Genomic DNA, 67,647 nt, shown 5'->3' with positions numbered 1-67,647 from the left:
GGGCACAAGTTGCTCCATGCTTTACAAGTGCCCCTATGTGGGCCCAGTGCAGATTTTCCCTGAGGCAAGCCAGCTGCCTGTTTATCCATGCTGCATATTGCTTTTTTATTCTTAAGGTCTACAGAACCTCTCCACAGAAGCTCAAGAGAGGAGATCATCTCTCGTCAGTTCTTCAAGAGAAGTCTTGTGGGGAGTTGGGGTGGGTTCTTCAAAGCCAGATTGGCCAGCCACATCTACTTGTGATAGGGACAAAGAGGAAGATTGTTCCTCCAGTGAGGGCAGATTGCCATCAGATCAATTTTTATGGTAATGGTGTTCCTGCGTGGCAGTGACAGCCCACTTCCCTCCCTTTGGGCCATTGCAAGTATAGAAGAAGGCAGAAGAGATTGGAAGTGGGATGGTAGCTCTTATGTTACAACCATCATCCTATCAGTATTTACTTCCCTCGCATATACCTACCTATCTCATAGAGTTGGAAGGGACCCTGAAAGGTCATTGAGTCCAGGCCCCTGCCTTCACTCGCAGGACCAAGTACTGATTTTTGCCCCACATCCTTAAGTGGCCCCCTCAAGGATTGAACTCACAACGCTGGGTTTAGCAGGCCAACGTTCAAACCACTGAGCTATTTATCCCCCAGGTATTTGCCCCTTGAGGGAGGATTTGCTGTTTCTGTGATATATGCTAAGAAGCTATGGATAAATATTAAATGTGCATTAATCGTAAGAGGGCAGACAAAAACTACTAACCATACTGTGGAGAGCTGTCTGTCCTGGCAGTTCAAGTATGAAGCAGTGATCCTAAAAGCCCCTTAATGCCCGCTGGCAGAGGGCCCACTATAGCAATTTAAAATTCCTCTTTTTCAATAACACTCCAAAGATAAATCATTACAACACAGAGGTTACAATGCATCCTACCTAGACTAACATCACTAACTAGAGATTTGTTGTTTTCCTTTTAAATGAAAAACATAACACAGGATCTAAACCTTCCCTGATATATATATAAAAATACCTTACCAAATCAATTCAGGAATTGGAGCTTCTGGCAACTGGAGATCTGCTTTCATGTAGGCCTGCCCTGAGTTTTCTATTAACAGTTAAATAAAACGCTTAATTATGGAGAATGTGTGGTTTAAAACATCTGAAGGCTGCTCTATATTACCCAGGGACAAATGGTTTGCTCGCAAGCTTCAATGGAACACTGAAATCTATGCAGACGAAAGGGCGAGCCACTGAGAGGAAATGTGACCCTATCTGTTATTTTCTTATAGAGAGGTTCCCTGGGAATCAACAGGATTCACCCCATTTGATCTCCTGTATGGGAGAAAGGAGAGGGGGCTCTGTCATGGGGTGCACTCTCCGGTAGTGGCGCTTCTTCCTGACCAGATCTGGCCAGGCATTGCGTCCTCCTCTAGTGGTGACTCTCCCATCATCATCTCACCCTGCAGATCCCTCACGCTCTTAGAACCACAGCTTCTTTGAGTGCTTGTTCATGTCAATTCCAATCGTGTGTGCACACGCCGCGTGCACGACAGATGGAAGATTTTCCCCTAGCAGTATCCATAGAGTCAGTTTGGGCACCCCCTGGAGTCGCGCCTTCATGGTGCTTGATATAGGGCCCTCCCGACCCACCACCCCTCAGTTCCTTCTTACCGTCTGTGACGGCAACCTGGAACTCCCCATTGCTCTTGCCTCGGCAAGCTCATGTTCTCCTCAGTTTCCTTTTTAGTGTACCTAGTAGTAGTCAGTTCTTTGTATAGTTAGTGTAAATAGCTCATAAGTTTCCTTTCGGGGGCTTCCCTCCCCCCTCCCCAATGTTCCCCCAGCACCAGGCCATGCCTCGGTCCCTAGGCTTTAAGGCATGCACAGACTGTGGCAGGTCTAGGCCCAGAAGTGACCCGCACACTTCTTGCTTGAAGTGTCTCAGTGAGGGTTACCTTAGAGAGCATTGTAGAATCTGCAGCGGGTTCCACCCCTGGACCTTAAAGGACAGAGATCAGCGCCTCCACATTTTACTTATGGAGGCAGCGCTCCGACCTCAGTCAGAACCCGGCACAGGGGAGCCAGCCCCAAGCACCACTTCCTCAATGCACAGTGTGTCAGTGCTCTCGACGCATGAGCCGGTGTTGAGGATGGACTCCTCTAGAGACCCTCAGCACCGCCATGGCTTCACACACACAACCCAGACCTCTGTGAGGCAGTGGTCTGAATGCCTGGGTGGCCCAGAAAAAGAAGAGGTTGGACATTATCCGACCAGGTCTAAAGACCATGCGGTCAGTAAGCCTCCATGCAGAGCCCATCTGCCATGGGTCATGTCGACTCCTGCCCCAGAGGGGGCCCAGTTGAGTCCGGACCCTCATCGCTCGCTGGACCAACACCAAGAAGACCTGCAGCTCCCCTCCATGACAGAGGCGTTCAAGGCTGCATCGGACCTTCTGGCACTTACTGCAACAACCTCCCTCCAAAGCAGGAGATGTTATCAGCACTGATTCGGGCCCCAGTACAATCAATGAGCAAGCTGGTGATGAGTGCACTGTCCCCGACTCATCGCCTCCTGGCACTGGCCACCCTTGTGGAGGAGCTGCTCCTGTGCCCCAGTTTCCGGCACCCATCTCCGGCACCGAGGGGCTCCGCTCCACTGTGGTCGTCCCATTTGGAGACCTCAGATTTGGAAGTGGAGTCATAGTGCTCCAGTAGGAGCAGGAGGTCCCGCTCCCACCGAGACTGGCAACTCTGCCCGGCACCGTAACCAGGCTAGTGGCAAGCTCCTCAGAGGCCATTCTGGATGCTCTGGGCCTATCATGAAGGCCAGGGGCAGAGCCACAGTCCGAGATCGGCATCAGTAGTCTCAGCGTCCTTCGCGCCAATGCTCACACCTTGGCCACTGGGGATTTCGACGGTGACCCAGCCGACCGACATACCCATGTCAATGGTTCCAGCACCAACTGCAGCATCGATGGCTTCAGCAATGACTGTGGCGGCACCGACTACGGAGTCGATAGCTGCAGCACTGACTGTGGCGCCGGAGGTCCTTGCTCCTTGGGACCCCAGAGGAGCCAAGAGCAGAGAGCAGGCTCCTGTACCGGTCAGCCTCTCCTCCTCCTCCTCCTTCTCCCCCCCCCCTGCATGAGGCTGTGGCCGGCACATCAACTGCCCTGGCCCTGAAGGGCAGCAAGGTCTTACAGCCGCTGCTGAGATGGTTGGCCCAGAACCTCAATATCAAAACAGAGGCGATGGTCGATATCCTTTCCCCTTCTGGGCCATCCCATATCCCACTTCTGCTGATCAAAACTATCAGCGAAACCACTGAGACTCTGTGGCAGACCCCACCCACCGCAAAAAGGTATGAGTGGACCCTCGCCAGACTCCCTGGTAGTGGACGTGGCCAATCAGCACGAGCACCAGGGTTACCAGGGGCCCACCCCGAAAAGTCAACTGGCCAAAAAGTTTGACTTTTTTGGGAGAAAGGTTTACTCGACAGGGGGTTGCAGCTCCACATTACTAACCACCAGTTGGTGGTCAGCAGATATAAGTTTAATACATGTGGGGCCTTGACAAAGTTTACCGAACTCCTGCCATCAGACTCTCGCACAGAGTTTTCCATGCTAGTAGAGGAAGGTAAACTAATTTCCCTGGTATCTCTGCAAGCAGCTTTGGATGCACCAGATGTGGCTGCACGCACCATGGTGACTCAGGTAGCCATGAGGAGGAGCTCCTGGCTGCAGGTCTCTGGCCTCCCATATGAGGTCCAGCAGACCATCCAGGACCTCCCCTTTGAGGGTCGGGCTTTATTTTCAGAAAAGACTGACTCCTGCCTGCACAACCTCAAAGACTCTAGGGCCACCCTAACGTCCCTTGGCCTTCACACCCTGGCCAACCAGTGGAGGCATTTTAGACCACAGCCCCAACTGAGGAGTTACCAGCCTCAAAATAGGCAGGAGGCATATAAAGCAGTGACAGAAGGAACAGAAAGAAGAATAGAAACTCTAGAAAGAGACCTCATCCCTTCTCTGGCCAGTCTAAACCCTCCTCAGGCCAAAACCAGGCCTTTTAAGATGCGCATGAGGACAGCGCACCAGTACAAAGACTGGATTCATCCCACCTTACATTTTCATCCCATCTATCACCTTTCTACCCTGCATGGGCCTGTATCACATCAGACTGTTGGGTGCTCCGCATGGTAGAGAAAGGATATTCACTCCAATTCTCTGCCCTCCGCCCTTCCCCCCCTCTTCCCCGTCCCTCTTCAGGGACCCGTCTCACAAGCATCTCCTTGTACAGGAGGTGCATTCACTCCTATTGCTGGGAGCAGTGGAAATGGTTCCTGAGGAGCAGAAGGGCAAGGGCTTCTATTTCCTAATACCGAAAGCCAAAGGCAGGCTCAGGCCCATCCTAGACCTGCAAGAACTCAACAAGTTCATAAAGAAACTCAAGTTCTGCAAGGTCTCTTTAGCCTCCATCATCCCTTCCTTGGATCCAGGGGACTGGTATGCAGCCCTGGACTTGAAGGATGCTTACTTTCATATAGCAATCACTCCATCCCCGGGCTGGATTACCCAATAGGCAGACTAAACACATGCTTGATATTTGATATTTTAAAAAAAGCATCGAAGTAGTCCTCATGGGAAAAATCAGAACTTTGTTAGACTTCCTTACACTCCACTCCATACTCTTCCCCATTTGTCTGTTCTCTTTTTATTACTTATCCCCACCTAAACCGAGGGGGGTGGGAGGGTAGCGTCCTACTAACGTAGATCGAAATAATGCGAGGAAATCAGATCCTGTCATGTATTGCAATAAATTGATGTTTTATTATTGATATATACTTCTGAGTTAAACATATTTGATTCGTTTTTTTTTTCTTTCTTATATATATATTATATATATACATAAAAATAGTGTACGTTGTGTAATTACTATTTTTTTAAGTTCAGAAAACTGAGATAAGGGGCAGGATGAAACGTAACCAACTGAGTGGAGCACAGAAACGTAAACAGGCAGAAGAAAAGAAACAAAAAACTAGTGAAATTTTCCAAAATCTTCCAAAGTTGACATAATTTTTCAAAGCAAATCCATCAGAAGCAACATCTTCTCTCAGTAGCACAGACACCATTCCAAAACCTGTAGGTGTTTCTGAGACTGACCCTTGTTCTATTGGTGAAACAAACACCATTCCAGAACATGTGGCTGTGTCAGAGACTGTAACTGATTATCCTACTGCTGGTGGTAAAACAGACATTGTTCTAGAAGGTGTGGATGTGTCAGAGACCGAACCTGCTCATGCTGTAAATAATAGGAGAAAAGATCCTGTTGGTCTCTTTCTATTACTCGCTGGGAGGCACATGCAGTGGCAACAAGTGCAATTCTGGAGTCCTACTCAAAGATTGTGGATGCATTAGAAAGTATAGCTGAAGACAATCACAAAAGGGAGAAACTATACGAGAGGCAGAAAACATTGCAAACAAGATGCAAGAACTAGAGTTTGTATTCATGTTGACCAGGTGGAATGAAATTTTACAACACTTTTACCCCACAAGTCAAGCTCTCCAAAAAAAAGAATTGGATTTGAAAACATGTGCAGACCTCTTTCAATCATTAGCAGACCACTTACACACTTTGAGGAATGATTTCGAAAGATCTGAAGACATATCAAAAGATATCTTGCCTGATACTAACTACAAAGAAGCCCAGTCCCTCAAGCGAATCAGGAAAAAACAAGCAAATGATAGCAGTGCAACAGAAACAGCATTGAATCCTAGAGACAAATCTCGTGTATCTACTTACTACGCTATAATTGATACACTTGAAGCTCATATGAAGAGGAGAGGTGAAGCGTACAAAGGAATATCAAATAGATTTTCTTTTCTAAATGATATGGACTTATCTGACGATCAATATTCACAAGATTTCCAAAAGCTAGTTGACTCAGACCCTGTTGACTTGAACATGAATCTCTGTGGAGAAGTATGGCAGTTCCACAGTAATATGCACGCAAAGTTTTATGAAATAGGAAAAATGAAATTCAGTCGCATTGATCTTCATGACACAATATTGAAAGACGGAAAAATGTATATTTCCAAATGTACAGATCGCACTACATATTTTTCTAACATTGATGATTACTAACTGCTCCGCAGAATGCTCTTTTTCTCAGCTGAAAAGAATAAAAAACCCTCAGAGAACAACAATGTGTCAGGACAGACTTGATTCACTTTCCCTACCGTGTATGGAAGTGGACATGCTTCGTCGAGTCAGCTTCGATGAACTTATCCAGAATTTTGCAGTCAGAAAATCTAGAAAGAAGCTATTTTAATTTCAGCATGCATGTGTCATTTCGAAAAATAAAAATTTATTTTACGATATAGTATTGTTTTTATTTTGAATTACATATGTGGGGGGCACCGTAATCTTTTCAGTGCTTAGGGCCTCTAAAGGTCTTAATCCGGCCCTGTCCATCCTATACAAGGTACCTCAGGTTTGTGGTCAGCCACAACCATTACCAGTTCCCAGTCCTCCCGTTCGACCTCTCAGCAGCGCCATGGGTATTCACCAAGTGTATGGCAGTTGTGGTCACCTTTCTGCACAGATGGTAGGCACAGATGTTTCTGTGCCTCAGTGACTGGCTAATCAAGGGCCACTCCCTGGCTCAAGTGGAGGCACAAGTTGACTTCATAAGAATGACATTCGATGAACTGGGTCTTATCCTGAATGTGGGAAAATCAACCCTGACCCCGGTTCAGCAGATAGAATGTCTAGGGGCGGTTCTGGGCTCGAAGCAGGCCAGGGCATACTTCCCAGAATCAAGGTTCCGGGCCCTGGGCAACATCATTTGAGATCTCAGGCAGTTCCCCACCACCACAGCAAGGAATTGCCTGAAACTTCTGGGAAACATGGCCGCTTGTACCTATAAGGTGCAACACGCCAGGTTCAGGCTTCGGCCGCTCCAATTATGGCTAGCCTCGGTGTACCGGCCAGTTCGTGGCAGTGTGGACAAAGTCATGACTCTGCTTTCTCCGGTCATTGACTCCCTCCTGTGGTTGCTCAACCTGCAGACACAGGGCCGGCACTTTCATTAGGCGACCCTAGGCGGTCGCCTAGGGCACCAGGATTCGGGGGTGGCATTTTGTGCGCTCCCTACGGGGCCCACGGGAGCTTCTGGTTCTGCTCCCGTCGCGCTGCCGAAGAAAGACCTTCTGCCGATGTGCCGTGGAAAACAGCGGCAGGCAATTGAGCAGCTCAGTGACTGCCGCTGTCGCCTGCGGCATTTTGGTGAAGGGTCCTTCTTCGGCGGCGTGATGGGAGCCCAACCGGAAGCTCCCGTGCGCCCCATAGGGAGCGCACAAAATGCCGCCCCCCGAATTCTGCCTAGGGCGCCAGAAACCCTGGCGCCGCTCCTGCACAGGCAGTGCGCAAGGGAGTGCCTATCACCTGTCTTCAGCCATCCCTTTTGCTGGTGACAGACCTGGGCTCGGGCGCACACCTGGGAGACCTCACAACACCTCACAGCCTCTGGTCGCAGTTGGAGCTTGCTCTCTACATCAACGTCAGAGAGCTGAGAGCAGCATGTTTAGCATGCCAGACTTTCTGAGCCCACTTGGCAGGGAGATGTGTATCAGTTATGACAGACAACACCACAACGATGTTTTCTTTTAACAAACGGGGGTGCACGCTCCTCTCCCCTCTGCCAGGAAACCCTCATGCTGTGGGACTTTTGTGTAGCTCATTCAATAGAGCTGCAAGCATCGTACCTCCTGGGAGTACAGAATGAGTTGGAGGGCCATCTCAGCAGATCATTCCATGGCCGCCACGAGTGGTCTCTACGTCCGGATGTCATGAACTCCAACTTCCAACAGTGGGGCTTTCTCCAGATAGATCTGTTAGCCATGTGATGCAACAGGAAGTGCCAGCAGTTCTGCTCCTTCCTGAATCACAGTCCGGGCTCCATCGCGGATGTGTTCCTCCTCTCACGGGGAAGCTATCTCCTGTATGTGTTCCTGCCTATCCCTCTCGTTCACAACGTGCTCCTCAAGATACAGAGGGAAGCTTCGGTGATACTGATAGCTCCAGCCTGACCCTGCCAACACTGTTACACATCTCTCCTCGAAATGTCCGTGGAAGCCCCAATCACCTTGCCGCTCTTCCTGGACTTAATAACTCAGGATCATGGCCATCTCCAGCACCCAAACTTCGAGTCCTTGCACCTCACAGCGTGGAAGCTCCATGACTGAACCCAATGGAGCTCTCTTGCTTGGATTTAGCCAGATAAGTCCTCCTTGGCAGTAGGAAACCCCCAACCAGGACTACCTACCTGGCCAAATGGAAGAGATTTTCAGTCTGGTTGGCACAACACTGTCCATCTCCGACGCTCATCTCAGGACCCTGGTCTCTTGAAAGTAGAAGTGATTGTTGGCTGGCCAGTACCCCAGACCAAAAAATAGTTCCCATATTTCATAGGCTCGGTTGACAATAACCGCTGGTTTGTGCATGGGGTCAGTGACACTTGCATACTATCACAGACTTGTATAAGAAGATAAAGCCAAACAGAATGGTGTGACCAGGAGGTTTGTTAAAGTAAAAAATATCTTCTCAGAAAAGTCTGCTCTGGACAGTCTGGATTTTGACAAAACATTTGAACGTGCACAGATGCATCAGTTATTGGGCTTGGTGCAGTTTTAATGCAGTCAGGAGAAAGTAACAAAAAGACCCTATTGCTTTCTTGAGTAAAGAACTGACACTCACCGAGAGAATTACTTTGTCATAGAAAAAGAGTGCTATGCCATTGTACGGGCCAGAGCCGGCTCCAGCTTTTCTGCTGCCCTAAGCGGACAAAAAAATAAAAAAAAGACGAGCGGCGGCACTTCGGTGGCTGCTCAATCGCGCCGCTTCTTTGGCAGCAATTCGGTGGCGGGTCCTCCCTCTCTTCCTCTTCAGCAGCAGCTCAAAGAGGAAGAGAGGGAATGAGGGACTCACATAAGAACATAAGAACATAAGAAAGGCCGTACTGGGTCAGACCAAAGGTCCATGTAGCCCAGTATCTGTCTACCGACAGTGGCCAATGACAGGTGCCCCTGAGGGAGTGAACCTAAGAGGCAATGATCAAGTGATCTCTCTCCTGCCATCCATCTCCATCCTCTGACGAACAGAGGCTAGGGACACCATTCTTACCCATCCTGGCTAATAGCCATTTATGGACTTAGCCACCATGAATTTATCCAGTCCCCTTTTAAACATTGTTATAGTCCTAGCCTTCACAACCTCCTCAGGTAAGGAGTTCCACAAGTTGACTGTGCGCTGCGTGAAGAAGAACTTCCTTTTATTTGTTTTAAACCTGCTGCCTATTAATTTCATTTGGTGACCCCTAGTTCTTGTATTATGGGAATAAGTAAATAACTTTTCCTTATCCACTTTCTCAACATCACTCATGATTTTATATACCTCTATCATGTCCCCCCTTAGTCTTCTCTTTTCCAAACTGAAGAGTCCTAGCCTCTTTAATCTTTCCTCATATGGGACCCTCTCTAAACCCCTAATCATTTTAGTTGCTCTTTTCTGAACCTTTTCTAGTGCTAGAATATCTTTTTTGAGGTGAGGAGACCACATCTGTACACAGTATTCGAGATGTGGGTGTACCATGGATTTATATAAGGGCAATAATATATTCTCAGTCTTATTCTCTATCCCCTTTTTAATGATTCCTAACATCCTGTTTGCTTTTTTGACCGCTTCTGCACACTGCGTGGACATCTTTAGAGAACTATCCACGATAACTCCAAGATCTTTTTCCTGACTTGTTGTAGCTAAATTAGCCCCCATCATGTTGTATGTATAGTTGGGGTTATTTTTTCCAATGTGCATTACTTTACATTTATCCACATTAAATTTCATTTGCCATTTTGTTGCCCAATCACTTAGTTTTGTGAGATCTTTTTGAAGTTCTTCACAATCTGCTTTGGTCTTAACTATCTTGAGTAGTTTAGTATTGTCTGCAAACTTTGCCACCTCACTGTTTACCCCTTTCTCCAGATCATTTATGAATAAATTGAATAGGATTGGTCCTAGGACTGACCCTTGGGGAACACCACTAGTTACCCCTCTCCATTCTGAGAATTTACCATTAATTCCTACCCTTTGTTCCCTGTCCTTTAACCAGTTCTCAGTCCATGAAAGGACCTTTCCTTTTATCCCATGACAGCTTAATTTACGTAAGAGCCTTTGGTGAGGGACCTTGTCAAAGGCTTTCTGGAAATCTAAGTACACTATGTCCACCGGATCCCCCTTGTCCACATGTTTGTTGACCCCTTCAAAGAACTCTAATAGATTAGTAAGACACGATTTCCCTTTACAGAAACCATGTTGACTATTGCTCAACAGTTTATGTTTTTCTATGTGTCTGACAATTTTATTCTTTACTATTGTTTCAACTAATTTGCCCGGTACCGACGTTAGACTTACCGGTCTGTAATTGCCGGGATCACCCCTAGAGCCCTTTTTAAATATTGGCGTTACATTAGCTAACTTCCAGTCATTGGGTACCGAAGCCGATTTAAAGGACAGGTTACAAACCTTAGTTAATAGTTCCGCAACTTCACATTTGAGTTCTTTCAGAACTCTTGGGTGAATGCCATCCGGTCCCGGTGACTTGTTAATGTTGAGTTTTTAATTAATTCCAAAACCTCCTCTAGTGACACTTCAGTCTGTGACAGTTCTCAGATTTGTCACCTACAAAAGCCAGCTCAGGTTTGGGAATCTCCCTAACATCCTCAGCCGTGAAGACTGAAGCAAAGAATCCATTTAGTTTCTCCGCAATGACTTTATCATCTTTAAGCGCTCCTTTTGAATTTTGATCATCAAGGGGCCCCACTGGTTGTTTAGCAGGCTTCCTGCTTCTGATGTACTTAAAAAACATTTTGTTATTACCTTTGGAGTTTTTGGCTAGCCGTTCTTCAAACTCCTCTTTGGCTTTTCTTATTACACTCTTGCACTTAAGTTGGCAGTGTTTGTGCTCCTTTCTATTTGCCTCACTAGGATTTGACTTCCACTTTTTAAAGGAAGTCTTTTTATCTCTCATTGCTTCTTTTACGTGGTTGTTAAGCCACGGTGGCTCTTTTTTAGTTCTTTTACTGTTTTTCTTAATTTGGGGTATACATTGAAGTTGGGCCTCTATTATGGTGTCTTTAAAAAGGGTCCACGCAACTTGCAGGGATTTCACTTTAGTCACTGTACCTTTTAACTTTTGTCTAACTAACCCCCTCATTTTTGTATAGTTCCCCCTTTTGAAATTAAAGGCCACAGTGTTGGGCAGTTGAGATGTTCTTCCCACCACAGGGATGTTGAATGCTATTGTATTATGGTCACTATTTCCAAGCGGTCCTGCTATAGTTACCTCTTGGACCAGCTCCTGCGCTCCACTCAGGATTAAATCTAGAGTCGCCTCTCCCCTTGTGGGTTCCCGTACCAGCTGCTCCATGAAGCAGTCATTTAAAGTATCGAGAAATTTTATCTCTGCATTTCGTCCTGAAGTGAAATGTTCCCAGTCAATATGGGGATAATTGAAATCCCCCACTATTATTGGGTTCTTAATTTTGACAGCCTCTCTAATTTCCCTTAGCATTTCATCATCACTATTACTGTCCTGGTCAGGTGGTCGATAATAGATCCCTACTGTTATATTTTTACTAGAGCATGAAATTTCTATCCATAGAGACTCTATGGAACCTGTGGATTCGCTTAAGATTTTTACTTCATTTGAATCTACACTTTCTTTAACATATAGTGCCACTCTTCCCCCTGCACGGCCTGTTCTGTCCTTCCGATATATTTTGTACCCCGGAATGATTGTGTCCCATTGATTGCTCTCAGTCCACCAGGTTTCTGTGATGCCTATTATATCTATATCCTCATTTATCACAAGGCACTGTAGTTCACCCATCTTATTATTTAGACTTCTGGCATTTGTGTACAAGCACTTTAAAAACTTGTCCCTGTTTATTAGCCTGCCTTTTTCTGATGTGCCAGATTCTTTTTTATGTGACTGTTTATCATCTGATCCGGCCCTTACATTATACTTCTCATTCCTCTGCTCCTGACTATAACCTGGAGATTCTCTATCATCAGACTCTCCCCTAAGAGAAGTCTGTGTCCGATCCACATGCTCCTCTGCAGCGGTCGGCTTTCCCCCATCTCCTAGTTTAAAAACTGCTCTACAACCTTTTTAATGTTTAGTGCCAGCAGTCTGGTTCCACTTTGGTTTAGGTGGAGCCCATCTCTCCTGTATAGGCTCCTCCCATCCCAGAAGTTTCCCCAGTTCCTAATGAACGTGAACCCCTCCTCTCTACACCATCGTCTCATCCACGCATTGAGACTCTGAAGCTCTGCCTGCCTACCTGGCCCTGCGCGTGGAACTGGGAGCATTTCTGAAAATGCCACCATAGAGGTCCTGGATTTCAGTCTCTTCCCTAGCAGCCTAAATTTGGCTTCCAGGACATCTCTCCTACCCTTCCCTATGTCATTGGTACCTACATGTACCACGACCACCGGCTCCTCCCCAGCACTACACATAAGTCTATCTAGATGCCTCGAGAGATCTGCAACCTTCGCACCAGGGAGGCAAGTCACCATACGGTTCTCCCGGTCATCACAGACCCATCTATCTACATTTCTAATAATCGAATCTCCCATTACTAACACCTGCCTTTTCCGAGAAACTGGAGTTCCCTCCCCCGGAGAGGCAACCTCAGTGCGAGAGGCAACCCCAGCACCATCTGGAAGGAGGGTCCCAACTGCGGGAAGGTTTCCCTCTGCTCCCATCGACTGCTCTACTTCCCTGGGCCCTTCTTCCTCCTCAACAGCACAGTAGCTGTCTAAGTGGAGGTGGGACAATTCTACAGTGTCCCGGAAAGCCTCATCAACATACCTCTCTGCCTCTCTCAGCTCCTCCAGTTCCGCCACCCTGGCCTCCAAAGTCCGTACATGGTCTCTGAGGGCCAGGAGCTCCTTGCACCGACTTCACACATACGCCACCTGCCCACAGGGCAGGTAATCATACATGCGACAGTCAGTGCAATAAACTGGATAGCCCCTACCCTGCTGCTGGGCTTCTGCCTGCATTGTCTCCTAGTTAGTGAAAGGGTGGTTTACGGAAAGTAGTTTTGGAATGTAGTTTGGTTTATAGGTTTTAGGATTTTAGGGGGGGGCCACAGGGAAGGGGTTACGGCCGGCGAGGGACTCCCGCTCCCTTCCCACTCCCCTTCTAAACTCCCTTGCGAAACTCCCTGTTAGCAGCCCCTGTTTGCAAAGCTCCCTGGTCGCTTGTGCGCGGCTTTATAAAGCCCTGGCCTGAGTGAATGCCCCGCCCCCTGATTAAGGCTCAGCCAATTACCAGAGGCTTTGAGCTTTCAAACCTGCCTCCAACTGCCAGCCAGAGCACACGGTCCCTCAAACAACCAAACAAACAGACTGGCAAACACAAGCTCAGCACACAGCAAGTAACCCCCAAACACAAACAAACACACACTACAGACAGTCACTTACCCCACAGATGCTGTATTAGCTCCTCCTTCACCTGGAGAACTCCCTTGCGAAACTCCCTGTTAGCAGCCACCACCGAATTCCCGCTGAAGACCTGGATGTGTCGTCCCGATATCGGATGGAGTGCCCTTTGTATTCGCCGCCCTAAGCACCAGCTTCCTATGCTGGTGCCTGGAACCGGCCCTGGTATGGGCAATCCAACAATTCAGGCCATATCTCTTCAACAGAAAGTTCAGGATTCTAACTGACCACTCTCCATTATTGTGGCTACAGAGATCCAAAGACACCAATTCCAAACTGCTGCAGTGGGGCCTGACACTCCAAGAATATTACATGGAAATTGTGCATTTTAAGGGGAAGGAAAATATACTAGTGAATACTCTGTCCAGGAAAAAGGATTTTGACCCAACGTCTTTACATTAGTCAATGGCTGACCCTACTGAGTCATTGAAAGAGGTGAGGTGTGACCCTAAAATCCCCTTCATGCCCACAGGCAGAGTAGACAAAGGATTGTGGATTTACCTGTTTCACCCACTTGATTCCAGGCAGAGGACAATGAGAAGTACATTTACGTAATAGGTAAACAAAGGAATCAAGCTAACAAGCAGCAGAGGAAACAGCTTAACAACCACACCAGGGCACATAGTTTACAGACGCTCTTCCTGGCTCATGAAACCAAGACAATGGACTTTGGAAAAGATAAGGAGTGCAAACAGACATTCTAGTTATCCATCACTTAGGGAACAAAGGGGAGAGTACCTTCTAGCTCTGTGAAGGTTGGGTCCTCTGGCCTGGAGGACTAGTGATGCTGGTAACTTGATGTAAGTAACAAAACTCCTTAAGCAAAGATTCTAACGTGCTAAAATTAAGTGGGTTTTAATTTATTTTGTTTGTAACTGTACCTGTCTCTTTTTCTCTTGCTTAGTAGCACTTAAATCTATGTTCCTTATTAATAAACTTAGTTTATAGTAAAATTAAGAATATCTCAGGGCTGTTATATTGAAGTAAAGAGTGAATCCTCAGCTACCTGAAGAGGCTGATACACGTACTGTCTCTTTGGAGGTAGCGAAGTTAATAATTTCTGGGAGTATCCAATGAAAGAGACTGGACATGGCAGAGAGATACTTCTGGAGAACATGGGAACTGGGATTCACTGAATGTTACTTGCAAGCCAAGGATTAGACTGTCTCATGGAGTTTGTTGGTGAGGTGGAAAGGCTGATGTGGCGGGAGCTGACACACAGTCTAAATTCCAACAAAAGTCTCCCTTGCTGAGGCAGAGAGGGTAATACAGTGGCTGACAGTTCTGGTGGCCCTGAGCAGAGCATCACAAAAGCCTTCAGAAATCTGGATGTGTCCCATGATGTGGTGAGGGTATTTTTTTTCAAACTATATCAGTTTAGACTCGTAGTATAGAGGCAATGCTCTTTTTTTGTTGGTGCAACATTAGACAAGAAAATGCAAAAAGATGAGCTGCTAATAGTGCTTATAAAGATCAGGCATCAGTGCAAGCTCGTCCTGTACAGTCCCTTCCCTTTCTGCCCCACATTCCAGATGCCTCGCTGGTCCACGTGCTGTCCCCATAAGCCACACATGTATTTCATCAGATGCTGCTATAGCGCTTGGGTGGAACTGGGTTTGGGGGTAGGGCAGCAGGGACTGAGGGCACAACACTGAGAGTATGGCACACATGCAATTGCAGTGGGTTTTTAAAACCCCCAAGCAGAGACCTGAGCAGCGAGACACTTTGTACAACCAAAGTCTGACCTGACTTTGGGAAAACACAAATGGCTTAAAAATGTTTTGAATATTGTTTTTTAAGCACCCAAATCCTGCCTAAAGGATAGAGTGATGCACTGCAGACTCACCTGTGCATCGCTCTATCAGCATTAATATTATTCCCTGCCTCTCAAGCACTCCCAATTTCTGATTCTTTTCTCCATCTGCTCGCCTTGATTTCTCTATCAGAAAAATGGGGATAAAAATGCTTTCCTTCTCCCACCCTGAGTCTAACTTGTCTATTTACATTGTATGCTCTTTGAGGCAGGGACTGTCTCTCACTCTCCGTGTCTGTGCAGTGATTAACACAATAGTGATAAATAATAATATAGCGCTGAGCTCTTATATAGCACTTTTCATCAGTAGTTCTCGCTGCACTTCACAAAGAAAAATCAACATCATTATCCCCATTTTACAGACATTTGGTTTAGGGAAGCTGGAAGGTTTGTGTTATTTTAGTGTGTTTTTTATTTCAGTGAGTTTACATTAAACTGTTGCCAGAAGTGCCTGAGGGTTTCAATCTCTCCATTACTGTGCTCACAAAAAACGGAGGCTGATACTAATAAAGCAGAAGGCCCTAGGGTGTCAGTAGATTTTTTTAGAGATGTGGGACCCACTCAGCAGCATCAGACTGGGTAGGCAAGGACCTACAGGGAAAAGAGGAAAAAGAGACCTCTAAGGCTTTGTCCATCCTAGTCCTCGCTGGACCTCAATCCCTTTGACTACAGTTTTCTTCTTACGTAAAACAGAAGAGTGAAATCCTGACCCATTGAAGGCAGTAGGAGTTTTGCCACTGCCTTTAATGGTGGCCAGGATTTCACCCAGGGAAGGGACACTTGGGACGGCTGTGGTCTGAGGGATAAGAGTTTTGCAGGGTTTCAAGGCTTCCACAAACCTTTGGTACGTGATCCGGTTCCTCCTGGCTTCCTTTTATGTGCCCTGCAAAAATGCTGCTGTTACCAAGGGCTAATAATTTCTAAAGCAACATTGTTCTTTTTTGCATATTTGTACGTTTGAATTATTAATCAATGGAAATATTTTGACATCAGTTTGCGTGTGTTCAGTGAAATCAATGTTTATTGAGATTTACCAATAAAAATATAATCTTACCAAGCCTAATCATCATAAGCAGTTCACTGAACTCCAGTGAATTCCAACTGGATTATCTTGCAGCATCTGTTGAATTTCAGAGGCTGTTGTCTTTTTTTGGTGAAATACTACCCCTTCCACTTTCTCCCAGAGGTATTATTTTAAAAAGGACAATAATAAACATTGGCTCAAAGGAACCTAAGGGAATTTCACTGAGAGCTGGGATCCTAACTTCTTCAGGCTCCTCTAAAAATATCAATCTTTCCATATTACCTTTTTTTACCCTGAATGAAATACGGGCTTTTTAAAAAGCATTAAGGAGGGAAAGGGGGGCGGGGGAAGAGGAGAAAAAGAAGAACATTTACTAGATTTTTCTTTTCTACTGTATTTATGTGTTTGCTTTTTAATAGTGGATGGATAATAATTGATACAATGAACTGAGATTAACTTGTTATTCTGCGTGCTTTTATATATATATTCATTCTGATATTTTTCATGGATATGTAAACATTCATAACTAAAACAGAAAAAATGTAAGCTTGTAGCAGTTGAGACAGCTTTTTGATTTACGATATATGATGAAAAGACAAGACCAGTGTATCCTGGGACCAAGGTGGCTACAACACTACAAACAATATGTGGTAGCATCATGCATAGCATTTCTTCATTTGAATGGAAATGATATGTATTCATAAATAACATATGTAATAGGCAAGTAATAATAATATAAATCACAAAACAATTGCTAAGATATTGTGTTGTTTTATTTTAGTCTATTCATAATTTAAGATTCAGATCAATCTATTATTCATTAATATCCAAACAGAAAAAATATACAGTTTACTTATATTTTATCTCATATACAAATCTGCAAAATAAAGATGTATATACATCAATTTACTGTATTTTTACTAATACAAGTTAACAAAAAAAGTGTGCTACATACAGAAGGTATGAGTAAAGTGCAGTACCAAAACTAAGCTGGTTTGGCGGTAAACAACTAACTTATTATCATTCAAAGCTTTACTCTACCCAAAGTGTATGATGATTGTTTTGAAAAATCACTAGGGTCCTAGTAATTCCAAAGTTACCAAATTACTACATGAAATGGGTTCCTATAACCAGCTTCCATCATCAATACTTTCTGCTACATGAGTAGTTTTCTCAAGTGACCCACATTCATTAGAACTTTCTTCTAAAAGTCGTGCTAAACTTGACATAGTTGTGTGAGGATCAAGTAGTTTCACAAGGGGGATCTCCACCCTTCTTTCATGAAAGATACGATTCTGTAGCGTCATGGCTAACATAGAGTCCATGCCCAGTGATGCAAGTGATGTGTTCATTGTAAGATCACTCGCGTTTGTACTACTGAGATAACTCACCAGTGAGGTGATATAATCTTCAGAATTGACTGGAGATAAATTCTGAGGGGTTCCTTGTTCAGATAGCTCGAGCTTGCTGCCGAATTCTTCTGAAATGAGTGTACGGAAGCGACTTCTGAGTGATGCAAAGCGAGAAAGGACATAAGTGTTTAGTGTTCCAAAATTTAATTTTACTACAGCTTGCTGAGGATTATTCAGAATTAAGCTTTTTTTAAGATATTCATAAATTTCATGTACCTGCAGAATATCTATGCCTTTGGATTCCAAAATAGTTTGAATGTTGTTTTGATTTAGCAATAAGCCAAGATTCAAGGCACCCCAATTAATGGATTGTCCTGAAAGTCCACAATTCCTCCTGTAGTGGCAGAAAACATCCAGGAAAGAATTAGCAGCAGCATAGTTGGCTTGTGTTGAATTTCCAAGAAATGAAGTCACAGAGGAATAACACACAAAATAGTCAAGTTCCTGCCCTAGGGTAGCCCGGTGGAGATTTATTACCCCTGCAACTTTGGGACTTAACACTTTCTCAAAGTGAGATAAGTTCAGAGCTTCAAGACGTCCATCATGCAGAACCACAGCACTATGGAACACACCTTTGATTGGGCTCTTTGGAAAGATTCTGTCAATTGAACTGATAGCTTTCTCAACCTGTAAGTGAGAAATAACATTGCACTGCAAACTGACTATTCTGCTCCCTTCACACTGATTTTGCAAAGCCTTGATTTCTTCTTGCTTCTCACTGCTTGGATTGCTCCTTGAAAGTATTGCAATACAGCCCCCTCCGTTCTGGACTATAAATTTCACAGTTTCAAATCCAAGCCCAGTGAGCCCCCCTGCCACTATGTAAACCGCATTCTGCTTAAACATTTTCTTCTCTGCTTCATATACTGGTATGTCTGAAATCCTGTTGGTCGCCACATCCCCTTTCAGCACAGCCAGTGGGATAGATTTGCAGGTGAAATAGGAGGTCGCTGCAATGTTTGTACTTTCAATGTCCTCAGTCTGCTGAAAAACAGAATATGATAGGTTTTTAAATTGTTTCATTTGCATTGATTTGATCCATCTGTGGACAGCCCTTAGGGATTGTTTCAGAGATGCTTTCTGAAAGATACTGAAAAGTTTCAGTACATGAACACGAATGTTTTCTTGATCACTTCCAATAAGGTATCGAAAACATTCAGACTGTTGATTATCATGTACTAAAACAAGGTCTCGGAGATGGGAAAGACGGACTAGAACTTCCTTAGACATTCCATCTACTGGAGGTAGATAAACAAGGGCATTGCACTGATTTACACGTTGCCACTCATCAGACGTAGGTTTTGCAAGTACTGTTTTCCAGCCCATTTCCTGTGCTGTCAGAGTGAGCACTTTGCATAACACTGACTCTGGGTCAGTAGAAGTAATACCTAAAGTCCCACTGTGTTTCACCTTCGGTAATGTTTGATTTACAATTTCCCATGCTACCATAAAGTATGACACACAAGGTACATTTCGAAAGCATGGAAACTTCTTGATGTTGAAACAAACTGTCCCTGGAACCTTGACTCTTGATGATGCAACAACTGGATAACATGAAGCCACATGATCTCCCACCTTAACTTTTTTCACTTCACTGCCTACTGCAGTTACTGTGCCACTGAAGTCCAGAGCTAAAAGCTTATGTTTGTCTATTGTATATGAATTCCAATACAATGTATTCCCAAAGTTACAGCTTGAAACGCTAACAGGAAAATAGTCTTCTGAATGGATGCATACTTTATCCATTTGAACTTCAACACTGTGATTTGCAAGCTGAGTAATGGTATTATTGGCTATTTCAGCAGATAAATCTTTCACTTGGTAAGGATCTGTAGTGTATAAAGTGAATGTCTCTGAGTTCTGAAGAGACTTTGAAGGTTGACTGTAATCCACATCTTTAAATGGTGTGCGTCTGATTTCCGAAGTGTAAATTCTTCCTTGATTGATCCAAATTTCTGGATGATCCTGTCCTTCATACTTTACAATAACATCTGCTAAGGCTGAGATGTCCAGTGTACTCGAAGAGCTGATGTCAATCATCTGAAATGTGATTTCTGAAACTTCAACTATGCAGGTTCTCGTCATGCCACACAAAGCAAATCCAGGGTTAAGATGATCTACATTTCTATCTGTTGTTCTGTAGGTGATTATTCTAACTGAACAACCGGATTTTTTCTCTCTTAATGCCACAATAATTTGGCGATAAACCTCACAACACTTAGCTAAATGTGCCACCAATTTGCTTGGGAACTCGTCATTTAACTTCTGAATTCCCCACATGAACAAAACTTCCTGGTAGTCTTCAAGCTCCTTTTTCATTTTATGTTGTGCGGACATTTCTGAACTCTTGGCTTCCAGCAATGTGTCCCAGTCTTCATACATAACATATCTTGACTCATTGTGTAAGTATCTTTTGAGCTGCTGAGCTATTCCAAGTTTGTCAGCAAACACAATGACTCTGGGTGCTTCCCCTAAACTTCCTATGGTCTGAGTGGGAAATATTTCTTTCCACTTATTTTCAAAGAGAAAGTCGTTGTCTCTGGGGGATGTTGGCTTCATAAAGGTGATCCCAACACGTTTCAGTTCTGCCAAAACAGAGCCATGTTTATCTGCAAAGCATCCACAAACCTCTAAGTAGTTCCCAGTCGATTTGCTTGTTTTCAAATATATCATCATTTCCTCCTCCAAAGGTCTGAAAACTACAAGGCTGCCTATGCCAGAAGGAAAGCCTGCTCTGGTTTGGAAAGTTATTGTTGTCATGACAGCGGTCATCTGTAGAAAACAGTCTAACAGCACTGGATGGATACAATAGTCAGACATCTCTTCTCTTGTCTCTTTGTTCACCTTTATGCTGGTTATAGCTTCCTTTAGCTCTTCACAATAAAATACATCACTTAACTGTCTGAACATGGAACCATATTGAAATCCAACCTGAGACAGTGTTTCATAAACCTCATCTGCGGTAACTACTGATTTACACCTTTGAAAGATGTCTTGAAAGGAGATGCTGTTTTCTTCCACTGCAGCTTCAGACTTTTTCATAATTTGTCCTGATGCATAAACTGCAGCTGAGGATGACAGTATTTTGAAATCTGTCACTGTTTTTTGTGATGCCAATTCTATCTTTAAGTCATGGGAATTCTGGTTTAAAACACATGGTGCCAAAAAATTGATACTAATCTGACAAGTACTTAAAGGCACTTTCGGCCTCAAACTACTCATCATAGATGCCAAACCGAGCTCTGCAAAAAATGCACCTGGAACTAAAGCAACACCATTGTTCTTGTGCTCATACAAATAGGGTGCTGATGCCTGGGAAACTGGGCAGTTGAATTTGGTGTTCTCGTTGTTCAAACTGTAAATCAAAGGATGATTTGAATTTACAGCTCTTCGATTTGCTTGCTGATGGATGTCCAAATAGGTCATTAGCTTCTTACGATCAAACTGGTACCTGGGAAAGGCTGCTGGAATACTTTGATACCCTTCATAAAAGTGATGCCAGTCAGGATTATATCCCAGTTCAAACAGATTCCCTGCAAGACTAAGAAGAGTCTGATATTCTTTATCAGTTTGCAAGGAGGACAAAACTCTAGTTTCTTTGCCTAGCGTTTCTATTATGTACCTCTGTAATGCTCTTTCTGGGCCTATTTCAACAAACACAACATTGTCCTTTTCTTTAGCTGAAGTCACTATGGCCTGTGTGAAAGCAACAGGATCCCGAGCATGTCGGGCCCAGAACTTGCCCGTAGTGAAATCATCTACAGAAGCAGCCTTCCCAGTCAGTGTTGAAATCACTTCACTTTCCGGCTTCTGTTTTTCCAAATACTGTAAATGCTCCACCATCTCCTTTATTATTGGATCCATCATGTGGCTGTGGTATGCAGCTGGGACATGTAAAACACGAAGAAATATGTCTCTCTTGCTGAACACTTGAGCTAGTTCTTTCTGAAGGGCACTCACAGAGTCTGCATCTCCAGACAAGGTACAGGAAGAAGGGCTGTTAAAAGCTGCAATGCACACCTTCCCAGAATACGGGACAAGGGCTTCTGATAACTCTTGAACAGGGATGTTACCAACTACCAACATTCTGCCTCCGGTAACCTTCGCCTGTAACCTACTTCTGTGATAAATTACTTTGACAGCATCTTCAAGGGAAAGAAACCCTCCACAATGGGCGGCAGCAACTTCTCCAACTGAATGGCCAACAGCAGCCACGGGCTTAATTCCCCAGTGTTTCAGAAGAGAAGTTAAGGCAACCTGGAGAGTAAAAAGCAATGGCTGGGCAATTTCTGGCCTGGAGAAATCCTCACATTCACTTTCTGTTAATCCCAGGAGGCTGATGGGTACGTATTGCTGAAATAACATTTCTATTTCTTTACATTTATCTCTGAATACTGGCTCTGAACTCAATAATGTCTTGCAGATCCCTTTGAAATTGACTCCATTAGCACAGAAGACAAAAACTAGTTGTGGAGTCATCTTTGACGGAGTTATTTCTGTTTTAGCTGCTAATGCAACTTGTTGCTGTAAATGTCGAAGAGAGTTTGTAACAAATGTTTTTCTGTACTTGTAATTAACATGGCTTCTTCTACAGGCAGATGTATAGGCCAGATTTGGGAGAGTTACTGAGTTGCTTATGTTTAACTGCTCAGCTGTGTCTTCCATTGTCAATTTGAGGGATTTGCTTGAAGCCACAGAGAGTACAAATAATTCAATCGGTCGTTTAAAAGATGGAAGAACCTGTGTTTGCTTGAACTGTCTGACAACAACATGGGCATTGGTTCCCCCAAATCCAAAACAGTTGACACCAGCTACTCTTCCAAATTCTCTCGACTCTTCCCATTTCTCTACTCTTGTTGGAATTGATAGTTTTAATTTCTCCGTATTTATGCTACTAATATCCTCTCTGTAGTGCAAAGATGGAACAATCATTTCATGGTGCATCATTAAAAGAACTTTAATTAATGCAGCTGCGCCAGCAGCTGATTCAGCATGGCCAACATTCCCTTTAACAGAACCGATCTTTAGAACAGGCATTTTAGGAGATCTGTTATTACCAATGATGCTACCTAGGCTCTCTGCTTCTGTAGGATCTCCAGCAGGAGTTCCTGTGCCGTGTGCTTCAACATACTGCACAACTGATGGGTCAACATGAGTCAGATAAATGCCACGTAGTAACTTTTCCTGTGCTGTCTGAGATGGTCTTGTGATTGGAGTCACAGATCTTCCACTCTGATTTATTGCACTGATGTTTATAACTCCCCATATTCTGTTATAGTCTTCTAGTGCCTGTTTTCAAAAAAAGGAAAAAATATATGGGATTATTTGGGATTTTTACAATAGAAAGAAGATCAAGGGCAGACAGAACATTCTGTTTAACTGTTAAATGTACCCTTTTTATACCAAGGTAAGTGCTTACATATTTTAGCCCTGGATATTAACCTCACAGTAGAAGAGTCCAGAGTTGTGAATATGTCCTCCCATAAGAGGACATAAGAACATAAGAACATAAGAACGGCCGTACCGGGTCAGACCAAAGGTCCATCTAGCCCAGTATCTGTCTACCGACAGTGGCCAATGACAGGTGCCCCAGAGGGAGTGAACCTAACAGGCAATGATCAAGTGATCTCTCTCCTGCCATCCATCTCCATCCTCTGACGAACAGAGGCTAGGGACACCATTCTTACCCATCCTAGCTAATAGCCATTTATGGACTTAGCCACCATGAATTTATCCAGTCCCCTTTTAAACGTTGTTATAGTCCTAGCCTTCACAACCTCCTCAGGTAAGGAGTTCCACAAGTTGACTGTGCGCTGTGTGAAGAAGAACTTCCTTTTATTTCTTTTAAACCTGCTGCCTATTAATTTCATTTGGTGACCCCTAATTCTTGTATTATGGGAATAAGTAAATAACTTTTCCTTATCCACTTTCTCAACATCACTCATGATTTTATATACCTCTATCATATCCCCCCTTAGTCTTCTCTTTTCCAAGCTGAAAAGTCCTAGCCTCTTTAATCTTTCCTCGCATGGGACCCTCTCTAACCCCCTAATCATTTTAGTTGCTCTTTTCTGAACCTTTTCTAGTGCTAGAATATCTTTTTTGAGGTGAGGAGACCACATCTGTACACAGTATTCGAGATGTGGGCGTACCATGGATTTATACAAGGGCAATGCTATATTCTCAGTCTTATTCTCTATCCCCTTTTTAATGATTCCTAACATCCTGTTTGCTTTTTTGACCGCCTCTGCACACTGCGTGGACATCTTCAGAGAACTATCCACAATGACTCCAAGATCTTTTTCCTGACTCATTGTAGCTAAATTAGCCCCCATCATGTTGTATGTATAGTTGGGGTTATTTTTTCCAAGGTGCATTACTTTACATTTATCCACATTAAATTTCATTTGCCATTTTGTTGCCCAATCACTTAGTTTTGTGAGATCTTTTTGAAGTTCTTCACAATCTGCTTTGGTCTTAACTATCTTGAGTAGTTTAGTATTGTCTGCAAACTTTGCCACCTCACTGTTTACCCCTTTCTCCAGATCATATTAGAATGGGAATTGCAGAGTCCTGGGTATTTGGAAATCTTATTTTTGGAAGCTCTATGAAAATGAACCTACCTTTTTTAGTGGCTTCAGTAAAAGAACGCCACAGCCTTCTCCCCTTCCGTAACCATTTGCCTTTTTAGTAAAGGGCATACTCATCCCCTCGGGAGAGATCATTTTTGCTTTACTCAGAGATACGAAGGTGCGGGGATCTATAATGCAGTTCACTCCTCCACACAGAGCCGCTTCACAGTCTCCTGTGGTAAAAGAAATGTGTGACTGTTTTCCATCTTCTGTGCATTTCTACAGATTTACATTAATACACTGTAGTAATATTTGGAATTGTTAACATTGCCCATTAGTGATAAAATGATAGAAATTGCAGAGAGATTATAAAAACAGAACTGACCCACTGAAAGTGCATAGACATATTCAAACTTTCAGGCCCTGATATCCAACAGATGGTAAAATTCTCAGTGTTTGGAATGGGCCTGAGCAGACAGCAGCATATTAATAGAAGCCATTGAGAGAGTAAACACTCTTGGTCTTTTATAAAAACAAAAAACATCCACCCCTTCATGAATCATGATAATGTGATTTGAAAGAATGGCAGACATTAACAAAGGCTTACATCTTTTATGGGTGCCAAAAATAAGTGATATTGTTTGACAGTTGCTGTTGCTTGTCACAGGTGATATAAAGCCCTGTAACCCGTACTGGTTGAACTGAGGGTGAAAACTTTCATTTTGGTAATGGCAAAAAACAAATGGTTTTAGCCCGTACCAGCTGTGACATTAGTCAAATTCCAGTGAGACACTGCACATATATACCTATAGTAACTTAACTACAGTATCAACCCTAATTTATTTTCTTATTTACTTTTAGTCCCAGTACCTTGTTTGACTGCTTGCGAGGCATAATGCAAAGCAAAAAGAAATGATGAGCAGGCAGTATCAATGGAAAGTGATGGTCCAGTCAGATTAAAAGTGTATGAAATCCTGTTAGCAGCTATGCTTACTGCTACCCCAGTTCCATCATAATGATTTATTTCAGTTACAGCTCTGCTTGATATGATCTCATAGTCTCGATTCATAAGACCTGTAAAAACAGCAGACATGTTTCATGTTAACGAGAGAGATTAAAACATATGATCAGATCCAAACCTAGTGGTGTTCTTTGCTCTTGTAGTTTTATCATGTGCCACCCTACATCAGCACCTAGAGTGAAATCCTGGCTGTACTGAAGTCAATGGCAAAACTCCCATTGACTTCAGTGCGGCCAGGATTTTACTCCTTATCTACATATTTAACATTTGAAATTTGTCTGAAGGTATTAAATGACATGAAGGCCTCGTCTGCAAGAGAAAGTTGCACTGGTCTAACTAAAGGTGTGATTCTAAACTGATTCAGTGACACTAGGACAAACCCCTATTTTGGTTTAACTTAAACGGATTCCTAATTAACTTAAACTAAACCAAAATAAGCCTTGTTTAAAACTGAAACCGAGTCTGTGGAATCTTTTGAACTATTTTAACTGACTGGGTTTTAAAATCACACCTTTAGTGAAACCAGCACAACTTTCTTCTGTAGCCCCGGCCTTAGTGCTCGATACTGGCACAGCCCTATGCAGCTGAGCAGGGCAGTGAGGCCTTATAAGAACCATCCCCATCCCGTGTGGCCATGCAGGACTTAGCTGGCTTATGAGACATTGGGTTGAGTGAGGCAAGAGCAAGAGCTGCACTCCCAATAGACTCCCCATGAGCAGGTAGATGAGGGGAAAGGGGCCGTGTTGCTGATCGTGTGGGCATGCAGCCATGCAGTGGGAGGAGAGAGGAGTACGACCAGCTGGAGCACCACAAGCTGGAGGCAAAAGGCTGCCAGAGTCATCAGGAGTGCAAGGGAAGCTTCCACACTGTTATCTCCATCCGGAGAGCACAGCGTCCATCCCCCTCCTTAGCCAGGCAGTGCTGTTTGTGATTTATGTAACAATGAACAATACAATTAATTCATTAGACAATGTCAGCTGTTCATAACATACAATGTGCAGCATTGTTCAGAGCATGGTAGCTTTAGATATTCCATCATTACATGAATAATGTTAGATAACTATGTAAAGTATATGGAAATGTGTACTGTTTCCCAAGATGCTAAGTTTCCGAATTGGTTCACCACTAGACTGCGAGCTTACCAACAAAAACCCCTGTTTTGCTGCCACTGACATGTTCCATTGTGACTCCTGCATCCTCCAGTGCTCTGTACGTGCATTCCAGGAGTAACTTTTGTTGAGGATCCATGCGCTCAGCTTCCACATCACTAATTCCAAACAGCTTGTTGTCAAATGTGTTAAATCTAAGACATACAGATCAGGAAATGGCATGAGATTCTTATAAGGAAGCTAGGGAAATGTGATCTAGGTGAAGTTACTATAAAGTTGGCGAATAACTGGTTGAAAGAGTGTAATCCAAGAGTAGTTATCAAAGGTTTGCTATCAAACTGGGAGAGTATATCTAGTGTGACAAAGTTCCTCCTCTACCTTGGTGGGTCCTGCGCTTATTGGCAGATTTGCTCATGTCATAAACAGATAGTTAAGGGTTAATGTCTCTTTTACCTGTAAAGGGTTAAGAAGCTCAGTAAACCTGGCTGACACCTGACTAGAGGACCAACAAAGGGACAAGATACTTTCAAATCTTGTTGGAGGGAAGGTTTTGTTTGTGTTCTTTGTTTTGGGGGCTGTTCACTCTTGGGGCTAAGAGGGACCAGACATGCAACCAAGTGGCAGGGGAGAGATAGCTCAGTGGTTTGAGCATTGGCCTGCTAAACCCAGGGTTGTGAATTCAATCCTTGAGGGGGCCACTTAGGAATCTGGGCCAAAAAATTGGTCCTGCTAGTCAAGGCAGGGGGCTGGACTCAATGACCTTTCAAGATCCCTTTCAGTTCTAGGAGATTGGCATATCTCCAATTATTACCATTACCAGGTTTCTCTAATCTTTCTGAAACAGTCTCTTATATGTTCAAAATAATAAGTACTAGTTAAAAAGGCAGATTAGTCTTATATTTGTTTTCTAACTTGTGAATGTGTATTTTGCTGGAAGGATTTTTTACCTCTGTTTGCTGTAACTTTGAATCTTAGAAGCAGGGAGGGAGTCCCTCTAGGTTATATGAACTGAATACCCTGTAAACATTTTTCCATCCTGATTTTACAGAGATAAATTTTACTTTTTCTTTCTTTAATTAAAAGCTTTCCTTTTTAAAAAGCTGATTGATTTTTCTTTGTTTTAAGATCCAGGAAATTGGGTCTGGATTCACCAGGGATTGGTGGGGGGAAAAAGGAGGGAGGGGGATGGTGAATTCCTCTTTGTTTTTTTAAGATCCAAGGAGTTTGGATCAGTGTAGCCTCTCAGGGTAACCAAGGGAGGGAAAGTCTGGGAGGGGAAAGGTGGGGGAATGGTTTATTTCCCCTTTTGTTAAGACCCCAGGGGTTTGGGTCTTGGGTTCCCCAGGGAAGCTTTGGGGGGAATGGAAAGTGTACCAAAACACTATATTTTTGGTTGGTGGCAGCGCTATCAGATCTAAGCTAGGAATTAAGCTTAGAAGGGTACATGCAGGTCCCCACCTTTTGGACGCTAAAGTTCAAAGTGGGGAACAAACCTATGACAGCTCACCTCAGTGATCTTCCCCTCTGGTGGAACCCTCAGTCTGGGTCAACTCCTCCTGTGTCTGATCAGGAGTTGGGAGGTTTGGGGGAAACCCAGGCCCGCCCTCTATTCCGGGTTCCAGCCCAGGGCCCTGTGGATTGCAGCTGTCTATAGTGCCTCCTGTAACAGCTGCATGACAGCTACAACTCCCTGGGCTACTTCCCCATGGCCTCCTCCAAACACCTTCTTTATCCTCACCACAGGACCTTCCTCCTGGTGTCTGATAACGCTTGTACTCCTTAATCTTCCAGCAGCTCTCACTCTCAGCTCCTTGCACCTCTTGCTCCCAGCTCCTCACACGCACACCACAAACTGAAGTGAGCTCCTTTTTAAATCCAGGTGCCCTGATTAGCCTGCCTTGATTGGCTGCAGGTGTTCTAATCAGCCTGTCTGCCTTAATTGGTTCTAGCAGGTTCCTGATTACTCTAGTGCAGCTCCTGCTCTGGTCACTCAGGGAACAGAAAACTACTCATCCAGTGACCAGTATATTTGCCCTCTACCAGACTCCTGTACCCCACTGGTCTGGGTCTGTCACACGAGTGAGGTCCCATGTAGGTCAGTGCTGGGTCCAGTACTATTCAATATTTTCATTAATGACTTGCATAATGGAGTGGCGAGTATGCTTATGAAATTTGTGGATGACACCAATTTGGGAGGAGCTGTAAGCACTTTCAGGGACAGGATTAGAATTCAAAACAACCTTGATAAATTAGAGAATTGGTCTGAAATGAACAAGATTAAATTCAGCAAAGGCTACAAATGTACCGAGTACAAATGTGACCATAATGAATGGCTACGCAGGTGGTGTCGGAGAGAAGGCTTTGGATTCTTCGACCATGGGATGGTGTTCCAAGAAGGAGGAGTGCTAGGCAGAGACGGGCTCCACCTAACGAAGAGAGGGAAGAGCATCTTCGCAAGCAGGCTGGCTAACCTAGTGAGGAGGACTTTAAACTAGGTTCACTGGGGGAAGGAGACCAAATCCCTGAGGTAAGTGGGGAAATGGGATACCGGGAGGAAGCATGAGCAGGAGAGTGCAAGAGGGGAGGACTCCTGTCTCAGACAGAGAAAGCGGGACAATCAGCGAGTTATCTTAAGTGCCTATACACAAATGCAAGAAGCCTGGGAAACAGGCAGGGAGAACTGGAAGTCCTGGCACAGTCAAGGAACTATGATGTGATTGGAGTAAGAGAGACTTGGTGGGATAACTCACATGACTGGAGTACTGTCATGGATGGATATAAACTGTTCAGGAAGGACAGGCAGGACAGAAAAGGTGGGGGAGTTGCATTGTATGTAAGAGAGCAGTATGACTGCTCAGAGCTCCGGTATGAAACTGTAGAAAAACCTGAGAGTCTCTGGATTAAGTTTAGAAGTGTGAGCAACAAGGGGGATGTCGTGGTGGGAGTCTGCTATAGACCACCAGACCGGGGGGATGAGGTGGACGAGGCTTTCTTCCGGCAACTAGCAGAAGTTACTAGATCGCAGGCCCTGGTTCTCATGGGAGACTTTAATCACCCTGATATCTGCTGGGAGAGCAATATAGCAGTGCACAGACAATCCAGGAAGTTTTTGGAAAGTGTAGGGGACAATTTCCTGGTCCAAGAGCTGGAGGAACCAACTAGGGGCAGAGCTCTTCTTGACCTGCTAGTCACAAACAGAGAAGAGTTAGTAGGGGAAGCAAAAGTGGATGGGATCCTAGGAGGCAGTGACCATGAGATGGTCGAGTTCAGGATCCTGACACAAGGAAACAAGGAGAGCAGCAGAATATGGACCCTGGATTTCAGAAAAGCAGACTTTGACTCCTTCAGGGAGCTGATGGGCAGGATCCCCTGGGAAAATAATATGAGGGGGAAAGGAGTCCAGGAGAGCTGGCTGTATTTTAAAGAATCCTTATTGAGGTTGCAGGAAAAAACCATCCCGATGTGTAGGAAGAATAGTAAATATGGCAGGTGACCAGCTTGGCTTAACAGTGAAATCCTTGCTGATCTTAAACGCAAAAAAAAAGCTTACAAGAAGTGGAAGATTGGACAAATAACCAGGGAGGAGTGTAAAAATATTGCTCAGGCATGCAGGAGTGAAATAAGGAAGGCCAAATCACACTTGGAGTTGCAGCTAGCAAGAGATGTTAAGAGTAACTAGAAGGGTTTCTTCAGGTATGTTAGCAACAAGAAGAAAGTCAAGGAAAGTGTGGGCCCCTTACTGAATGAGGGAGGCAACCTAGTGACAGAGGATGTGGAAAAAGCTAATGTACTCAATGCTTTTTTTGCCTCTGTCTTCACAAACAAGGTCAGCTCCCAGACTACTGCACTGGGCAGCACAGTATGGGGAGAAGGCGACCAGCCCTCTGCGGAGAAAGAAGTGGTTCAGGACTATTTAGAAAAACTGTATGAGCACAAGACCATGGGGCTGGATGCACTGTATCCAAGGGTGCTAAAGGAGTTGGCGGATGTGATTGCAGAGCCATTGGCCATTATCTTTGAAAACTCATGACGAACGGGGGAGGTCCCAGATGACTGGAAAAAGGCTAATGTAGTGCCCATCTTTAAAAAAGGGAAGAAGTAGGATCCAGGGAACTACAGGCCAGTCAGCCTCACCTCAGTCCCTGGAGAAGTCATGGAGCAGGTCCTCAAGGAATCAATTCTGAAGCACTTAGAGGAGAGGAAAGTGATCAGGAACAGTCAGCATGTATTCACCAATGGCAAGTCATGCCTGACTAACCTAATTGCCTTCTATGAGGAGATAACTGGGTCTGTGGATGAGAGGAAAGCAGTGGATGTGTTATTCTTTGACTTTAGCAAAGCTTTTGATACGGTCTCCCACAGTATTCTTGCCAGCAAGTTAAAGAAGTATGGGCTGGATGACTGGATTATAAGGTGGATAGAAAGCTGGCTAAATCGTCGGGCTCAATGGCTAGTGATCAACGGCTCCATGTCTAGTTGGCAGCCGGTTTCAAGTGGAGTGCCACATGGGTCGGTCCTAGGGCCGGTTTTGTTCAATATCTTCATTAATGACCTGGAGGATGGCATGGACTGCACTCTCAGCAAGTTTGCAGATGACACTAAACTGGGAGGAGTGGTAGATACACTGGAGGGTAGGGATAGGATACAGAGGGACCTAGACAAATTAGAGGACTGGGCCAAAAGAAACCTAATGAGGTTCAACAAGGACAAGTGCAGAGTCCTGCACTTAGGACGGAAGAATCCCATTCACTGTTACAGACTAGGGACCGAATGGCTAGGAAGCAGTTCTGCAGAAAAGGACCTAGGGGTTACAGTGGACGAGAAGCTGAATATGAGTCAACAGTGTGCCCTTGTTGCCAAGAAGGCTAACGGCATTTTGGGCTGTATAAGTAGGGGCATTGCGAGCAGATCGAGGGATGTGATCATTCCCCTCTATTCGACATTGGTGAGGCCTCATCTGGAGTACTGTGTCCAGTTTTGGACCCCACACTACAAGAAGGATGTGGAAAAATTGGAAAGAGTCTAGCGGAGGGCAACAAAAATGATTAGGGGGCTGGAGCACATGACTTATGAGGAGAGGCTGAGGGAACTGGGATTGTTTAATCTGCAGAAGAGAAGAATGAGGGGGGATTTGATAGCTGCTTTCAACTACCTGAAAGGGGGTTCCAAAGAGGATGGCTCTACACTGTTTTCAGTGGTACCTGATGACAGAACAAGGAGTAATGGTCTCAAGTTGCAGTGGGGGAGGTTTAGGTTGGATATTAGGAAAAACTTTTTCATTCAGAGAGTGGTGAAGTACTGGAATGGGTTACTTAGGGATGTGGTGGAACCCCTTTCCTTAGAGGTTTTTAAGGTCAGGCTTGACAAAGCCCTGGCTGGGATGATTTAGTTGGGAATTGGTCCTGCTTTGAGCAGGGGGTTGGACTAGATGACCTCCTGAGGTCCCTTCCAACCCTGATATTCTATGATTCTATAATGTAAATTTAATACCCTTGTAGCGAGGAAAATGACAAAGGAAGCCAGTTAAAGAGAAATTAAAAGAAACTGTCATAAGAATGAAATGCTTGCAAACACCATAATAAAAGTTCACACTAAATGTATATCCAAAATTTTTAAAAAGTAAGAGGACCAAAAAAATGCCACCATGAAAAAAAGAGGTGGTTAGAAGAAAAATGATATCTTTTAAAAATTGGAAGGCAAATCTTACTGAGGAAAACAGAAAGGAGCATAAACACTGGCAAGTCAAGTAAAAGTATAATGAGGCAGGCCAAAAAAGAATTTGAAGAGCAACTAGCAAAAGACACAAAAACTGACATCAAAAAAGTAAGCAGACATGGAATAAGTATCAGTAATTTGTTAAAAGATAGGAAACAAAGGGTAAGACTAAAGGGTCAGTTTTCATAGTGGAAAGAGGTAAATATCAGGATCCCCAAGGATATGTACGGAGACCTGTGCTATTCAATATATACATAAATGAGCTATAAAAGGAGATAAACAGTGAGGTGGCAAAGTTTGCAGACAATACAAAATTACTCAAGATACCTGAGTACAAAGCTGTCTGAAGAATTACAAAGGGGTCTCACAAAACTGGACAACAAAATGGCAGGTGAAATTCAATGTTGATTAGTGCAAAGTAATGCACATTAGAAAACATAATCCCAACTATACATACAAAATGATGGAGTCTAAAGTAGGTGTTACCACTCAAGAAAGAGATCTTGGAGTTATCATGAATAGTTCTCTCAAAACATCCCCTCAATGTGCAGCAGCAGTAAAAAAAAACTAACAGAAAGTTAGGATCCATTAGGAAAGGGAAAAATATTGACAAGAAATATCATAATGCCACTATATGAATCCATGGTATGCTCACACCTTGAATACTATGTGCAGTTCTGGTTGACACATCTCAAAAAAAGATATATTAGAACTGGAAAAAGTACAGAGAGAGGCAACAAAAATTATTAGGGGCATGGACCAGCTTCCATATGAGGAGAGATTAAAAAGACTGGGACTGTTCATCTTAGAAAAGAGACGACTAAGGTGGAATATGATAAAGATCTATAAAATCTTGAGTTGTGTGGAGAAAGTGAATAAATAAGTGTTGTTTACCCATTCACATAACACAAGAACCAGGGATAACCCAATTAAATGAATAGGCAGAAGGTTTAAAAGAAGTTTAAGTACTTCTTCACAAAATGCACAGTTAACTTGTGGAACTCATTGTTGAAGATGAAGATTATAAATGGGTTGAAAAAAGAATTAAATAAATTAATGGTCCATCAAAGGCTATTAGTGAAGATTGCCTCGGTGTTCCTAGTCCTCTGACTGCCAGAAGCTGGGACTGGACAACAGGGGATGGGTCACTCAAATTTGCCCTGTTCTGTTCATTCCCTCTGAAGCATCTGGCACCAGCCACTATCAGAAGACAGGATACTGGGCTAGATTAATCATTGGTCTGACCCAGCATGGCTGTTCTTATGTTGTTCTTCTATCTGTTACACACTCCCTCCAAAAATATTTACCTTTACCACAGTATATTTACCAAATAGCCAGGGGGATTCACTGAAAAAAAACTATATAAAGAATTGAAATAAATAATGGAAGAAATCAAATATTAAGAGAAAAATATTTTTTAAAATGTTATACCACTAATCTAGGGAAATAAGATTATTATTCACATTTATAAATTATATATATATGTATATATATATATATATAATTTATAAATGTGAATAATAATCTTATATATATATATATATATAACTGTAGATATACCTTAGATATTGATATAGCACTGTCAGGTTTCACAATAAAAGTGGTTAGACAAATTCCGGTGACACATTTTTAGTCAGAATTTGCTGATTTGTGAAAATCAAAATGATCTGCAGAGACAGTTTGGTATCAATGAAGTTCCAATAGAACCCAGGCAGAGGATTCCTAAGTGTCCCATAGAGTCAGGCTCCACTGCCCTGTGGGTTTTTTTTTTTTTTTTTGGTTGGTTGGTTGGTTGTTTTTTTAGAAAAAACACGAATGGAAACAGTTTGACTTTTCCAAAACAGAACATTTCAGAATTTCAGACATTTTGAAATGTCAAAATTTCCTGTGGAATGGAAATTCTGAGTTTCAACCAGCTCATCTTATGAACAAGGGGCCAGATTCTCAGATGATGTAAATTTTGGTAGCTCTTCTCAAGCCAGTGCTAATCACTTCACTGGGAACAGGATTACACTTTAACATCTAATGTAAAAAATTTGACCAATGGTTTAGGAGCATAGAAACAGGCTTACCCATCAATAAGTGCAGCTCGCGTCGTGCATATTTTTCCTGGTTTGGTATCATCTGGATCATACCATTCTCTGGTATTGAATCTTTCTGGGGTTATTTCTACGGTACAGTTTCTTCCCTCCACTAGTACTTGCCAGAAATTGTCGATTCCTTCACCTGTTGCATCAATAGTTTTTAAAACAGGATTAAATGTTTTTCCCCCTCAACAGCACATCCCAACATAGAAACCCTCCTAGATCTACCTTGTAAAAGTAAAATTTTATATTGTCTTTTTAAAAAAAATGACTGGAGATAAGGAAATGTAAATTCCCCAGTGACAAGGAATTACTTCTTGCACTCCGAGTATTTACAAAATTACAAAACAAAAAAGCAAACCCCACAAAATCCTGTTGTCTCCATTTTGAGAAGCATTGGGATATTTTTCATAGCTATTAATGACCTAGCTCAGGGGTGTCCAAACTACGGCCCGCGGGCCAACTGCGGCCCGCGGGTCAGTTTTTATTGGCCCGCAGCAAATTCTGAAAATATAATTGAATATGGCCCGCACATGGCGCTTGAGCTCAACTCTGTTGCACTTCTCAGTTTCAACACTAGATGGAGCCAGTCACAGAAAAGGTGCTTCTCCACTAAACAAAATTAAGCAAAGAAAAATATTTACCACGAGTCACCAGAAATGGCAGCACCGAAGAAACGCAAGATAGCAAGTGAGTGTAGAAGATTTCAAACACGGTGGGAAAATGAATATTTCTTTAAAGAAATCAACGGAAAGTGTGTCTGTTTGATTTGCAATGAAGATGTTGCCGTGATGAAAGAGTATAATGTCCGTCGACACTATGAGACCAAGCATCAGAGCTACGCATCGTACACAGGTGCCGAACGAGCACAGAACTTCAAGCAAATGGCAGCTAGCCTGCAAGCTCAACAACAGTTTTTTTTTCGTGCTAACAAAATACAGGAAAACGCCACAGCAGCAAGCTATGAAGTCGCACAACTTATTGCCCAGCATGGCAAACCGTTCTCAGACGGTGATTTCATAAAGCAGTGCCTCATCAAAGTCACAGAAGTAATGTGCCCGGAAAAAGTGCAGGATTTCAACAACGTGAGCTTATCCAGAAATACAGTGGTGCGGAGAATCGAGGACTTGTCAGCTAACCTGAAACTTCAGCTGAGAGAGAAAGCTTGTGCTTTTGATTTTTACTCGATAGCATGTGATGAGAGCACAGACGCCACAGACACCGCACAGCTTTTAATTTTTTTGCGGGGAGTCGATGATAATTTTTGCTGTACGGAGGAGCTGCTTGATATGATGAGCCTAAAAGGCACAACGACGGGTGGAAATATTTTTGACGCTGTGTCAGAGGCAGTTGAAAAGATGGGGCTTAAATGGGACAAGCTCTGTGGAGTAACAACGGATGGAGCTCCGGCCATGACGGGTGAGCGCAAAGGAATGGCATCCATGGTGTGCGTCAAGGTAAAAGAGAGCGGAGGTGAGGCTGTTAGGATGCACTGTATAATCCACCAAGAAGCACTGTGTGCCAAGACTGTCCAGCTGGGCGATGTGATGAACACTGTTGTAAAAACTGTCAACATAATTCGAGCTAGAGGACTGTACCACAGGGAATTTCAAGCTTTCTTATCTGACGTGGATGCTGAATACGGGGATGTACTCTACCACTCTGATGTGCGCTGGCTCAGCCACGGCTCTTTGCTGCAGCGGTTTTATTCGCTGAGATCAGAAATCGACAAGTTTTTGAAAGAGAAGGGCCGACCTCTTCATAAACTGAGTGACCCTCTGTGGCTGGCAGACCTGGCATTTTTAGTTGATCTCACTCATCATCTGAATACACTGAACAAGAACCTACAAGGCAAAGAACAGCTGGTGTCACACCTCTATGCGCACATGAAAGCCTTCTGTGTAAAGCTCCGCCTGTTTGAGACACAACTACGAAGCTTTAATGCTGCACACTTCCCTGCGCTGTCTGAAATCAAGTCTGCTTTTCCAAAGGCAGACCTTTCTGCTAAAAAGGAGAAATATGCTTCTGTAATTACATCTCTCATGACAGAATTCAACCAGCGTTTTCAAGATTTTTCTGTCATTGAAAAACAAATCAAGCTGTTCTCGACCCCCTTCCTGGTGGATGCAGAAGAAGTGGAGGAGAGTCTGCAGTTAGAACTGATTGAAATGCAATGTGATGATTCTCTGAAGAGTCAACATCAGCTTCTCTCCCTCCCTGACTTCTATCAGAGTTTGGATCATGCCAAGTTTCCTCTGATGAGACGCCACGCAAAAAGAATGATGAGCCTGTTCGGCTCAACATACATATGTGAACAAACATTTTCTCTGTTAAATCAGAACAAAAGCAGACTGAGATCCAGAATGACTGATAGCCATCTCTGTGAAGTCCTTCGTGTCTCAACCACCAAACTTTCTCCTGACATCCCAGCCATCCTTCAATCCAAAGGACAGCATCACTGCTCCCACTGAGAGCAATGTTCTTCACATTATAGGTGAGTTAGAAATACACACAGTATTCATGTGTCAATATGTCACCTCTTGTGTGTGGCCCGGGCCTTTGCTTATTTTTCTGTATTTGGCCCTCACCAAAAAAACTTTGGACACCCCTGACCTAGCTATTTTCCAAGCTATTAATGGTATCAGAGACATTCACGTCTGCCATGAAGCTTATACAATATATACTGATCACAATTCAATATTTATCAGTGTGCACAAACTACCTGCTTTCCTGCATCACAGTATGTGTAATCCTGTCCACTGTTGTGTTGATGTAAGTTAACTTCATTGAAGTCATCAGCGTTTACCCAGATGTAAAACTGTTGTGATGTGGCCTGTCACTGTTCCTTATAATGTACAGTATTTGTTCTTTTCAAAGGTAAGTTTTACGTTCATATACTAGGTTACACTGTCTGGTTTGTTTCTATAAATATAGGTAGTTGGTGTTTTATTGGGGGTAGGGGTCAAGTTTTATCTTCCCAGAAATAGAGCTGCAGTTGCATAGAGATGATCTATAAAGGGTTTAGTTGTCTTTTCACTTACTGCATGGTGCTTTCCATCTGTTGAGAGCTAATAAAATGATAGGCTGCACAGATAGTGACTCCTCTAGTGAGACTTCCCATTGTAAATCCTATTGTCAGTTATGTATAACTTTGTCCATATTGTTTTGTTGCTTAGGCTGCTGGTGCGCTAAGACCACAACCTAGCATCCTGATTAATATTGTCTCACTGTTTCCTTTTACTCCCCTGTCTGTCTGTATCCATCTGTTGTTTCTTGTCTTATACTTAGGGATCCTGGTCCATGACTAGGGCTCCTAGGAGCTACAATAATACAAAGAATAATCATGTAAATTCTTATAACCATTTCATTGAGAAGCTCTTGAACCTCAATGCTTTGGAGAAAGGACTTGAAATTAAACACCATGGTCACTCTGGAGACAGGTATGTGCCTTTTCCCATCTCTGTGAAAATCTCCCCAAACTTGACCAAGTTATAAGCTTCTGAAAAATCTCAGTTTGCATATGCTCAGTAGGAGTTTGTTAGAATTTGGCAACTAAATTCTCTGAAGGTTCCATCTGCACTGAGCATGTTCCACCCCCTTCATGTGCTGATCAGACTGCATATGCCAGGGGTGACCAAACTTAATGACCCTCCGAGCCGCATACAACAATCTTTGAAGTTCAAGAGCCGGAGCCCTGGCAGGGGCACCCCGCAGGGTTGAAGGCCCACCACCCTGCTGCAAGGCAGAGGTCCCAAGGACCCCCTCCCCCAAGTCTGGTAAGTGGAGAATGGGGCGAGGGGCTCCGCGAGCTGCACTATAATTGTAAAAGAGCCACACGTGGCTCACGAGCCACAGTTTGGCCACCCCTGACATATGCACTATCCCTGCTGAGTGACTGAGCATGCGCCAGCCAGGGGATGCAAGGAGGAGCAGAACTTTCCATGGAATTGCTGCTTCTGGCTGCTGCAGACCTGTAAGGAGACTGTCTTTCCTCTATGCTCTGTGCTCCCAGTGTGTGATTTGAACGCAGAGGAATGGGAATTGGGGGTGGAAGGGGTGGAGGGCAGGGAAGGAAGGGAGTTAAGAGCTGGGAGTGGGGGGACAGGGGCAGGAGAAGTTGGGGTCAGAAGATGAGGAAGAAAGGAACAAAAGGGAGTGCAGGGGCCAGGGATGAGAGGATAGAGGTGAGGAAAGAAGGAGCAGGAGCTGTGTGGGGGAAGGGGAGTTGACATGCAGGAGCCAGGGGGATAGAAAAAGGGGAGGAGACACAAACTGGGAGTGGGGGACAGGAACAGAATGGGACAGGGAGAGGAGAACCATAACCACTAAAGAACATTCCCCTAAAGAAACTGGGATTTGAACCTATTACTCCTGAGTGTCAACATTATTGTGCTGTCTAGCAAATTGCTGTGAAACCCACTGGCAAAGTGTGTATGTCTCATCCCCCTGTAGTGACAAGTCCACCTAGAAGATACCAACCTTCTAGTGCTCTCAGGTACTTCGTTAACTCAACTGGTGAAGGACTGTGCTGCAGAACTAAAGATCCCTGCCCTGATGATGATCCATGTGGGGGGTCAGGATCTTTCTACCCAATGAAATTTGGATTTCTTTCATTTTTTTAAGTTTTTTTTTAAACTTGGGAATTTACTAGGGCTGTCAATTAATCGCAGTTAACTCAAGTGATTAACTAACTCAAAACAATTAATCACAATTAATTGTAGTCTTAATCACACTGTTAAACAATAATAGAATATGCTTCTATGTTGATAACACTCCTTAAAAAAAAACGTTAATTAAATTTTTGACTGAACTTCTAGGGGGAGAATTGTATGTCTCCTGCTCTGTGCTTTTACCTGCATTCTGCCATATATTTTGTGTTATGGCAGTCGCAGGGGACGACCCAGAATGTGTCATTTGATTTAAGAACTCTTTCACTTGCAAGTCTGATGAAATGCAAAGAAAGTATCACAGACAGCTACATCACATGACCTAAGGTTTAAGAATCTGAAGTGCCTTCCTAAAGCTGAGAGGGACAAGGTGTGGAGCATGCTTTCAGAAGTCTTAAAAGAGCCACACTCCAATGCAGAAACTATAGAACCCGAACCACCAAAAAATAAAATCAACCTTGTGTTGGTAGCATCTGACTCAGATGATGAAAATGAACATGAATCTGTGTGCACTGCTTTGGATCGTTATCAGGCAGAACCCATCATCAGCATGGAGGCATGACCTCTGGAATGGTGGTTGAAGCATGAAGGGACATACAAATCTTTAGCGCATTTGGCATGTAAATATCTTATGACGCTGGCTAAAACAATGCCACACGAATGCCTATTCTCACTTTCAGATGACATTATAAAGAAGAAGCAGGCAGCATTATCTCCTCCAACCTCAATCATGGTAAATTTGGCTCCGAATTAGTATTTTTTCAAAACCAGATTTTTAAGCCTGATTCTTTGGCATGGATTATGTATGTTTGTTTAAACTGTATCTAATTTTTATGTCTGTGGTTCTAATTCAGGTTCATATAATGGGATGGGCCAGTGCATGCCATTTAAGGAAGAATGACTAGTTTGCAAGTCCTGTATGGGAAATATAACCTACAGCTGCTATAGAAATAGTCTATGAGTAATAATGAAAGCATAATAAACAGAATGTTAAAAAGAAAATCCTGGTTTAGAACGTATGCATGCACAGAAATCTGGTATTATCCATAAAGTCCATAAAGTTCTGAAGTTGCCAGAACAGTTTGTGTATGAGAGAGAAAATAATGACAAACCGTGATAATATGTAATCAAACAGCCACATTATCTGAAAGCTGACACATACTTCTTGGCTACTGCTGCATGACCTTGTCTAGTAGTCTCAGATTTTTAGGAGTATTTATGTTCCTATAACAGCTACAGAATAATATCACCATGGTCTTTTCATTTAGCAGATTAGAGCAAAATGCAGACTCGGGATAAATCATGGATCTTAATGGAGTTGAACCTGCTTACGTCAGGTCTCAATATGGCCTATAGCCTACAAATGACCCCACTTTTTACTCCATGTGAACAGTTGTTTGCAGTGATGTTGTAACTGTGAGGGTCCCAGGATATCCGAGAGATAAGGTGGGTGAGATAACATATTTTATTGGACCAACTTCTGATGGTGAAAGAGCCAAGCTTTAAAGCTACACAGAGCTCTGAACTGAACTCTTGACAGTCATGTTAAAAAACTCATGAGTTTTACAAGCTGTTCTTAAATAACATTTTGGGTTAGGTTTGCTCTAAATCTCAAAGCAATGAAAAACTGCCTCATGTCTATCGGTGTGAAGAAGCAATTAGTAGAGATTGGGCCCCATCCTGTTGTTATGGAAGCAGAAGTCAGGAGCACAGGGAGGAATGTAGTCAGAGGTTAATGCTTTGAGCCTAATCAAAGCCAATAAAGTCAATGGGAGAATTCCTGGGAACTTCAATGGGCTTTGTATCAAGTCCTTTATTTGTCATAAGCAGGAAGTGACACAGTCAGCCATACTACTTCCCGGAGCAGTGAGACTTGCAGTATTCACTTATAAATGTCTTTTCTGAACTTAAAACATCAGGGAGTGTTCTAAATCTAAACTCAGATCCTCATTTAGTAGTTTGAACCTACTAACAATGCATACCCTTCCATATGATATTCCTCCTGGGGGAATTCTGCTCCAAAAAATTAAAAATTCTGCACACAATATTTTAAAATTCTGCAAAATTCTGCATATTTTATTTGTCAAAATAACACAATATAATCACAGCAGTTTCAATTACTTTGGTAATTTATTTCAAAATACCTGTCAGCAAATATGTCTGTAACAATGTGGACACTGAAAAAGATTCAGGAAATGGGTTTTTTTGTCAGATTCCTTACTAGGCATATAAATACAGAATTTTGAGTAATTCATTTGAACTACAATACAAAACCATATTTTCCACTCCCCTCAGAAGCAGTGCAAAAGCTTGGGGGAGTCATCGGTAATGGAGGAGCTGAGGGAGAGGGACAGAGTCTGGGAGTGAACCTGGTGGGTTGTTGGGTGTGGGTGGGAAAAATATGGAACAGGTTTTTTGGGGGGTGGGAAGGGATTGTTAGGGAGCCTCTCCCATGCAGATCCTGGCTGACCTCTAGGCTCTCCCATTCAGTCAGGCACATCTGCCCCTGTCCCCATGTGTCCCTCCACCCCCACTGAGTCACCTAATCCCCCCATCCCCATATGTCCCTGCACCCCACTCAGCCCCCCCATGTATCCCTGCACGCCCTCCCCCATGTGCCCCTGTGCCCCCCAGCCAGTCCCCTTCTCTCATCCCTATATGTCCCTGAACCCCCTCCCTCATCTCCATGTCTCTCTGTGCCCCAGCTCAGCCACCCCCTCCACCGTATGGCCCTGCACCCCTTCCCCCCCCCATCCCCATATGGCCCAGTGCCTCCACTTCCGTTCACCCCCTCCTCGCCCTCCCCCAATAGTCCTTATGAACCCCAGTCTGTGACCCCCGAGCCCCACGCTGTCTATCCCTCTGTCTCCTAACCTGGCCCCAAAGGCATGGTGCTGCCAGGCAGGCAACCTCTCCCTTTCCCCATTGACAGCTGGGTCTGCTTCCACGTGGGAGCAGCTGTTCTGTTCTAGTGCCACAGCAGCCCCTGGTGGGCAAAAGGCAGAACTGCAGCAACTTTCCAGCAGAAGTTATTTTCTGCAGGGAAAAAAAGTATGGTATTTGCAGCATACTAATTATACACGTCTGCAGTGGTGCGGAATTCCCCCAGGACTAGATATTACTAGATATTACTACACGGTAGCACAAACTTACTATAGATACAGTAAGATACTGTAGTCACACAGAAATTAATGCTTTGGGCCCAATCAAAGCCAATAAAGTAAATGGGAGAATTCCTGGGAACTTCAATGGGCTTTGGATCAAGTCTTTTATTTGTCATAAGCAGCAAGTGACACAGTCAGTCACACTACTTCCCGGAGCAGTGAGACTTTCACTATTAACTTACAAATGTCTGCTCTGAACTTAAAACATCGGGGAGTGTTCCAAATCTAAACCCAGATCCTCATTTTGTAGCTTGAACTTACTAATAATGCAATCATTTCCATATGATATTACTATATATTGCACAGTAGCGCAAACTTACTGTAAACATCTTATCACATAGTAAAACAAAGAGAAGATTGAATGATAGCACTCTTTGATACTCTCTCAGTATTGTGATTTGTATTTATTCAAAACTTACCTCCGGGAAAATTGCATCCTATCCCCACTATGGCAATTTCATCTCCAGTTGCTGTCATTTTTTCAAATCTATTCTTGAACTGCAAAATACACTTTTAGATATCACATAATTCAAATGAAAGTATATTTCTCTCATTAAATAAATATTCTTGCAGAAGTTGAACTTGCCATAATCACACACATCCAGACAAAGCTTGATTAATCTCGAGCATTCTGTGTGGGATTCATACTCCCAAATGGTGACCAGACTGCTACTATCTCAGTCTGTGTGATAGTGGACTTTTTTGCAACTGCATCACACTGTTGACTCATATTCAATGTGTGATCCACTATAGCCCCAGATCCTTTTCAGAGGTACTACTGCCTAGCTAATTATTCTCCATTGTGTAGTTTCACATTTTATTTCTTCTTCTGAAGTGTAGTACTTTTGCCTTTATTGAATTTCATCTTGTTGATGTCTGACCAATTCTTCAATTTGTCAAGGTGATTTTGAATTCTAATCCTATCCCCCAAAGTATTAGCAACCCAATCATGTTGTGACAAATTATGAAGAGGTCATGTGATGGGGTTTCACCCCATTACAGGCTAGAAAGGTGTTGATAGCCAATTAGTTACATTTATTGCACCTGTGCTATAATTAATTCATAGATTCCAGTACCAGAAGGTGTGATCATCTAGTCTGACCTCCTCTATAACACAGGCCACAAAACTCCCCCCAAAATAATTCCTAAAGCATATCTTTTAGAAAAACATCCAATCTTGTTCTTAAAATTACTAGTGATGGAGAATCCATCATGATATTAACAAATTGTTCGAATGGTTAATTACCCTCACTGTTAAAAATGTATGTCTTATTTCCAGTAGGAATTTGTCTAGCTTCAACTTCCAACAACTGGATCGTGTTTCTTTGCTAGATTGAAAAGCCCATTACCAAATATTTGTTCCCCACGTAGGTGCTTATAAACTGTGATCATGTCATTCAGTAACCTTCTCTTTGTTAACCTCAGTAAATTGAGCTCCTTAAGCCTATCACTATCAGGAATATTTTCTAATCATTTAATCATTCTCATGGCTCTCCTCTGAATCCTCTCCAATTAATTTGCATCCTTCCTGAATTACAGACACCACAGCTGGACACAGAATTCCAGTAGCAGTCATACCAGTGCCAAATACAGAAAACCAATCTCTCCACTCTTACTTAAGATTCTCCTATTTATTCATCCAAGGATCACACTTGGCCCTTTGGCCACAGTGCAGTACTGAGAGTTCATGTTCAGATAATTATCCACCACTACACCCAAAACTTTTTCAGAATCATTGCTTCCCAAGATAAAGACCCCTATCATGTAAGTATGGCCTACATTCTTTGTTCCTAAATGTATATATCACATTTAGCTGTATTAAAACCCATATTGGTTTCTTATGACCAACTTACCAAGCAATCCAGGCACACTGCATCAGTGATCTGTTAGTTTGACTACCATTAATTATACTGTCCTCCATTAATTTTTTATTGATCAAGTCCCATATCATCCACTCCATTAACTTGCCTGAGTTCAATGTTAATTAGTTGCTCTTCAGCCAGAGGGGCAGGAAGAGGCATCAAGTGATAATTTAATGGACACCTGGGCCTTGCAAAGGGAGACAGTTCCTTCTGAAAGAAAGATTCACAGGGACTTCTGTGAAGGGGCTTGAGCTGAAGTCTGCAGGTAAACAGACACCCAAGGAAGGCAGTCTTAGGGGTGAGTGCTCAATACTGGAGCTGGGGGAAAAACTTCAGTCTAGCTGACATAGGAGATTGAAGACAGAACCCAAAGGAAAGGCTGTTTTGTTGGATAAGCTTGTGTTTTTCTTGAACTACACAATTCTCAGGTGGACGGCTGAGTTGCGCACAGCGACTGATGGTCTACAGGGTACACTGGAGATTAAGACCCCTGAAACATTGCACCCTGATGTGCTGGGGCGCTACGGGAGTGAGTGTGCACCATAACAGGTGGTGCCTCCATTCATACTGGCGGCAATAAAGGGCCACTACTGCCGCAAAAGTGGGAAATGTTGGCTAAAAGGGGGCATGCTGAGGGAAACAACAGAGTGAGAATTCAACATTTCCCTTCAGAGGTGCCCACTGGTACACTCCCCATAATGCACTGGAAAATACTGAAGTTGTCTTTGTCCCAGTTCAGTAGCAGCGCTACCAGAGCATAGAGGAAGAAGCATTAACCATCTTCTGATGGTATGACTGTCCTTGGATGCAATCAATTGGACTGATGCAGAAAAGAATACTCTCCATCCACTTTTGATGGTTTTGTAGAATTCAGTCCAATCTGCAGAAAACTAACCCCCTTTAGTCTTTGTGCTTGTGGCCAGATTTTCAATGGGAGCCACTGAGTGCAGCTTTTGAAAATCTGTCCCGAAAGATAAATTTGTTTTAACTGTTAATACTGCATTTCTAGTAAAAAAAAAATTAGTAATGAAAACTTTCAAACTCTGGGGGTCAGATTCTGACCTCAGTTACACCAGTGTAGAGCAAGAGAAACGTCACTGTCTGCAGTGCAATTATTTCAAATTGACACTGGTGTAACTGAGATCAGACTCTGATGTTTTAGATCCTATAGATTGTTTATAGTTACAGTTTCTGGTGTTTCTTTTTTTCTAACGTTTAAAGTTGGTACACTCACTCATGCTGAGTAGTCTCACAAATACTGTGGTGTAAGGTGTTACCAAACTTGAGGAAGGGGGTCAGAATGTGGCCCTCCAGAAGTAAAAATCTGTTTTTATATGTGTCTATAAAAATTACTTTCTTTGTATTTGTTCAAAAATTGCCCCCTTATGAAGCCTGGAGATGTTCTCCCAGGAAGCAGAGAGAGACCCGACAATCATAGAAATGGCAAATATTTTGTTGATTTTGGTTTATAAAATATTCTATAACAATCTGGCCTCAGTTTTTTGATCCAGTGAAATTTTATCTTTTTAAGCTAAAGCTGGAAAGTCTAGTATAGACACTAACAGAAAGCTACTTATAACTGATCGTTATTGTTAAACTAGAACCTATGTAGTGTATGAACAATTGCAATGGAAAAATAATAGTCACAATTAAACATAACATATTTCAAATTATATAGCATTCTTGTCTCTTAAATGACATATGTTGTTCTTACCTTGTTTCATTTCTTCTGAATGGTGTTAAATGCTGATTTTCTTGAAAGCCTTTATATAGTCTTCTGAGAAGTTTCAAATTCAACTAACCTCAATAAAATGGGGTAAAGAAATGTTAACATGCTTTAAGGAAGAGGAAACCAAATGAATAACTGGAATAGGCAGTGACCTTGACTGAAGTTCAAACCATTTACTATAAGTGGTATGTTCTCACACTGATAAATATGGAGTAATTAACGTTTTACAGTGGCTAAAGTATCACATTGCTGAAATACATAATAAAGTCAATGTACTATCAAATGGCGCTTTTGCAGTAATTACTGTCCTAAGCAGGAGATGTTATTCTCACAGTACACTAACCCACAATGTGCTCTGAACTTAAGAAATCAGCTAAGCACAACTGTCTTCCAAGTAATGGATCAAGACTGTCTGCCCTTTATCTCAATAAATCTCAGATATTATTTAAAGACACATTGCATTCACAGCAGTTTTGATGCCTAAAGAAAAAATCCTATATCAACTGAAATTGTTTTTTGTGTTTCATTTTGTGGCTTCTATTTTTAAGTTGTTTTCAAATTTGCCATTACAAAACTTCTTTAAAAGTTGAAAATGTGTTTTATTAGAATGCGGCTAGCACTGAAAAACATACCATATGTACTCGTTCATAAGCCGAATATTTTTGGCAAAAAAGTGACGCATCAAAGAGCGGGGGTCGGCTTATAACCGGGTCTACACCAAAATTTGATGATTTTAAACTCTGTGGAATCATTGAATTGAATATCTAATACATTGTCATTTTGTTTACCTGGAGCGTCTGCAGGCATGGAGCCCCTCAGCTCCCTGTGGCCACAGTTCGCCGCTCCCATTGGCTGGGAACAGCAAACTGCAGACACTGGGAGCTGAGAGGCTCCATGCCTGTGAATGCTCCAGGTAAACAAAACGTCCAGGCCCGCTAGCGGCTTATCCTAATGGGCCAGGAGCCAAAGTTTGCCAACCCCTGAAATATAGGGTCGGTTTATGAAAGGGTCATACAGTTTTTGCTACTTTTACCTAACCATCTTGGGGGGGTCGGCTTATAAACGAACGGGCTAATGAACGAGTACATGGTACTATAATTTCTTTTTAAAAATTCTGCACCTTTAAAAATAACAACAAATATTGGCATGTCCAGAAGTGAATGGTTAATAGATTCAGTGAGTTCCTCACTACTACATGATTCTTCATCACTTCCCCATCTGATTTTACACCACCCACCCAAACCTATCTCAGCCCCTTTGTTTTGATGTGAAATTGAAATATGTTCTTGTATATATGTACTGTTGAGTGTATATGTTGTTAACTTAGGACCCATCTTACAATTGGATCCTTTCCAAAAAGGGAAAATAGTAAAAAAGAAAATACTGAACATATTTGAAGAAACAATTCAAGTTACCACTCAAAACCCATGAAACTGTAACCAAATTCTGCTATCAGTTACACTGGTGTGAAGCTGAGTATCTTCACTGTAATGAACAGAGTAGTCATTACTGATTTATAACATGTAAGTGAGCAGAATTTGGGGTCATTTGTTTAAACAGTCATGCAAATTACCGTTTCTAAGTAATTAATGCTGTAGCAATATTTCTAAGGTCAAGGAACATATGCCCTGCACGTCAAAATTCAATGTCAGAGTTCCCACTGACTTTAATGGAGACAGGATCAGCCTGGCTGTGAACGTCACTGAAAAATTAACAATCCACAATCTATCAGTGTGCTCTGATCATATGTAGTTCTGACTAAGTTTGCATCGTGGTTCTATGTGCATATGTTCACAAGAACACTAAAAGTTATAATGGTTTAGTGATTAATGAATATCCAGTAACTAGGAAATGTAAACCAGACAGATAAGGACTACAGTGATAATGGCTAAAGGCCTGATCCTCTCACTGACTTCAGCGGTACAAGATTGAAGCATAAAAGCTTGTTTCTGCAACTAATCTAAATCATTCAATTATTGACACATTAGAGAGGAAATTCAAAATGGCAAAAAGTTAACATTTTTCAGGCAATGTAGTCAACTTCTCTACCACATAATGATATTGTCCATGTTTGAACTGTATTTTGACAGTTTCCAAATGTGTGTCAGGCACCAAGGTTGTATTAATTTCAATGGAATAAATGGGCCCAGAGAGTCATAGATATTAACATGACCTTGTCACTGTACAACATTAAACAAGGTTCAGGGTTTCAAGTACAGAGACCTCAGCCTGCTTAGTGCCATGGCAAACACACTGTTAAACATCTTTTCCAATTTTTATTAAACATACAGAAAAAGAAGGAAAATTAGCTAAAGCATTTGAAACAACGTATTAAGTAGGGTTTTCAGAGATGCATAGATTCCAAGGCTAGAAGGGAAGCATTGTGATCATCTAGTCTGACCTCCTGCATAACAGAAGACACAGAACTTCCCCCAACATAATGCCTAGAATTTATCTTTCAGGAAGAAAACCCCAACAAATCTTGATTTAAAAGTTTTCAGTCATGAAGAATCCACCATAACTCTCGGTAAGTTGTTCCAATAGTTAATTACTCTCTCTCTTAAAAATGTATGCCTTATTTCCAGGCAGTCTGGGCAGAGCTTTTATCCAGGAGTTGAAGCCTCTGTGGGTATGTATACATGGGGATAAACAGCCCACGGATGGCCCGGATCAGCTGACTTGTGCTCACAGGGCTCAGGCTACAGGGCTGAAAAATTGCTGGGTAGATGTTCGTACTTGAGCCTGATCATCCCCACAGCAGTTTTCAGTCCCAGAACATGAGCACCACAAACCTGAGTCAGCTGATCTGGGCCAGCTACTGCCATGCCATGTGGATTTTATCCCCATGTAGACATACCCTGTGTCTCTGGGCACCACAACACATGTTCTTTGGGTCTTCATCTTGTAACATAACCCATTCTGCAATTCTACTTGACAATACTTAAGAACATAAGAATGGCCATATTGGGTCAGACCAATGGCCCATCTAGCCCAGTATCCTGTCGTCTAATAGTGGCCAATGTCAGATACTTCAGAGGAAATTAATGGAACAGGGCAATTATCGAGTGATAATTGAGTGATATCCTCTGTCATCCAGTCCCAGAATTTGGCCAGTCAGAGGCTTCGGGACACCAAGAACATGAGGTTGCATCCCTGACCATCTTGGCTAATAGCCATTGATGGACCTATCCTCCATGGATTTTTCTATTTTTTTTATCCCAGTTATAACTTTCACCTTCACAACATCCCCTGGCAACGAATTCCACAAGTTGACTGCACTGTGTGAAAAAGTACTTCCTTTTGTTTGTTTTTTAAATCTACTGCCTATTAATTTCATTGGGTCTACCCTGGATATTGTGTTATGTGAAGGGGTAAACAACACTTCCCTATTCACTTTCTCCACACTCTTCATGATTTTACACACCTCTATCACATCCCTTTAGTCATTTCTTTTCCAAGCTGAATAGTCACAGTCATTTTAATCTGGATGGTGTTACATATAGAAGGTGTTACATAAGTTTAATCATTCTTTTCCATTTCTAATATATCTTTTTTTAGATGGAGCAATCAAAACTGCACACAGTATTCAAGGTGTGAGCATACCATGGATTTATATACTGGCATTACCACATTTCCTGTCTGATTATCTATCCTTTTCCTAATGGTTCTTAACATTCGGTTAGCTTTTTTGACTGCTGCTTCACACTGAGCAGAGGTTTTCAGAGAATTATCCACGACTCCAAAATCTCTTTCTTGAGTGGTAACAGCTAATTTAGATCCCATCATTTTGTATGGAGAGATGTTTTCCAATGTGCATTACTTTGCATTTATCAACGCTGAATTTCAGCTGCAATTTTGTTGCCCACACATCCAGTTTTGTGAGCTCCTGTGACATTACCCAGGGTGCAATCCAGACTGTTGAATAGTGCTGTCCCATTAGCATTTTATCCAGAGGTGCCTTTTACATTGCTTTTCAGTCAGAACATCCACTCCTGGCCTGTTCACACAGCCTTCAGCATGAAAATTCACTCCCAGCTCAATTCATGAGCACTCTGACCAGTCACTCATGAATCACATATAGGGTGAAACTCACAAATTCCCAGAAATGTGCATTGTGTACTACTCAATATCCTTCTGAACTGTACAGGCTCATACAAAGTCTGTCATTTCATCAAAGGAAAATGATAATGCACCTACCTTGTTATCCTAAATGGAATTTTCCACACACTTTAACCAAAAACACTGGTTAAGATAAAACAATAAGCTAAGTTTATTAACTACAGAAAGATAGATTTTAAGTGATTACAAATGATGATGCATAAAAGTCAGGATTGGTTACAAAAGAAACTAATAAAGAGTAAAACGCAAGCTAATCCCTAATTTAACAAGCTAAGTGAATTTAAAAGCAAAATTTTTTGTCTCACCATGTGCTAGAGTAAATTTCAAAGGCTGGATCGCCTTTCAGCATGGGGCCCCCTTGCCCTTAGTTCAGTGTCCTTCAGGCATTCCTTGATGTCATGAGCACAAAGATGAGAGAAGGAGTGAAATCAAGTGTTTTCCTCCCCTCTTTATAATTCAATTTCTTGTGCTAGAAACATCATTGCTGAGTCATGGTGACGTGCAGTCCATTGTGGACCTGAGGTTTGAATTGTCGCTGTGATTAAATGTAAATTTCTTGTTTACACGTTCCTGTTGTTGGAGAATGGCTGCTTAAGCATGTGATAGCTCTTTAACACCTGGCTGGGTTGCCTGTGACTTTGTCTCTGAAAAACTGGTTTGGGCCTGCTTTTCTTAACCTTGGTGCATGTTAGAACAATGTTATACAGTATAATCTTGTAACTTTACATACAATGTTGATACACGTGTTTCACCAGGACAATATTGTTTAGCAGATTAAGAAATTTTGAATGATACCTCACAAGGCATACTTTGTACAAAATTTATCATAGTCTTGTAAAAGTGGTAAACATAATAGTATAGACCAGGGGTTCTCAAACTTGGTTCGCAGCTTGTTCAGGGTAAGCCCCTGGTGGGCTGTGAGATGCTTTGTTTACCTGAGCATCTGCAGGTACGGCAGCTCCCAGGGGCCATGGTTCACCATTCCCAGCCAATGGGAGATGCGGAAAGCGGCATGGGCTGGGCCACCACTTCCCGCAGCTCCCATTGGCCGGGAATGGCGAACTGTGGGCACTGGGAGCTGTGGGCTGTCATACCTGCGGACGATCAGGTAAACAAAGTGTCTTGCAGCCCACCAGGCACCTACCCTGAACAAGCCGCGAACCAAGTTTGGGAACTCCTGATATAGATCATCAGAGATCCCTTTGTAACTTTTCGCAGTCTACTTTGGATTCAACTATCTTGAGTAATTTTGTATCAGCTTCAAACTTTGCCACCTCACTGTTAACCCCCTGTGAGGCTGTCTAGCAGGTTACTATCACTCCGATGCTGGCAGACCAGCTCAGATTAGAGCAATAAGGCAATTCACTTGTGTGTGAATACCAAAGAAATGCTAAAAGGTCATAGTGCATTCAAGCCAATTCACTTGTTAGTATAGAGCAAAAGGAAATGCTATTGTTATTGTTCCAACTGTCTGTTTCCTGTGCTTGCTATCCTTGTTCTTAATTAACCTTAGAACAATAATGGTGTTAGTATTTAGGTGTGAATTTACTTGATGTGTAAAACTGCATGAAAACTAATGAAGAATGGCTATCACACTGTGTTAATACTATGTTTACCTCTTGGAAATTGGAGCCTTGGAAATGTAACTGAAGGAACATGTTGACTTCAAAGTGTGGGTCATTGTGTGCCCAACAATGAGGGAGCTACAGATCCATGCTATACTGAGAACATTCTGCATCTCTGATCCATTTGGAGGTTGTCAGCAGATATTCCAGATACAAGACAGAGGTTCCCCAAATCCATTTTGGGCAACTCAGAGAGACCTATGGCAAACTAGGAGATACCACATCACTGCCATCATTTGGACTTATAAACTCTGACTCATCTGTTATGTATTTTATCTACTTTAACCTCTCAATAACTCTCATTTCTTTTTCTTAGCTAATATATCTTTAGTTAGATTACTAGAGGATTGGCTGTCAGCGTTGTTTTTGGTGTGAGATCCAGAGAATCCATTGACCTAGGATAAGTGACTGGCCCTTTGGGGCTGGGAGTAACCTAATATGTGGTGACTTTTGGTTTTAATAACCTTTCATCACAGAAGTTCAGCTCGTCTGAGTGGCAAGATGCACTGGAAAGCCTAAGGGGACTGTGAGTGGCTCCACAGTGAGACTAATAGAGTAGTCCAGGAGTTCACATTTGTTACTGCCTTGTGAAATCTAATTATGGAATATACCACCAGTATGGGGTGTCTGCCCTGTTTTCTGGCATTCTGACCTAAGTTTGGCACTCTCAGTTATAAGCCGCATACCAGACACCATAACAGCTGAAATAGTCAGCAAGATTCACATGCCACAGATCAACTGGGCCTTAAGATTGGAATCCAATGCTATTTAAAATTTAAATTTGATATTGAGAGTTTTGAGAGTTAAAGATTAGCCACAATGAGTCATTCACAGTCATATGAGACTCTTTACAAAAAATAACTTAAACATTATGAAAAGTATGGGGTATACCTATTAAGAAGGCTATCTCAGAGCAGGAACCGAGAACTTTGCTAATGGATTTTGACTAAAAAGCAGGGTCCCAGTCTCGCCTCTCCCCCCCCCTTTCCCAAATGATGAAGAAATGATCCAAATGCAGCTTCTTGACAGCCAAGAAACATCATGAACATGAAATAAAAATGATGGAACTCCAAATGAAGGAGAAGAAAGCAATTGATGAGATGGAGACGGAAGCCCACCAAAGACACACACAGCAGTGGGCAGCTGAGGAAAAAAGTCACCAGAGATAAGTGGAAGCTCACACACTGCAGCTGCAAGTCCTGAAGCAGCAAAAGGAACAGCCGCCTCAGCCTGTGGGTACATCCCCTCTCAACAGCAGAGAATGGAAGTCTGTCCAATGTATCATGAGTCTGACTGCACTGAGGAAGTCCTATCCACCTGTGAGAGACTGTGTGACATCCACAAGATTCCAGAGGATAAATGGATGCCAATCCTTTTAACCAGATTGACTGGAAAAGTCAGACAGATATTTAATGAAATAAAGGTGGATGATGCTATGATATATAAGAACTTTAAAGAAACTCTATTGAAGATGTTTAAGATCACCCCTGAGTTTTATCGATTGAAATTTAGAAATCTTGAAATATCTGACAATTTCACTTATGTGGAATATGTGCATAAGCTGTGTTGTTGTGTGAAAAAATGGATAATTGGGACGGGCATTGATAATAGTTTTAACAAGCTATTAGGTTTGGTAATACAAGAGCAGTTATTGGGGGAAGTCACAGACAAGGCAAAAGCAGCTATCTGTGACAAAAAAATCTTCCACGGTTTTAAAGGCAGCAGAAATAACTGATGAATATGTTCAGTCCAGTGCTCAGGAAAGGCACAAGCCCCAGGGGAAGGGTAATTCCTCAGCTCACCAGGCTAAAAGGGATAAAGGGTTTAAGAATAAGCCTAACCTCAATTTTGTTAACAAAACTTGAGGGAGCCCAGATTTTAAAACCTCCTGCCCTAAGGGAAAACCAGTAGTCTGCCATCACTATGGGGCTCCTGGCCTTATAAAACCAAATGGCCCAAAACTTAAAACCACCCCGCAAACTACATCCACAATCCCCACCATGAGTGTCAGTACTAGCCATTAGTCCCAGAGGAAATTGTGAAGGAAGAAAATGGCATCTTAATTATATTAGAACTGAGTCTTGGGGTGATAGTGAAGAATTCATTAAGAGTGCAAAAGTAAATGGCATTGAGTGTACAGTTTGGAGAGATACGGCATCTCATGTTACTTTGGTTATGGAAAGTTTTGTGAGAGATGAAGATAGATTTCCTGGCAGAAGTATAAATCTTTTGGTTTTAGCTGAATTTTCAGTGACTGGCTAAAATCCACCTTGAGTGGGAAGATTTTAAAGGTGAAATTGTGGTTAGCATTAGGAATTTGCTACCCGCTGATATTGTATTAGGTAATAACATTGTCATTGTGTCTAAACAGGTTAATGTTACAAGTTTTATAACCAGATCCCAGGGAAAGTATGAATCTGATTCCTCTACTTTGCCTGTTGTCAGTAAGGAGGCCTGTGAAGGGCAGGGGAATCCCTGCAAACAATTATCTGTTGAGAATGGCAGCTTGCTGGCTGAGAAAGGAGTTGAGGATTCTATTGTACCAGAATCTCCTCTGGATTTAAGTGGAACACAAAAAGAAATTAAATCTGCCTTTAGAGAAGTGAATATAATAATATAGACCATCACAGATCTCTGTAACTCTTTGCCGTCTGCTTTGGACTCAAGTATCTTGAGTTATTATGTATCATCTGCAAACTCGGCACCTCATTGTTTAACTACTTTTCCAGATCATTTCTGAGTATGTTAAACAGCATTGGTCCCAGTACACCGCTATTTACCACTCGCAATTCTGAAAACTGACCATTTATTCCTACTTTTTGTTTCCTGTCTTTTGACCAGTTACCAGAGGTAAAAGTGAGCTGGTATGGGCCAGTACAGCGTACCAGTAAGAAGTGGCCACCAGTACAGGCCTGTACACAGCTGACGTTAAAGCACTGCCACGGAAACATTTTAACGGGGAGGGGCAAAAGGGGCAGCTTCCCCAGGGTCCGGTGATTTAAAAGGGCCTGGGGCTCCCAGCCGCTGCCACTGCTAACGCGGCAGCAGTCCTGGGCCCTTTAAATTGCCACCAGAGCCCTGGGTGGCACGGACTGGGTAGTGTGGAAGGGCTGGCTGGGGGAGGCTGACCGCAGACTCGCCCCTTCTGCCTGAGGCCCCACCCCTTCTGCCTAAAGCCCCACCCCTTTCACCTGAGGCTCCGCCCCAGGGGCCTGGAGCTGGGCCCACAGACCAGTAAGACTTTTAAGTTACTCTCACCCCTGCCAGTTACTGATCCATGAGAGGACCTTCCCTCCTATCCCATGACTGCTTACTTTGCTTAACAGCCGTTGGTGCAGGACCCAGCTTTCTGAAAGTCCAAGTACGCTATATCCACTTGATCCCTCTTGCCCACATATTTGTTGACCCTCTCAAAAAATTCTAATAGATAGGAGAGGTATGAATTCTCTTTACAAAAGCCATGTTGACTATTCCTCAACATATTTTGTTCATCTATGTATCTGATCATTCTGTTCTTTACTATAGTTTCAACCAATTTGCCGGGAACTGAAGTTGCGCTTGCTGGCCTGTAATTGCCAGGATTGCCTCTGAAGCCTTTAAAAAAAATCAGTGATATATTTTCTATCCTCCCGTCATTTGGTGCAGAGGCTGACTTAGTGGTAGGTTACATACCACAGTTAGTTGTTCTGAAATTTCATATTTGAGTTCAGAACTCTTGGATGAATATCATATGGTGCTGAGGAGTTTTTACTGTGTAATTTATCAATTTGTTCCTAAACCTCTTCTACCGACACCTCAGTCTCGGACAGTTCCCCAGATTTGTCACCTAATAAGAATGGATAAGGTGTGGGAATCTCTCTCACATCTTCTGTAGTGACGACTGATGCAAATAATTCATTTAACTTCTCCACAATGGCCTTCTCTTCCCTGAGTACTCCTTTAGCACCTCAATCGTCCAGGCCCCACACTGATTGTTTGGAAGACTTCCCGCTTCAGATGTGCTTACAAAAATTTTTTGCTGTTAGTTTTTGTGTCTTTTGCAAGTTGCTCTTCAAATTATTTTATTGCCTGCCTAATTATACATTTATACTATAATTGCCATAATTTATGCTCCTTTCTATTTCAGCAGGATTTGACTTCCAATTTTGAAACGATTCCTCTTTGCCTCTAACTTGGGCTGGTAGTGAAGAATTCATTTTTACTATATTTGACTCTTTTACTCTGTTGTTTAGCCACGGTGTCTTTTTTGCGGGGGTGGAGGGAAGGGACCTCTTACTGTTTTTTTATTCTTTGGAATATACATTTAGCGTGAGCCTTTATTATGGTGTTTTTACACAGTTTATGGTGTTACATAGTTTCCAGGCAAGTTGCAGGCATTTCAGTCTTGTGACTGTTTCTTTTCATTTCTGTTTACTTAGCTTCCTTATTTTGTGTCGTTTCCTTTTTGAAGTTAAATGCTACTGTGGTGGGCTTCTTTGGTATTATCCCCTCCCCACAAGGATGTTATTTTAAATTCTATTATGGTTGCTATTAGCAAGTGGTTCTGCTATATTCACCTCTTGAACCAGATCCTTGTGCCACCTAGAACTATATCAAGAATTGCCTCTCTCCTTGGGGGTCCCAGGACTAGCTGCTCCAAAAAGCCATCATTAATGGTGTTTCAAAATTTTATCTCTGCATCCTGTTCTGAGATGACATATATCCAGTCAATATGGGAATAGTTGAAATTATAGAGTTTTCTGTTTTTGTAGCCTCTCTTATCTCCCTGAGCATCTCACTATCACCATCACCATCCTGGTCATTTGGTCAACAGTATATTCCTACTGCTATATTCTTATTATTTAAGGATGGAATTTATATCCATAGAGGTTCTATGGTACAGTTTGATTCATTTAAGATTTTTACTATATTTGACTCTATGCTTTCTTTCACATATAGTGCCACTCCGTACCAGCACAACCTACTCTGTCCTTTCTATATAATTGTACCCTGGTGTTACCATGCTCCATAGATTATCATAGTTCCAAGTTTCCGTGATGCTTATGTGACATTATCTGATTAAAATATGACTACATAGATCATTGTTGCAACCACTGTTATATATTTGCAGCAAATCTTGTACAAAGGTTATCAAGGAAGGTGTCTATGGAAACGTTATGATTTGTTAAATATAATTATGCTATCTGTATGCCTGTATCACTTTTGTATTTGAAGTTATGAATATTGGCTCTACACCTGGATTTCAAATGTTTGCTCCTGGTATAATACCCACAAGGTAGTTAGCCAGCACATCCTGGAGGGACTATTTAAATTGAGTGGCCCATAAAAAGGACACAACTCACAATGGACCATGGAGAGGCCTATCTACACTTAATTGAATTTCCTGCTGTGACTAAGCGAAATGCATGGACATGGGACTTGTCCATGTGACGCCAATTGTTGCTGTAATTTTCCACAGTAAGAACAATGGGATTCCCTCCACATGGCAGAAAATATAAAAGGGCCTGGAAATACTTCTATTTTGCCTCTTTCCTGCCCATACCTCTTGACTATACCAATGGGAGCATTCTGATCAATGGACTGAGGACCTTCCAATGATTTGGAAGCAGCCAGAGACTTGACTTGTGCCAGCAGTTTATTCCGTCACTGCTACAAACCTGAACCAAGAACTTTGCATTTATTGTATTTGATTCCTTTAACTAATTTTAATTCTCACCTTTTTCTTTCTTTCTTTCTTTCTTTCTTTCTTTCTTTCTTTCTTTCTTTCTATGAATAAACCTTTAGATACTAAAGGATTGGCAACAGTGTGATTTTTGGGTAAGATCTAAGTTATATGTTGACCTAGGTGTATGGTTGATTCTTTGGGATAAAAAAAATCTTTTATTTAATGAGATTGGTTTTAAAGAACCACTCATTTTTAAATCCATTGTTTTTGGTGGTGATACAAGGACTGGAATGCTGAGGAAATTGCTGTTCTGACTTCTTGTTAGCCAGTGTAATGAAGCAGAAGTTTACTTTTGTTGCTGGCTTGGTATATCTCATGGGGGATTAGTCACCAGTCTTGGGGTGTATCAGCCCTATTTCTCAGCAGTTTGTCCTGAATTTAGCATTCTCAGTTGTGACCCACAAAGGCACGGTTACAGCTTATTATATCAATATCCTCATTTAATACCAGGCACTCATGTTCACCCATCTTAGTATTTAGACTTCTAGCATTTGTATACAAGTACTTATAAAATTTGTCAATATTTTTTGTCTTCCTTGATATGATGTAACTGAATGGGACTCTTTTTCATTTAACCATTTTTCTTCTGGTCCTACCTGTACTTTATCAACTTCTATCCTCTCTTGGATAGGATACGGAGAATCTACTAGGATACGGAGAATCCCCATTAATACATCCTCCTGCGAAGGATGTCTCTGTCTGAACCATGTGTTCCTTCATACCTGCTGGCATACCATAAGCCCATATCCTATCACAACATCTCATCTCATAGAATTTTGAGTGAACACAGTTCCTTTCTGCACACTGGCCCTGATTACAAGTTCTGAACACATTGAAATACAGCCCTGGGCTGTATTGGGGAAATCTGGCCCCAAAAGTGTCTCAAATGAGACATCCCAAAAATGAGACATCATAAAAAATTCAGCAGCCTCAGTTGGAGAAAAATACCCTGACAGCCTAAAGAAGAGAGAAGTTGGTTAATAAAGACAACAGGAATTTTTTTCTCGGCTTAAATTTTCAGGAGTGGCTACTGATCCTGGATGTCTGAATGCCCTCTGATAGCCAAGGTCCCTTTAAGGGTTCTCAGTATTGTTGCTTTTGTTTCTGCCCCTGCTTATGAGTTTGTTGTTAAAAGGACATCCAAGATTAAGGAAGTCTTCCCCCCACCCCCATAATCTAAGGATTCAAAATCAATCAAATGTTGACACTGCCCCCAACTGTTAAGGCCCGCACACCTTTCACCATAAGCCCCTAACCTAGAGTATTACTTGAGGAGCCAAGGTTGACACATGACTAGAAGCAGGAGTTGGCATGTGACCACTTCTAAGAGCTTCCACTCCAATTGGTAGAGGGCAGTAGGGGTTTCAGCCTCGTAGGACCTCCCTAGGAGCCAGGTTGACTAACCAGGGGTAAGTTCTGCGGTGGGGAGACCCCTCTTCCCACTCCCTTTGCCAATTGGCCTGGGTTTCACCCCCCCCATAGGTCCTCCCGGAATGGAAACATATACTAATCAGAATAAATTAAAACAAGGGTCTAGACCAGAAACCCCAATCTCTGGAGTTTAATGGTTGGCCAGAGGGCAGCACCATCCTCAGAAGCCCCATCACTGTGTGGAAGAGGCCGTCTTGTTTCAATAGCATGTTTTTCAGAAATTGTGGAAATGCTCAGAGGAAACATGGCCTTCTTCACCACCCTTGTGAGAACTACAAAACTCATTTTAGCTCCAAGGGTGCTCAGTTGCCTGAGAAGAAAGCACTACATCAGTGACAGCTCTGAGGAGGAGGAGGGAGCTGCCAAAGGGGGTTTGTTGGCCTAGCCATTGATGGAGATCCCAGAACCTGACCTCGAGACTCAAGTGCTTATGAGGCACGTTGATAAGCATGATGTCCACCCATTGTCTTTCCCTATGAAGGAAGGCAACCACAACTCATTGGAGGCACTATTGGACAAGGTGAACAGAGAATATGTTGCTCAGGCAAATAAACTATAAAAAGTGACTGTCAAGGATGAAGTGTAATGGGGTAGGAACCAACTTAGGGTGGTGAAAATCTAAAAACAGGGGACTTACAGCTGTTTCTTTTCTGAATATCTCTCAACAGCTCAATGACACTTTTCTAGAGGACTCAGAGGCCATGGACAATGTTGCATCAGAGAGTGAAGATGAATCAAGCCCAGCTTGTTTTTGCTCAGCACCAAGACAAATTGTTCAAGAGTACACTGAGCATGGAGAGGATGACAGCTATCTGGATTTAAGGAAGGCCCTTGGCATAGAACTATGAGTTCTTGTATTTCTATAGTTCTCTAAAGTACCTGTCAGGCATTTGCTCTCACCATCAGCATCAAGAAAATGGTTGTATTAGGACAGGGGATTCACAAGATCTTTCAATTACCTTAAATGCAAACAAGCTAAAAGTAGTCCAAAAATTCAGCTATTTAGGTTCTACAGTGACCACCAACCTCTCACTGGATTAATGTTCGCATTAGAAAGGCTGCTACCACCTTTAGCAGACTAACTAAAAGAGCATGGAACAACTGAAAGCTTACCATCAAGACCAAAATGCTAGTGTACCAAGCTTGCATCCTCAGCACTCTCATGTATGGTGGGGAAATATGGACAACTTATGTTCATCAGAAGAAAATGTTAAACAATTTCTACCTGTGTTGTTTATGCCACATACTCAACACCAAATGGCAGGATAAAGTCACCAATGCAGAGGTTCTTCAAAGGGCAAATGTACCAAGTGTGACAGCCCTGTTCAAGCAAAGATGACTGTGCTGACTGGGCCATCTGAGTAGTTTGGAAGACTGACGTATAGCCAAGGACATGCTATACAGGGAGCTATCAGAGGGAACAAGAACAACAGGATGTCCCAAGTTTCACTGTAAAGAAACATGCAAGTGAGATATGAAGGAATTTGGAATTGATCCTGATTAATGGGAAATCTTGGCAGGTGATCGTAACAAGTGGTGCTATCGTCTCCATTAGGGTATGAAAGTCCATGACAGAAGTTGGCTCCTACAGCTTGAAGAGAAAAGAAAAGAATAGAAAAGGAGCAGGCAGCTCCTAACCAAGATACATACATTTGCAATAACTGCCAAAGACCATGCAAATCTCGAATTGGACTATTCAGTCACATTGCAAACCATCTACATCATAGGCTGCAATTCCCACCACCTCCCGCAGACGAAAGGATGCCAACAATATGAAATTGAAAACAAACCAAGATGCCCCATCAAGCCTTTCATCTTATTTAAGGACCACACAGACTTTGTAACAGAAACACAGACAGTCACAAAGACTTTTTCAACAGATATTTTTATTTACAGATATCAAGATTTATAACATGTTATGTCACATGTTTGTCCTCTCTCCATTTTCTAACTTAATCTTTTTAGATTTCTTACAACTAGTCTTTTTCCTAAGCAGGTTTGTATATGGTGGTTTGATGTTTAATACTATAAGAACGCTATGTAGTGCTCTATTTTTAATTAAAACAGACAAATACATTTTACCTAAATTAACCAAAAGTTGTCCTGTTGTGTAGACAATTTAATTTTCACCCACAAATCACAAATGGGGATCTTTGGGGACAGGTGCATAAATTCCTTACGTATCTATTAATTAAGAGCTGCAGTGAACAAGTCAACCAACCAAATAGAGAAATTGAACTTTGTTTGAAACAAAGATGTGGGGTGGGTATAAAAACCTGAGCTTTTTTGGAGCCTGTATTTTTACAACAGAAGAGAATGACTGCTGCTAGACTGCTTGATGAAGAAAATAAGCAATCATGGACTAACTGCTGCAACTCTGTCCTGAACTTATCATGCATAAGCACCTGCTTTCAAATTTCACTAGGACACCTCTTTTTCCCTATGGGAGCCTCTGTACAACAATTCACCTTCTAGAAAAAAAATCAACCCTTCCCTTCCACAGTGAGGGTACTATTCTGAGCAGCATTCCTTTCCTTGTCCAAGGTAGGATCAGTCTGTTGAGCCTCCATAAACTCCTTTTGAGTCTCACTTAAGTTCAGAGCAGACTTTGGCAAAGCAGTGGAATTTTCAAACCTCTCCTGTGAGGACAAACTGCTACCTTCAGCTGACAAAGGACTGAGCGCATCTCCCTCCCCCTCATTGCCATCGTAGCTGTCCACAGACAAAGCAGGTGAGTTAGAGCCATACTGTTTCTGGCTGAGAGAGATGACATTAACTTGTTTAGACATGGCTAAAATATTAACCTACTAAATTTAAACCTAGTAAAATATCATCAGGAAGAAGATTCCTAATGCCTAATACCTGCCTTAAAAGCCTCCCATGCCAAGTGAACCCTAGCCAGAGATACAGTTACAGAGAATTCAGACAAAGTTAATATATTTAAACTTTAACTACAAAGTTTGTCTTCCTCCCTCAACAAACTTTCCTTGACCAAAGTCAAACTATGCCATTTACCATGGCATTTTTAATAAATTCTCCACTACTCTCTGTGAACTCTGTACGTCAGATAGTACCCTGGAACCTCCATATTCACCATGGTGATACTATTATGGTATGTTTTGTACAAAGTATACCTTGTAAGGTATCATTTTAAAAGTTTTGATCTGTTGAACATTAATATCCTGTTGGATTGTATGTTCTATCATTTTATGTGAAGTATAAAATATTGCTATATGTGTTACTGAGGGTATGTCTACACTATTCCAGTTTTACAGAAATCGATTTTTGGAAACAGATTGTATAAAGTCGAGTGCACGCGGCCACACTAAGCATATTAATTCTGCGGTGTGCGTCCATGTACCGAGGCGAATGTCGACTTCTAGAGCGTTGTACTATGGGTAGCTATCCCATAGCTATCCCATAGTTCCCACAGTCTCCCCCACCCATTGGAATTCTGGGTTGAGATCCCAATGCCTGATGGGGCCAAAAATTTGTCGCAGGTGGTTATGGGTAAATGTCATCAGTCAATCCTCCCTCTGTGAAAGCAATGGCAGACAATCATTTTGCGCTCTTTTCCCTGGATTGCCCAGGCAGACGCCATAGCATGGCAACCATGGAGTCCGTTCAGCCTTTTTTCACTGTTACCATATGTCTACTGGATGCTGCCAACAGACGTGGTACTGCAGTGCTACACAGCAGCATCCCCTTGCCTTGCAAGTTAGCAAAGACGGTTACCAGCCCTACTGTACCATCTGCTGCTTTGCAAGTTGACAAAGACGGTTACCAGTCATACTGTACCATCTGCTGCTGTCATGGGAGCCCCTGAACCACCCACTACAATGTTTTTGACCCTTCAGGCATTGGGAGCTCAGCCAAGAATTCAAATTATTTTCGGAGAGTGCAGGAACTGTGGGATAGCTACAGTTATCCCTCCCTCCGTGAGCGTCCATTTGATTCTTTGGCTATCTGGTACACTTGTCTCAGCTCCTTAAGTTGGCTTTAATGAAGGTAAAGTGACACACCCGCAACGGGGACTCCAAGCGTTGCTGTCACGGAGGCGGGGAACCCAGCACTCCGTAGCTCGGCCTGGTACGGAGTCCGAAAGCAAGCACAAATCATGCTCATATTTATATAAACAGCAAAGCAGCTCATGCATAATGCAATGGGGACTTTCCACTCTCTGGGCCTCCCGCCTCGGCCAACCGCCAGGGGCTTTCCACACAGCGGTTCCAACCGATTATGGCAGGTTGGAACTAGCATGCCGTGCCCTACAATAACCGGGCACTGAGAAAGCGGAACTGCCTAAGCTAGGCCGTAACAAAGTCTTCCGTGAGTCCCTGTCCTCCTACACTCCCCACAGAGATCAGATTCAGTATCTCCTGTACGGTCCATGCTGGAGCTCTTTTTTGATTCTGGGACTGCATGGTCACCTGTGCTGATCGACGCTCCAAGCTGGGCAAACAGAAAATAAAATTCAAAACTTCGCGGGGCTTTTCCTGTCTACCTGGCCAGTGCATCTGAGTTCAGATTGCTGTCCAGAGCGGTCACAATGGTGCACTGTGGGATAGCTCCCAGAGGCCAATACTATCGAATTGCAGCCACACTAACCCTAATTTGAAATGGCAATGTCTATTTCAGCACTACTCCGCTCGTCGGAGAGGAGTACAGAAATCGATTTTAAGAGCCCTTTATATCGAAGTAAAGGGCTTTGTTGTGTGGATGGGTGCAGGATTAATTCAATTTAACGCTGCTAAATTCAAGATAAACTCGTAGTGTAGACCAGGCCTGAAATAGAGTGAGAGATTGGGAACACCCAAAACCAGCCTTTCAGTTACAACACAGGAGTAGTCATCAATAGCCAACACCCATGAAGAAGAGAATCCACTATCCCAGAGACTCCTCGGAAAAGGCACATATGCAATGGAGGCTGCTTAACCAATGGGGATTTCCTGACCCCCATGTCACAGCACAGATCTTTCCAGCAAGCTGAAAGAAAGTATAAAAGAGGAAGTGACATCATCACTTGGCCTCTTCCCTCCCCCATCTCAACACCTGGAAGCACATCTGGAGGAAGAAGACTTTGAATTGAGGGAGTTTGCTCCCAGGCTGGAAGTTAGTCCCAAACTGTGTATTGAGGAACTGTAACCTCCTTGTACCATCTGTCAGGGTGAGAAAAGCAGTTTTATTCAACTTGCTTAAAAGTTTGGGATTTAGAATGCCTGTTTGTCTATGACCTTTATGCCTACCATTTATAATCACTTAAAATCTGTCTTTCTGTAGTTAATAAAGCTGTTTTATATTTTACCTAAAACAGTGTGTTTTGGTCAAAGTGCTTGGCAAATCTCAGCTCAGGTTACAAAGGCTGGTGCATGTCCACTTTCCTATAAAGAAGTGGTGAACTAACTAATGCACTTACATTGGGCAGGCTTCTGACCAATGCAAGACTATACAGTTCAGGCTTACAAGACTGGTGAACTAGGGGGAATTGGATGGAGCCTCTCTGTTGATGGTTCATGAGTGGCTGGGAGATCATTCATGTAATACAGTTCAGTATATCCTTGCCTGTGAATGTCTGTGTAAGTGCAGTGCCTATCAGAGATTCGTCGTTTGACATCAGCATCACTGTGTGAGATGGTTGGTGAGCGTGGAGGACTCTGTGGTCCCTCAGTCCAGGTTGCACTCCGGGAACCCAGTTGCCCCCTCCCAAGACTTGGACCAAATATAGTTCACTAGGATTTCCTCCTGCTCTACTGCTGCCTCTGGAGCAGTGAAGTGGCATTCACTGTGGCAGGTGGGTGTATGGCTCATGGGGTTATGGTTACCTTAACTTTAGGGCAATTTGCTTTTATGTGGCTGGCAGCCCCACAGTGATAGCAGATTACCTGCCTACCCTTTGGGTACGGACTTTTAAATGCGGGGCTTTGGGGTTTTTTTAAAAACAAAGCTGGAGTTAGGTTTATTTCCAATTCCCTCTTCTCTCTTAACCTGGGTGACATAGGGATTTCCCTTCCCCTGGGATTTGGCCCCGCATGGGCCCTTGATTCAATATATTCATCAGCAATTTCTGCAGCTGATAAAACTGTGGATAATTTTCTGTCACAGATGGCTGCCTTTACCTCATCTATAACTACCCATAGCAATTGCTTCTGGGCCATCAGATCAAACAGTTTTCCATAATCACCTTCAAACCCCACTTCCATTATCCTTTTTTCCATAAAATTACATATTTTATGTACACATTCAACATGAGTGACACTGTCAAACACTGAGGTTTCTATACTTCAGTCAACAGGTCTCAGAGGTAAACAAATCTTGTCAATATGTTTTCTTTAAATTTCTTCGATCACTTTCCTCCATATCATTAAAAACTTGTCAGGCTTTCCCAGTTAATCTAATTAAAAGGATGGCCATCTGTTTAATCTTCTGGAATATTGAGCATCCCACATAGTCTCTCTACAGTAGACAGGAACTCTTCTGTACAGTCTGTTTCTTTATAAATTGGTTAGAGTTTTTCCTACTCCCTTGTGTTGTGGGGGTGAAACTCCTTTTGCCGCTACAGTATTTTGAGCTGTATTGCTTGAGCCTCCAGTGGGCTCTCTCTCTTCAGCTGCCTCTGCTGCTTGATCTGCCTGATCCACAATTCCACCATGAGTTTCTGGTGCTCAGGTTCTTCCTTGGCTCTCCACTGCTGCAGTCGGACCTGTTCCCCTGTGATGGTTGCCTCTGCAGGGTCTGGGAAAGGAGGGTTCTCTTCCTCTAGATTGGACTCCATCGCCTCTCCTTCGCTTGGCACCTGGCCAAAATTTACGAGCAAACCTCTCCATGTCTAATGTGGAGTTTTCTCTTTAAAGGATATTCCCTCTTGCAAAGGTCTTTTGTCCCAAGGCCAACATATCATAGAAGCATAGAAGATTAGGGTTGGAAGAGACCTCAGGAGGTCATCTAGTCCAATCCCCTGCTCAAAGCAGGACCAACCCCAATTAAATCATCCCAGCTAGGGCGTTGTCAAGCCAGGCCTTAAAAGGATGGAGATTCCATCACCTCCCTGGGTAACCCATTCCAGTGCTTCACCACCCTCCTAGTGAAATAGTGTTTCCTAATATCCAACCTAGACCTCCCACACTGCAACTTGACCGAACAAGGAGTAATGGTCTCATCTGCCACCACTGAGAACAGCCGAGCTCTATCCTTTTTGAAACTCCTCTTCAGGTAGTTGAAGGCTGCTATCAAATCCCCCCCTCACTCTTCCCTTCTGCAGACTAAACAAGTACAGTTCCCTCAGCCTCTCCTTATAAGTTTTATGCCCCAGCCCCCTGATCATTTTCCTTGCCCTCCACTGGACTCTCTCCAATTCGTCCACATTGTTTCTGTAGTGGTGGTGGGGGGGGGAAAACTGGACACAATACTCCAGATGTGGCCTCACCACTGCTAAATAGAGGGGAATAATCACTTCCCTCAATCTACTGGCAATGCTCCTACTAATGCAGCCCAATATGCCATTCGAACTTCTTGGCAACAAGGGCACACTGCTGACTCATATGCAGCTTCTCATCCACTGTAATCCCCAGGTCCTTTTCTGCAGAACTGCGGCTTAGCCAGTCGGTCCCCAGCCTGTAGCGGTGCATGGGATTCTTCCGTCCTAAATGCAGGACTCTGCACTTGTCCTTGTTGAACCTCACCAGATTTATTTTGACCGATCCTCCAATTTGTCTAGGTCACTCTGGACCCTATCCCTACCCTCTAGCATATCTACCTCTCCTCCCACCTTAGTGTCATCCACAAACTTGCTAAGGGTGCAATCTATCCCATCATCCAGATCATTAATAAAGATGTTGAACAAAACCGGCCCCAGGACCGACCCCTGGGGCACTCCGTTTGATACCAGCGGCCAACTCAACATCGAGCTGTTGATCACTACCCATTGAGCCAGATTTCTAGCTACCTTATAGTCCATTCATCCAATCCATACTTTTTTAACTTGCTGGCAAGAATACTGTGGAGAGACCATATCAAAAGTTTTGCTAAAGTCAAGATCTATCATGTCCACTGCTTTCCCTATATCCACAGCCAGTTATCTCATCATAAAACGCAATCAGGTTGGTCAGTCATGACTTGACCTTGGTGAATCCATGTTGACTGTTCCTGATCACCTTCCTCTCCTTCCAGTGCTTCAAAATGGTTTCCTGGAGGACCTGCTACATGATTTTTCCAGGGACTGAGGTGCGGCTGACCAGTCTGTAGTTCCCCAGGTTCTCCTTCTTCCTTTTTTAAAGATGGGCACTATATTTGCCTTTTTCTAATCATCCAGGACCTCCCCAAATCGCCATGAGTTTTCAAAGATAATGACCAGTGGCTCTGCAATCACATCAGCCAATTCCCTCAGCACCCTCAGAAGGATTAGATCTGGACCCATGGACTTGTGCATGTCCAGCTTTTCTAAATAGTCCTTAACCTGTTCTTTCACTACTGAGGGCTGCTCACCTCCTCCCCATGTGTTGCCCAGAACAGCAGTGTGGGAACAGACCTTGTCTGTGAAGATTGAGGCAAAAAAAGCATCGAGTATTTCAGCTTTTTCCACATCTGTCACTACGTTGCCTCCTCCATTCATTTAGGGTCCCACACTTTCCCTGACCTTTTTCTTGTTGCTAACATACCTGTAGAAACCCTTCTTGTTACCCTTCACATCCTTTGCTAGCTGCAACTCCTGTTGTGTTTTGGCTTTCCTGATTACACCCCTGCATGCTCGAGCAATATTTTTATACTTCTCCCTAGTCATCTGACCAAGTTTCCACTTCTTGTAAGCTTCCTTTTTATGTTTAAGCTCACTGAAGATTTCACTGCTAAGCCAAGCTGGTCACCTGCCATATTTGCTATTCTTTCTGCACATCAGGATGGTTCGTTCCTGAGCCCTCAATAAGGCCTCTTTAAAATACAGTCCGGTTTCCTGGACTCCTTTCCCCTTCATATTAGCCTTCCAGGGGATCCTGCCCAACAGTTCCCTACGGGAATGATTCACTCATTGTGAATA

At 42.9% G+C, this 67,647-nt stretch overlaps 1 protein-coding gene across 1 annotated transcript; it reads right to left on the bottom strand.

Annotated features, from left to right (window-relative positions):
- Positions 1–17,252: 17,252 nt before the first annotated feature.
- Positions 17,253–42,605, bottom strand: LOC123363288 (highly reducing polyketide synthase cm3B-like). Its single transcript, XM_045004153.1, has 6 exons — positions 42,548–42,605; positions 34,286–34,439; positions 26,532–26,692; positions 25,239–25,442; positions 24,420–24,601; positions 17,253–23,085 (listed from the first exon to the last, which is right to left on the bottom strand). Exons 1-6 carry the CDS (start codon positions 42,603–42,605, stop codon positions 17,509–17,511), a joined length of 6,336 nt encoding a protein of 2,111 aa, XP_044860088.1. The 3' UTR covers positions 17,253–17,508.
- Positions 42,606–67,647: the final 25,042 nt, after the last annotated feature.

The sequence above is a fragment of the Mauremys mutica genome, chromosome 2 (genome assembly GCF_020497125.1).
Source record: "Mauremys mutica isolate MM-2020 ecotype Southern chromosome 2, ASM2049712v1, whole genome shotgun sequence".
Taxonomy (NCBI): domain Eukaryota; kingdom Metazoa; phylum Chordata; order Testudines; family Geoemydidae; genus Mauremys; species Mauremys mutica.
The sequence above is the reverse complement of the archived record's forward strand: the minus strand, read 5'-3'. Positions and strand labels throughout refer to the sequence as shown.

Excerpts from the sequence above, each read along its gene's own strand:
- LOC123363288 (XM_045004153.1), bottom strand. The coding sequence starts at position 42,605 with ATGACAGCAACTGGAGATGAAATTGCCATAGTGGGGATAGGATGCAAT. Across the intron at positions 34,440-42,547 it reads AGGATGCAATTTTCCCGGAG|GTGAAGGAATCGACAATTTC; the intron begins GTAAGTTTTGAA and ends TTGATGCAACAG. Across the intron at positions 24,602-25,238 it reads CTCGCAAGCAGTCAAACAAG|GAGACTGTGAAGCGGCTCTG; the intron begins GTACTGGGACTA and ends CTTTTACCACAG.